Source organism: Ascaphus truei, chromosome 5, assembly GCF_040206685.1.
Source record: "Ascaphus truei isolate aAscTru1 chromosome 5, aAscTru1.hap1, whole genome shotgun sequence".
In the NCBI taxonomy this organism is placed as follows: Eukaryota; Metazoa; Chordata; class Amphibia; order Anura; family Ascaphidae; genus Ascaphus; species Ascaphus truei.
The window spans coordinates 44,933,830-44,994,777 of NC_134487.1; the positions used below are offsets into that span (position 1 = coordinate 44,933,830).

The following is a 60,948-nucleotide window of genomic DNA, read 5'->3' on the forward strand; positions in this document are numbered from 1 at the left end:
TAATGTCACCTTACTAATATTAGGATACATTGTAGCTGCTGAGTTACACTAACTGAAGGATTGATTGAAACGAGAAGGTGGCCATTATGTTAGGCACACAATTAGGATGTCTACAGATTTATGACAGGAGCACCAAACGATTGCCAGCTTAGGTAAGAATGTAGTGTTATACATTATCACATGCTTTACTGTACATATACAAATAAGGGAAACAAGGGGGGGGGGGTGTAGTATTGCTGCTTTAAGAACCTTTAGTACATGTCGGCATTTGTGTCTCCTGAGACCCATTGGTGTTTTTCCCACACACAACTTTCCTGTGAATAAATTACCATAGGTCTAAGAGACTCATCAAATTGCCTTCACACCAAAATATTGTCTTGCTGAAGTAGTATTTCATGCAGAAAGTCAGACAGCTGGGAATGTGCAGATGTTTTTGTTGGAAGTTTTGACATTTTCAACAACATGTTGACTTCTTAAGAAAAGGTAATTTTCTAGTATTAGTTTTCAGCCTGTGAGAATAACCATTCCCCCCTGAAGTCCTGGACCATCACCATGGAAAATAAAAGATCTGTTTAAATCCGCTGACAAAACACAGGAGCATGGAGTATTTCATGGAACGTGTTGGCTGGGTGCTTGACACTATTTTGGTAGACTAGAATAACGTGGTCAGTCAGGTATGCGTAACGCACATCCTTTTTTGAACATTTTCAAAAATGTGTAGAGTGGATGATTAACATAAGCAAAGTGTTAATAAGAAAAGCAGTCCGTGCGTAACCGCTGACACATGTTTTCAGATATATGTTTGCATTTGCTTATTCCACAGAACTTTGTCTGCCGGTGTGTTAGGGGGTGGTGGGTGGGAGACAAATTATTATTGTTTCAATTAAATAACCTAATTTCAATCTGGATAAATATAATAAATAGCACTAAATAAGAGAAACAACACTCTCCCACCAAGATGAATGATTAATGAAATTAATTTAAAAAAAACTTTTAATTAGAACATTTAAAATAATGGAGCTTAAAACCGAAAAACAACGCAAAAAGATGATCCTAAGTTAGGTACTAGGGTAAGCACCTGGATCAAACCAAGTTAAGTATCGAGAAAGGGGTATAAGTGTACCCCACTCGTACAATATTAATACAAAATTCACTAGTATAGCCCTCAAGTATATATATATGTTCTAATTAAAAGTTTTTTTTTTTTAGTACTGTAATTAATCATTCATCTTAGTGGGAGAGCGTCCAAACAGGGATTTCTTTCTCTTATTTAGTGCTATATGTCTACCTAACCCAGAGTAGCACCACCAGCACCCCCATCTACTTACACACTGTAGCTGATGGGAGGTACCCTTTCTAGTATACATAAATATAATACATCCAATATGTGTTCAATTTGCACTATGATCGCTGCATTGCATCTTTTATCAAGGACATAAGACACCATAGATTATATTTTAAAGATAAAAATTTTTGCTTAAGGGTTGATTATTGCTTTAATGATCAAGAACCGTAAACAAATATTGTTTATAAAACATATGGCATCAATATGATACCAATGTACAGTTTTAACCAAATCAAACAGGGAGAGGATGGGGAGCGGAGGGGAAGAAAGTTCTTGCTGCACCCAAAAGAACTGAAAATGTCATGTGTGATAAGGGGATATCATCCTGGATGGCCCTCCGCCGCCTTAAACTTAACATGGCAAAAACAGAGCTACTCATACTTCCTCCCAAACCTGGCCCTACTACCTCCTTCCACGTTACTGTTGGAAGTACGATCATTCACCCAGTAGCCCAAGCACGCTGCCTAGGGGTCACACTCGACTCCTCTCACATTCTCCCCTCACATTCAAAACGTTTCTAAAACCTGTCGCTTTTTCCTCCGTAATATCACAAAGATACGCCCTTTCCTCTGTTGCTCGTCGACAGTTAAAACTCTGACTCAGGCCCTCATTCTCATTCTTCCGATCAAATCCCGCATCTCACACTCCATTCTTCACCTCACTTTTAAAGCTTTACATTCTTCTGCCCCTCCTTACATCTCAGCCCTAATTTCTCACTGTGCACCATCCTGACTCTTGCGTTCTTCTCAAGGATGTCTTCTTTCTACCTCCTTTGTATCTAAAGCCCTCTCACGCCTTTTTCACTGACTGCCGCGCACCTCTGGAATGCCCTTCCACCCAATACCCAACTAGCACCCTTTCTATCCACCTTTAAGACCCAACTTAAGACACACTTGCTTAAAGAAGCATATGAATAGCACTGTGGATATTCTGAACACATGATACATAAAGCTTGGCCCCCTGCAGACGCACTTACCAGAACTCCCTCCTACTTTCTCTATATGTTCCCCTACCTACCAATTAGACTGTAAGCTCCTCAGGGTAGGGACTCCTCTTCCTTAATGTTACTTGTATGTCTGAAGCACTTATTCCCATGACCTGTTATTTATATTATTTGTTATTTATATGATTACCACTTGTATTACTACTGTGAAGCGCTATGTACATTAATGGCGCTATATAAATAAAGACATACAATATCCTTCCCCATTGCGGACACAATACTGATACAGAGTGGAAAGGGATGTCACTTTAATTGACAGTGTCTGCATGCAGCATTGTAAATGTTTATGTCATTCTTTTCAATCAGTCATATGTCACATAATTAATATATTGTTCATAACACAGCAGTATTCATTTCAACATATGTTTTGCATTATGAATATTCTTCAAATAGAACTTTGAAGATTAGCATATTGTCTTTTCTTCAGCAAACAATGCCAAATAGAAACCAAATATCTCAACATGTCTCGCATGGTCCTTTGTCCCAGTCACTTGTTCGCCATTTGCAGTGGAAAACGTCGCTGCATCTAACAAGTAGTCCTCCAATGGTTGTGTTTACATCCAGGGAACAACTACACATACACGTCTTTCCTTGCCCATGCCCCCCAAAGGGCAATTAAAACGATCATGGTAATTAGTAGGTATGTGGCTAGTTCATCAATGCACCACTGGTCCGCACAGCTGCAGGACTGATGTTGCCAGCTGCTGACATAGTTCCCTGGGACCCTCTGTCTGTGGGCACGGAGAGAATGTATTCTGGTGAGAGAAAACATATCATTATAAATATTATTATTGCTAATAAACTATACAAAATGAAATAGGTGAGTGATCAGTGACATGGGATCTTGAGCTAGTTATTCATTTGTTCACATGGTTGAAGCAATAGGGAATAATTATTGGTTATTCTAGTGAATGGACATAATTACTAATGGCTAGCTCTGTTTGATGAATAACACCCTAAATTAAAGGCAGTGGAGTACGATAAACATAGACTACAGGATTACATGTGCAGCAAGTGCACAGGGCACCATGCTGCTAGCGTTTAAAAAGAAACATTATACATTTTAGTTCATTATCAGGGAGTCTCCCTGACATAAGGGAATACTGTGTACATGGAATGAGACTGAGTAGTAATAGGAAAGGGGGCTACTAGCTGCACAATAGATTTGTTAGGTGGCAGAAAGAAATAGAGCTGCCTACAGTATGTAGCAAAACATGAGTAGGTGTGATCAAACCTGTTAAACAATAAGACTCTCTTCTGTACGTCACTGCCAGTGTCCAACGCACAAAGTGCCATATTTACTAAACAGTGCCACTCAATAAAACACTTTCCAATATGGCTTAAAATATATGGCCTGTTATAGCCTTTTCAAATCAATGGGTTGTAAAATGTTTTTGAGATTAGCACTTCTTAGTAAATATGGACAATACTGCAACATAGGTGTTTTTAAGAGAAAAACAGTTCCCAGAAAGGCTCCTACTCTTAATAAAAGATACCACAGTGACTTGTTTAAGTTCACAAAGTTCTGGCCCTGAGTTGTAATGAGTCTTTAGTTTAATTTGGTAATTTCTTAACCTCAGATTCAACTCTTCACTTGAGTTCTTTATTATTTGTAAACTATGGGCATAATGGTTATTTTATAAACACAAATGTGCATTGGTTATTTATATTAGAAAGGAAATAGTAATATTTTAACTACTGGAAGCCCTTTATTATTCTGTAATCTATAGTAATAACCAGTGGTTGACAAATCACCAAAAAATCTACTCGCCACACAAAAAAATCTACTCGTCACCTAGTACCAAACGTATGCTGCTTCGGCCAATAGTTGCTCGCCACGATGTTAAATCCACTCGCCCGGGGCGAGCAAATGTATAGGTTTGTCGAACACTGGTAATAACACATGAGATTAATTTCTTCATAACCATTGTTTCTATATTAGTGTATGAGTGGCTGTTAGATGCAGTGTGGTTCAGCGTCCAATCAAACGTTCAGGGTAGAAGTGTGTATATATTACAGTAACTGTATATTAAAGAGTGTTTCTTACATTTGGTGGGATGTTAACCATGCACACGAATACATTTAGAGTCTCTTTAGCAACAAATGGATTAAACATGTTCTGAAGGTTAGGACAACATCAACAGTTATTCTAGAAACCTGTATTTAATGCATTTCCAAGCGTCTGTCGGATGAGTAATGGTTTTGGTGAAGGACCAATTCATCACACAGCCAGGAGGAGTATTATCTCCATAATAGGAGGTCAGATTTGCCAACCGTTTGGCAATTCTATAATACATGTACTCACTGGCAGGGAAAGTATCTTAGAAGTAATTTACTTTGTTAAACATTCATTTGTTTTCCGACAAGACTTTCTTCCAAAGCATTGGCACAGACTTTCTGAATAGTGTAAATAGAAGATTTAAAAATGTCTACAGGGTTAATATTATTAATTAATCTTTTCAAGTACTTTGTGTATTCTAATCAATCCTAGAAGAGTCTGCCATGCATTTAATAGCGTTGGTAACGTTGTTAATAGAAGTTTGTTTAAAATATCCATATACTGTTGATAATACATTTACATATGTATTACATTCAGAAGCTTTCTGTAGTAGGATGAATTACAATGTGGTAATACTACTTATTGTACACTGTTTTAGACAAGTACTGTATGTATGTAAAGATGTATGTTTTATCCATATTCCACTGACGAGCACTATACAGAAATAGCGTCCCAGACATAACACAGGTAAGATCTATGGTGGAAGATGGGCAGAATGCATCAAATAAAAGCAAACATTATGATAAATGATTCCCTGCCCATAAACATTACAGGGCATCTAAGTGATATACTCTACCCCTCTGTCCCGTGTGTTGTAGCATCAATCAACCAGGGCACCCACACAGTCTGCTTCTATCCAGCAACAGGATATGATTTACCCTCTGATTGTTTGTTTTATTTACGGTTTGGAGGACTTTATAGGAGCTGGCCCTCATTACTTTCTGTATCTGTTTGCGCTTGTCTGTCCTTACTCGTATGTCATTCAGTTGATGTAATTGATGTCACTCTGTACCCCCCACTGTACCACGCTACGGAATATGTTGGTGCTTTACAAATAAATGATAATAATAATAATATAGGCCCAAACCTACAAAAGAGAGCTAAGCTTTAGCATGCTGTACTCCCCTTCATGTAAAGTGGCCCATAGTATTGTTCAATGTATATTTATATAACAGATTGGGTGATATATATTTACTTTTAGCACATTAATTACCAGTATATATGGTTTGTTTGATGCTTATAAATATGTATCCATTCATGATATTAAACCAATAGCATTTCTCCATTCCCACCAAAGATCTCTAGCAGTTTAGCATGCCCTTTAAAGTGATGTTAAAATGATGTTAGAGTGCAAGACCAGTACCACTGCTTACTAAGAAACTCTACAACTAAAAAAGCCTGTCAAAGGAGCTTGCAACATATTAACAATAAACATAAAACATGTAAATATTATTGGTGTTATAAGCCTAACCTATTAAGGAGCCTATTTCATTTTCTGGTAGCCAATATTGTACCGTGTGCAAGACCAACTCCTTGTTTTTTTAAAGGGACTTAAAACGTTGTCAATAAGTCAGTAACAGCTTTGCAGCATATATATCAGGGGCCACCAAAGTAAGTTGGTCCTGCTAGTGCTAAGGAAATGCTATGGATTGCCGACTTTACAAAGTCCCGTGCAAGCAAGTGCTATACAAAATATAATGTACATATATATCCAGCAGTGCCCTCAGAGAATTAAGGGGCTAGGTAGGTCCATAATACTTGGATCCTCTGGTTCCAATTATGGAAATACATGAATTTATATTTTTCCCGGGATTGTGGATTAAAGCTGTTCTGCTGCACAAAAACTAATAAAATATGAGATACATAACCCCTAGTAAAGATTACTGTAATTATTCATTTAAACCATTGTTACTCAGTAGAGAGAAACCATCATCAACCACCTTACAGAAATAGAAAAACACTTCCCTTAGTGTCTGTATGTATATTTGTATTTCTATATAGACACACACACATACACGACATTTTATGTTTTATAAAACAATTGGAATGTAATAATAATTTGTTTACAAAAATAACACATTTGAAACGATTTTGAAATGTAGATAAATGTGTATATTATTGCACATGTCCAAGAATAATTTTACCCCTGGTCCCATCATCACGGCCGGAGTTCCTTCACCTTTATTTCTAGAACATATAAAAACATATATAATTTTTTTTTTTTAGATTATCGCAATAATGCTATAAAATGTACCACGTGGTCTATGAAAAGAAAAGGTTAAAAGGTACAGGAACTGCATTCCAATTGAAAAAAAAGCTGTATGTATGATAAATATATAACAGGCACTCCAGGTCTTGTGAAGACGTGACAAGAGTTTAATGCACAGGTCAACGTATATGCGAGCTTTCGAGATACACTGATCTCTTCTTCTGGCGGTGTACAATGGATAAAGCAAGAATTTTTTTACTTAGATACAGGGCAGCCTGGAATGTTATCTGTGGGTAAAGCCTATCCCTCCCCCCTGTGCAATATGCGATTTATGTTAAAAATCCAGCTCTATCCATTGTAACACCGCCGGAAGAAGAGATCAGTGTATCTCGAAAGCTTGCGCAAATAAAAGCATTTTGTTAACCATATTGTCTATTTGTTTTTGATTACTAAGCTTGGCTAACATGGTACAGATACCTCTACATCTATCTATCTATATCTATATCTCCCTCCACCCCCCCCCCCCCCCACACACACACACAGAGAAAGATAGATATTGCCATCAGTAATCTGACCTTACCTTCTTGAAGAATTCATTTTCACAAGCTCCTAGATGTTGTTACAGGGATTTTCGTTTGCTGCTGTTCTAGCTGAACTGAACAATTTCCAGTTACAGCTGTGAATATAACTGAATCTCTCCGTTGCTTGAGAGCTTTGCCTTTAGACACCGCAGTGACACATCTGCCTGACCATCCTCTTGCCCCTTTTGTAGTGTGTAAAGCCTGCTCTGCTTAGATGTCCTGTAGTAGATCCACCAGGAAATCACCAGTGTTATCTGTGAGCCCACACTGCTCTTAATAAGCTCCTGTTGCATCTGGTTCTGTAGTTTTTTGTTTTTTTAACAAACAGTATGACAGTTCCCTGCTACTCATGACACTCCCCCCCCCAGAGAGAGAACAATTGGAATCAACCCCCATAAAGTGGGTTTATGAAGACTTATGTTGTCAAAAGCTCCCTGTGCAGCTGGCTTTTTGAGATCACACACATACTAATTCTCTTTTCCTTATTGAGAAGAAGGTGTTTCTCATCATAAGTGGAAGAGACCTGCCAGCCTCTTTGTTATTATAATAATCAGATCACTCAATATATTTCTACCAAGTTAAGAAATACTCCTACAGCTCAGTGTTTGGAAGTTTGGAATCAGTTGCTAAAATGAACATGCGGAACGAAAGGACTGTTTGTTGGTTACATGAGAACTTTTTGACGTGCTACCTAAATGCTGTAGACAGAGTCTTCCAAACACATTTTAAAGGTGTACTCCTACTTGGGAAAATATATTGTAACTGAAGTAATGTGGGCAAACTCAGACATGTACTGTAATTCCTTCCCTACCACTTCACAGCAGCAGTCCAAGCTGCCATTTTTTTAATTTTATTATTGTTTTCCCTTTAATATGTGCATCAATACAATCTTAATGATAAGTAATTAGCTAAATTGCCGATCGATCTGTTCTCCTGTGATCAATCATCAAAGATTCGGCTCTGGGGTTAACTAGATGACTGCAGAGGAGTATTCTACAGTCAGTGTGACTTTGCAAATGGTTGCTATAGAAACAAAAAAGGCTTGTTACATTATAATACATTAAAAATGTAATTCAGAGTTTTTTTAACAAAAGAAAAAATGCTACAAGTATTTTCTCAAAGTACAGAACTGATTTTTTTTTTTAACACACGTAGGATATTGCTTGGTTTGTGTCTGTGTTAGAGAATGGTGAGTTAAAGGGACCAGTTAAAAAGGAGAGGAATAGATGGAGTGAATGTCAATAGAGAGAGTGGATGGGAGTAGAGATGGGGTGAATGTGAGTAGAGATGGGATGAACGTGAGTAGAGATGGGGCAAATGTGAGTATAGAGTGACTGTGAGTAGAGATGGGGCAAATGTGAGTATAGAGTGACTGTGAGTAGAAATGGAGTGAATGTGAGTAGAGAGAGTGAATGTGAGAAGCGATGGAAAGACTGTGAGTAGCAATGGAGTTAATGTGAGTAGAGATGGAGTGAATGTGAGTAGAGATGGAGTGAATGTGAGTAGAGATGGAGTGAATGTGAGTAGAGATGGAGTGAATGTGAGTAGAGATGGAGTGAATGTGAGTAGAAATGGGCAAATGTACCAAAGTTCATTCCGCAAACTTCTGCACCCACATTTATCTGGCGAAGCAAACTTTTTAGGACGAAATCCATGAAAGTCAAACTTGCAACGTGGATTCCTTTAACTTTCTTTTAAACTGCTTGTTTAACATACAGTGCACACATTGCAAAGTAATAAAATCAATGGCTTACTGTACAACAGATAGCGTACCTACTTGGACTTGGAAAAGTAATTATGCACAGTCCTTACCAAGAGACCACCACAGATCCACAGCCCTTTGACCCCAGTACTAGAGGTCCGAAATAGAACAGACGATAACTGCTCCTTAACCTCAATATTCAGGTATCCATCCAGGGATTGGGAATAGTACCTCCTACCTGTGACAGAGCTAAGCTGTTTAGGTAATGATTTATTCATGAACTCTGCTGGATAACACTTTCAGTGTCTATACCAGGGGTAGCCAACTCCAGTCCTCGTGGGCTACAAACAAGTCAGGTTTTCAGGATATCCATGCTTCAGCACAGGTGAGCCAATGATTGAGCCACCTGTGCTGAAGCAGGCATATCCTCAGAACCTGACCTGTTGGTAGCCTTTGAGGACTGGAGTTGGCTACCACTGGTCTATAAGATATCTGATAAGTAGCTGAGTATAACAGTTGTGAGAGCCACCTGTAGTGATCTTATGTAAAATGGCTATACTGCAGGTACAGCTACTTTTGAAGTGAAATCTATGAAATCTTTATGTTGATAACCTCTTTTACTACCCACTGTCGAAGCACGAGCATGAATGTCCCTCACAGCCATGCTTGCAATTCCGTGTTGACCTTTCTAAGCACCTGTATGTAGGGAAGACAGAACACAGCTGTTACACTAAAGAGGGGTTTTTTTGTTTTGTTTTTCTTTCGGCAACCACTTTTTACTATGGAACCAATACTGTAATATTTGCCCTTTTGGCAATCAAGAGAAATACATGTGGGAGACGAGAGAACTCAACATAGATCAGAAGAGGAAGCTCAGCTTTACGCTGTGGGGGGATGCTGAGCATCAGGAAAAGAAGGAAACTCAACAGCTAGTAGAATATAAATCTGAGTATCCACAAGAGGAAGCTGAGAATTAAGTACAGGAGGAAATTGAGTTCTATTTTTGTGTGTGGGGTTAGACTGGCTTCTATCAAGATTTTCATGTAACGATTGATTCTTCTCTGTTATGTCTTATCACTCTCGTGGACAACTAGTCATAGAAGCAAACATCATACTACACATACTGTAAGGATTCTGCTCGATCCGTGTCGGGTTTTCCTGCAAGTTCAAGTTTTCCAGACTGCCTGCCCTTTCTGCTCAAACTGGCCATTTTTTGTACTGGCAGCCTGCTATATAATGTGCACAGAGTATGTTACTAGATGAGCGCTTAGATCAAAAGCATAAAATAACACTCTATAATAAGTGCAAGTGAAAAAGATATATAATAAATAGTGATATAATAGTGATATAATAATCAAGGTGACACTTCCCTGCTCAAACCCTTATAGGATTGGATTCCCTCAATCCCACACGTACAGCAGTCCAGGAAATATGGGGAGCGCAGGTGTATGCAAAATAGAAAACATACAAAATATAGTGCAATATGTTAACACAGTGAACATAGGGTGAGTCTTGAATTCTGTGCAATGCGTACTCACAAATTTCCAACCAATAATAGGCGTGTCCCAATAAAATTGGTAGTGTGTTGTCTTTTGGTCTCTGTTGCAATCTAAGGTGCACTTCTGGAGTCAGGTCACCTTCCTTAAGTAAGTAGACAAATACAACATAGTGTGTACTGATTACCGTTACCCCAACCTCGCTGTTTTCTACCTGCCCTGACCTGCCTGCCTCCTCGACTTTGCAACTCTGCTGCCAGCCTTGACCCCTGCCTGCCTACTGACCATGGATACTCTTACAGTACTCTGTCCCTGGGCTCTGTTCAGTTTATTTACGTCCCTACCTCAGCCCTGCGGGTCCGCTTCCTGGTTTGAGACGAGCACCGTCACACTTACACTAAAAGGGTCTCAATGTACAATGTAAGTTTTTCTCAATTATGCAGGCACCGTGAAGGCGTTAATCAAATACCTTGTTTTAACAAATTAAGTAGGAAGTACAGGCATACCCCGGTTTAAGGACACTCACTTTAAGTACACTCGCGAGTAAGTACATCTCGCTCAATAGGCAAACGGCAGCTCACGCATGCGCCTGTCAGCATGTCCTGAACAACAATACCGGCTCCCTACCTGTACCGAAGCTGTGAGCAAGTGGGGAGACTATAGAGCCTGTTACAAATGCGTTATTTACATCAGTTATGCACGTATATGACGATTGCAGTACAGTACATGCATTGTAAAGTGGGAAAAGGTAGTGCTTCACTTTAAGTACATTTTTCGCTTTACATACATGCTCCGGTCCCATTGCGTATGTTAACGCGGGGTATGCCTGTATAGCAGAAAAAAAGTTGCTATATGTTTTTCTTTAGAGGCAATAGGCAAGGACACTTGCTCCATTGTCACTTTTTCTGTGAGACCTTCCAATCTGGGTCATCTGTGCACTAAAAACATTGTATATGTTGTCAGTAACCCATCTATTCTAATGACGAAGTATTGGTGATGAAGTGGAAATTCAAGCCAGACTGACTTTTGGAAAATATAATTATTGCTTATACAAGCAATGGCCCTATTGTAAAGATAAGCTCCCTTTGTTTGTATCGTACCATCCCGTTTCAGACCTAGTCATATAGGACAGAACATAAATATATATTGTCTGCAGATACAGACTATGTTTTGTAAAATATATAATTGTATACTGTGCATTTCATTATAAATATCTGGATGTAAACAACTAATAGTACATTTTTGCATGTTTTTAGTTTTACACATATTAATCTAGCAGATAACCAATAGTTGTAATGTAATAGTAATGTAATGACAAGCGTGATTGTGTAAAGAGAAACAATTGCATTTTCAAACAAGCATACAGTATGTAGCCTATCCAGCCGAAGAGGCATCTCTTTGTGCCAGGGAATGACTCACTTGTTGATGAGGTTTAACAGGATCACTGGCCACCAGGGTAGTGGGTTTTTGGGCAGGGAGGTGAGAAGAAGCAGATGAAAGGGTGCAGTAACTCCATCAGTAACAGGTATTAAACAGTAACTTCAAATAAAAAATAATCTCACAGCAAAACAAAAAACTTCACCCAGCAAGATGTTGCTTAGGCTCCCACATTGAGAAGGTACTAAAGTAGTTAGAGGACTCCTTAAGAGGAGTCTTCCACAAGAGTTTGGACTAGGGTGAGACTTCTTTGGTTGAGATAAAGGGGGTTTATCTCCTTTAGAACCCTCAATAATTCATTTGTCTTCTGCTGTCCTGTCCACGGCTGTTCGGCTAGTCTTCTGGCCAGCTGACCTTCAATATCTCACTAGCTCTAGCTGCTCTAGTCCGTGGTTCACATCCCTGGATCTTAGAACAACTAGATCTTCTTAGTCACCTCCTAACCACAGGGGAATTTTTACAATATGGGACCCCAACCACTCCCTCCTTTGCTAACCTAGCTATAGGGAGTGTTAATATCCAAACTTACTGACTTCAATATTACTGACAATCTTATTTACAATTATATTCGGGGTCAATACACGGATCTTTCAATAAAATAATTAATCCCAAGGACAGTACAAACGATACAGGGTAAGCCGTTGAGATTGGAGTAAAAGAGATTTCACAAACAGCAAAGGAAAGGGTTCTTTATATTAAGTACTGTAATATAGATGTTCGTAGCCACAATGTGTAGTCGTGGTTAAAGAGAACAACGGTGACAAAGTCTTTGTAACCTGTGCACGTGAACAGTGTCTCTTCAAGTACTCGCTCTAGCTTGGCAAACCTTTACCATTCTCATTCCTCGCTGGTTTTAGTGCAGGTAGCTTGGCCTGCCTCTGTAGCTTGAGTTTTTCAAAGCACTGTTTCTTCATGATGTGCTTAGCTTTCTCAACCCTGTGGAGGACTTCTCGCACTATCATCTTTCCATTTCTTCCCCACCTCCCCCATGCGTGGTGCTCTTTCCTTCTCAATGTCACTGGAAAGACCAGTTCAGTATAGAAGTGTGATGGGTGCTCCAACAGTCCTGGAATATTATATATGTTCATCAATCATGTGAAAACAGTGAAGACTCAGAGATGGAGTGGGTAAACTACTGGGTGAGTGAATAAAGCCACTGATAGCATAAATCTCCTGAAGGCGACAGAAAAAATTGTATAATACACTTCGCTGTACCTCATTGGAAATGAATATGATAAAGTCCAGCACTCACCCCAGGTTGTAGTAATGAGGATCCATAGTAATAGAGTACATCTTTGAAGATCTTACCCACTCCTAGAGCCCACTGGATTTCTGGGGGCGTGTCCAGCCGCTGATAAGTTCCAAACGATCCAAAAAATGCAAAAGAATGCACAAAGCAGCGTACTGCCCAGGGATACAGGTGTATCAAAAGTAAAAAATGAATTTATTGTCAATCAGACATAGCAAACAAGGAGGTAAAGACCCTCCAATGCGTTTCACACAACAAGGTGCTTTATCAAGGAGTCCTCCTTGAGCTGCATCACGTCAACCGTGGCTCTTCTACTTTGCATTCTGTGGAAAGTAGACTATAGCAGTGCAATGGCATTGCGGATGCACTTATAGGACTGTACAGCTTGCCTGGTTATGATGTAGGACCCATATCTAGACAATCAAACCAGCATCTTTCTTTACATTCCTGTAGTGTCTATGCTCTTGATACTTTTTAACATTTGACTGGAGTGTAATCATACATTGTTTCAAATTTCTATACTACTTAATTGCATTCTCCAAACTGACTGAAGAACGCAGGTTGCTTAACTCCTGTGGTAAAGCTGACAAACTTTAATTCTTCTATATCCAGCCTGTATGATGACATTTACGTACATAGCTTTTTCGGACCTTTCTTCTTTGTATATGTAGCGCAGTTTCCTCCAATGTACAGAGGTGTCTTGGGCACCTACCCAATCTGGTGTCCACAGGAGCCAACCCACCCGGAAGTGTGTGACAGTGCTGCCCATAATACTGTAAGTGTTATAGTTGGTGCACTTGTAGATGGATGTGATACCTGCTGGGTGCTCCAACACCCGGTAGCGCCGACTGACAGGGATCAGCTGATCCAGCGACGTTGTCCCCGATGGTGTCTGCCTCCACGTGGGGTGATATCCATCTGGGTCCCAGACCACAGGCCGCATCTGCTACGCGACATCCTCTGCGGCGTCCCTGACACTTAATCAATACAGGGTAAAGGTCCCTATCTAGAGGGGGAATCCCTGTAGCAACCACAACCTACAGGGGAGTCTCTGGCCTAGTGCATGGGCCTACTGACACCCTGCACCTACACCCTTACCCTTCTGTGCCCCAGCTCTGACTGGCGTGACTGCAAGAGAGCCGAAAGTATCAAATGTAGTCCTCCGTGAATGCTGCCGCCCTATTGGCTGTATCTCCCCATCTGACTAGCAGCCCCTGGGGCTGCTGGGGATTGTAGTTCCCCTACGGAGCTGAACTGTAATGGACGCTGATCTGTCTATCCTACTGCGCTGCACACCGCGCTGGTAATGGCTGCTGCAACTCGGTACACTCTGCGCATGTGCAGGATCTCGCGCATGCACGGTTGCATACAAGATGGCAGCACCCTGGCCCTCTGTCCACCGCGGGACACCGGCGATGCATTCGCCTCCCTATCAGCCCGCAACTACCCCCGCAGCTACCAGAGGTAAGGGGCCATAAGGGGAAGCCCAGAGGGGGCCTGGCCACATTCTCCCCCTGGTAAAAAGACCAACGTCCCCGTTTGGGAACATTGTACCACATATAACCATACAAAGTTATATAATAAAAATGCATTGCAATATGTACAACTTAACATTGTCATGACGTTACATCAGGTTATACATCTCGGTGAACATGACAATTACAGACTTTTATTTTGCTCTGAGACCATTGCTGAGATTTGTAGTGGGGTGCCCCTAACGAATCATAGGCTACCCGAGTGGGCGGGTACCTTACACGTTGGCTTTGGCAAAGCTCTTCAGCAACTCCCTTTGGGGAGTAGTAATTGTACACTTGAGGTTCAGTATCTTTCATTGGAGGTATAACAGTCTAAGAAATGTCTCTAGCTGATATAAAAGCAAGGACTCTTGGGGTCCAAAGGAGGGCTCATTGGAGCCACCAGAGTAGGTGTATATTGCTTGGGCCCATTACCCGTTGCTCCTTCGGGAGGTGCCACTTGACTTTGGTCTGTCCTACTAGAGAGTGTTTCCATCGGATCCTCGTTTTTTTTTATCAGTCTCTGAATTCTCTTCAGATCTATCTGGCTCCCGCCAAGGGTGTAGCCTCAATTTCTGGATCGTCATCCCCCACTTGTGGGATAGGCAGGAGATGGTTACTGTGTCAGACCTTTACCCGCCCATCCGCGTTTTTTATGCGTTAGAATGGGAGGCCCGGAATCTGAGATTCTACCTCGAATACCCCATCGCGCCAGCGGTCAGCCAGTTTGTGTTTGCTGGGGATCCCGAGGTTGCAGAGGAGAACGGCGTCTCCAGGACGAATTTGCCGATGGCGGACCTTATGGTCGTAGCACCTTTTGTTACTGGCCTTCAGATGAGCTGATGCTTTCTCCGCTAGTTGGTAGGCTCTTTGCAGCCTTTCTTGGAGCCGCTGTACGCACTTGAAGTGCGTCCTGTTGGGTACCCAGTCGGTCGATACCCTCAGGTGTATGTCTACAGGAAGCCATGCTTCTTGCCCGAACATTAAGAGGTATGGTGTGAAACCCGTAGATTTGTGGCGGGTGCAGTTATAGGCCTGCACTAAGGACTCCATGTGCGTACTCCACTCATTCTTCCGAGAGCCCTTTAGGGTGCCAAGCATGTCGAGGAGGGTCCGGTTGAACCTCTCCGGCAGAGCATCTCCCTCCAGATGGTAAGCGGTCATTCGGGACTTGGTGATGTTCAGCAATTTCAGCAACTCCCGGATGAGGTTACTTTCAAAGGCCCGGCCTTGATCCGAATGTAGGCGATTGGGTATGCCGTAATGTATAAAGTACCGCACCCACAATATCTTGGCCACCGTAATGGCCTTCTGGTCTTTGGTTGGAAAGGCTTGGGCGTAACTGTGTAGTGGTCTGTGATCACTAGTACATTGCTGATGCCTCTGGCATCTGGTTTGATACATAAAAAGTCCATGCATTTGAGGGCCAGGGGACCCGAGACCTTCAGGTGAGCCATTGGAGCTGCTCTGGTAGGGAGTGTTTTTCGTTTGATGCATCGTGAGCATCAGCGGCAATGGTGTTCTACAGACTCTCTCATCCTAGGCCAGAAGAACCGGTTTCATATTAAGCAGAAAGTCTTGTCCACTCCAAGATGCCCATGGTCATCGTGTACCGATCATAGGACCATGTGCTGTAGGTTCCTGGCTAGAACCAGTTGCTTTCTATCCGGGTGGTTATGGTATTGAACCACCCAATAGAGTAGACCCTTGTCGATTTTCAAATGTGTCCAATTCCCGCATTAGTATTGCGACCGTGTCGCTGGGAGCATGCTTCATCAGTGAAGGCTTGTTTTGCTGGATGGCCTGGTGGATAGCCCCGGCTACTGGATCCCATATCTGATACTGCACCAGATACTTCCAGGCAATGATCTTGTCTGGAGTGATATTCATTCCCTCTGGATGGCAATAGGCGGCAGGGATAGCCTTAGATTGGCATCCCATGGAGTCTGCGACCCTTAGTTCTGAGAAGGTCACTGTCTTCCACGATGGCTGCAATGAAGCACATAACCCACATCCCGGGTCCAGAGATCCTTTCCCAGAGGACGTTGTCTGGTGTGGTAACGCCTATAATGCTGTTAAGATGGACACACACAGGTATATAACTGCATCCTACAAGATGTTTACACAAATGAAATACTCTGTACATCTATGAAGTAATGTCTTTTCAAATGCAGTAGGAACCACAGGGAGTGAAACGTGGTCTGACAATGGGTACAATTAAAGTGGGACAAGAATGTATCATATAGCAAAAAAATATATTCCAGATGGATGTGATGGAGAACGTACATTATATAAACAATTTATTTCCACTCATCCTTGGTAACCTGGAATAACCCAAACATGGAGTCTCATGCTCAGTCCATTCTACAGTTACGCAGAATCACAGAGAACTACAAACACATAGACATCTATATATCTAGCTGTAATTTAACCTTTTCTAAAAATGATATTAGAAAGTAACTTCTGTCCTCTCTATGTTGAAATTGTATTCAAGGGGACCTTTACAGGAAATGTATTGAGGTTTGGTGTAGGCTGTCAGAATCGGTCTAGGACATTTGGTCGCTGCCACCAAATCTCTGCCGGCATTTCGCCACAAGTGACCTCACCACAGGGATCCACTGTCGCGGACCACTTCACTGCTAAGGTAAGTCACTAACCAGCCTTTACCCTAAAACCCCCTAATCCTAACGCTACCCCTTACCCTAAAACCCCTAAAGTTAACACACTACTCGAACCAGTAAAACCTCTAAAAGTTAACCCCCTACCCTAAAGCTAAACCCCTAAAGTTAGCCCCCTACCCTAACCACTAAATTCCCTAAAGTTAATCCCCCTACCCTAACCACTAAAACCCCTAAAGTTAATCCCCCTACCCTAACCACTAAAACCCCTAAAGTTAATCCCCCTACCCTAACCACTAAAACCCCTAAAGTTAATCCCCCTACCCTAACCACTAAAACCCCCAAAATTAATCCCCCTACCCTAACCACTAAAACCCCTAAAGTTAATCCCCCTACCCTAACCACTAAAACCCCTAAAGTTAATCCCCCTACCCTAACCACCAAAACCCCTAAAGTTAATCCCCCTACCCTAACCACTAAAACCCTAAAGTTAATCCCCTACCCTAACCACTAAAACCCTAAAGCTAACCCCCTACCCTAACCAATAAATGCCCTAAAGTTAACCCCCTACCCAAAACTAGCCCCCTACCCTAAAACCTACCTTATAGTAGAAGCGCCTGACGGCGGCGGAGGGTGTCCCTGCGGCCAAACACCAGTGGGGACTTGGCCGCGACCAAATCTCCTATTCCGGTCAGAATGATTGAAGTGATATTATATATGATCTTGGTGGTGATGTTAACCACTCTACAACCAGATAGACGCAAATGAATGCTTTGTGGGACCACTTGGCAGTGATAGGGTTAATCATGAATGTGTCTTCCCCACACAGCCATTCTTACAATTCAGCTGATCAGTCACGGAGCCCCACGGGATCCGCCTGCAATTCCGGACGCCATACCATCTCTGTTTTCAGCACATCAGGTTCTCTGTGTTTGCATTGCCTGGCACAAACAGATCCAATTGTTCCAACTATATTGCTCCTTCATACGGGGCTCCCAGCTGACGGGTGCGCACACAGTGTTGATCCTGAATCAGCAAAGTGTGTGGCTGCATTGTTAGGGGCTAAGTCAATTACATCCTCTATATTGGAACTGTTTGTCAATATTGCAGGACATTGCAGGAATTATTATACCAGCATTTATTCATCACACCCTCCAGTTCCTTAAAAAGGACACATTCTCCCAATATCAGCACTTATTTCTTGATATCATTAACCCTCAAGGTTCCCACAAACCTCTCCTATTTAGCATCCACTGACTTCCATATTTATTGTTTCTCTTTTTTATATGTCAATATCAACTGCGGTTATAGGTTGTCTGATTTTTATTAAACATTGACTTATTAGTTGTACATCTAGGAGTTTGCGCTCATCATTCTTTTGTTCTACATATATCTATAGATATATAGGACAAATTATAGTAGCGCCAATCAACAGATAAAAATAATTACCCAATAAATTAATATGCGTGGAAAATAAACTGATGCTAGCTTAATGAGACAATGAAAAATGATCATATAAGGGGATACTAACCAAAGACATACAATACGTGAACCAAATGAATAGACAAACAACATAAAACATATAAAAAAACAGTCCCGATAGTCCAACCAGTATGTGGATGATATTGGAGTCCAATCTCTGCTGTGGGGATAAAATGCAGCTCTCAGGAGGATAAAACCGGATCCTATAGATAGACCTAAAAAGAAAAAAAAGGAGAGCGCAACCCCATAGCGTGATATGTAATTTAATGGGGGGGGGGGAGAGGGGGTGGAAGGTTGCACAAGGCACAAAAAGCTGTGTGTGCTGTGCACGCGCATAGTAAGTGAAACTTCTTTGACTTTTGTCACAGAAATTGTATTTGTATTGGTGATGTTTTAATTAAAAATCAAAATACAATTTCATTGATAAAACGCAAATACATTTGACTTATAATGCGCGTGCTCGGTACACATCCCTTGTATTAGCTATTTGCACGAAGTGTGAATTCCTCGTGTGTGCGTGTGAGTGTGCGTCTGAGAGTGTGCATGTGACAGAGAGTGTGCGTGTGACAGAGAGTGTGCGTGTGACAGAGAGTGTGCGTGTGACAGAGTGTGCATGTGACTGAGTGTGCGTGTGCCTGAGAGTGTGCGTGTGACTGTTATAACCGGCAGCCTGTCTCCTCTCCTGTGTGTCTGGTTACCTCTCTGTGTGTGAGCCTCAGTCCCTCTCCTGTGTGTGTCTGGTTACCTCTCTGTGTAAGCCTCAGTCCATCTCCTGTGTGTGTCTGGTTACCTCTCTGTGTGAGTCTCAGTACCTCTCCTGTGTGTCTGGTTACCTCCCTGTGTGTGAGCCTCAGTCCCTCTCCTGTGTGTGTCTGGTTACCTCTCTGTGAGTCACACGGTGACAGTCTCCCCGCTGGCTGTGTGCTCACTAACCTGTTGCTCTCACACTCTTCCTATCGAGGACTCCAGCACATCTAGTCTCCCCTCCTCCTCCTGTATTAAGCAGCGCCCCTCGTCTGCCCCCTGCCGTCTCTCAGCTCCTTCCCCCCGCCTCTCCGTTTCTTCCTCTCTCCCAGGATCTCCGGCTTTGTATGGACTGTGGCGGGGAGGGGAGGAGCCGGGGAGGGGTGAAGAGGCCGATACTGAGCCGCCCGAACGTCCTGCTCCTCTCACCAACGGCGCCGCTGCCAGTCGCTTCTGCGCATGCGTAGGGGGGCTCTGTCTGAATCTCCAGCCCGGAAGAGCGCGCGGCTGGGACAGAGAGCGGGCCTGGTCCCAGGAACCGGTCAGCGGGTTCCCGCTGCCCCGGATGCCGCCCGTGCCCATCTCCACCTGGGGGAAATTGCGGCCATTAGGAGCGGCGCGCATCTGATTTTTTGAGCGGTGTGGATCGTGTCAGTGTTGGGGTCGGGCTGAGCCAGAACACAGCCCGGCCTCAACTGCCAGCACTGACGTCACATCCGTTTCATTTCTGTCTCCACAATCCATTTTTGCCCCAGTTCGAATGAGGTGCCACTAAAGAAGTTTCACTTCAAAAAGGGAAAAAGGCACACTCACAAAGTATAAGTTTAAAACAAGCGTTTGTGAATATTTATCATCGCCACGAAGATGAAATTCCTCCATTGAAGAACTGCATGCACGGCTCTCCAGAAGAACAGCTTACAGGTCCCGATGGTGAAAGATGTCTTGATGCTAGTGGACAAGCTCACTGCTTCCAGCCTGAGTATTATTCATGGAACGATCCGGTCACGATTGTGTCGCCACTTGATGACGTAATGCCGTGTATCACAAAGTTCCTTGCGCGTTTCGTCGCTCACGGCGACTTCTTCAGGGGGTTGTAAGCAACGTCGGACCGCAGCGTCTAATGTACTCTCCCGCTGCTAGGCTATAGAAATCAAACCAATCAGGCTGCCTAACAACCAATAGGGATCTAAATACTAGATCATCAATAAGAGAGCTCACCAGCGCTGCATCCGACGCTGTACAAAAAAATACATATAAATTGCATCAATATACATATAGGACTATGATAATTAGGGTGATATAATATCACAACAAACTAAAAAGACAATTATAAATAATAACACATTTCAAATACAATTTGCGGGTAATAAGGCTATGGAGAGGGGGGACCAACTAACATCACAAATGAATATGTAAAAAGTATAAAATACATATATATATATGCACTAAAAATAGCTATAAACATACTAAATGTATTAAAAACAATATTATATTATTTGTTCTAATCTACTATGTTATAAGACTAATCAAATAACATTGGATTCTAGATAGAAAAAATATGTAAATGTAAAAAATATATATGTACAAGGTCTTAAAAAAGCACCTCAGGACGAGTGAGAGTGAAGAACGAACCGAAGCTTGGAACAACAACAAACCTAACTGATGAATAATGTGGGCAATTAAACTAATGTGCTTGTATATATACATTCATTAAATCCACCAGGGGCCAATGTGCCCAACTGGTAGATCCAAAAAGTTTCCCTTTTACACAATGTCCTGAATCTGTCACCCCCTAATGTAAGGGGTGATATTTGTTCGAGTCCTGTGATGGTTAATGAACTCAGTTCTTTGTTGTGGACTAGCTTAAAGCGACGGAATATACAGTATACACACAAACACACCTTATATAATTATAAAGGGACGAAGCGTTAGATGCCCCTGGGTTGTGGGAGGTGTGGAGTGTGTCTGAGACACAGGGATTGGAGCACTGAGGTTATTATTGTATGTATGCCAAAGACCATAATTGGGGGTTATTTATTCAGTCCCATTGTCACAGTTAGGCTTAGATTTACTAAATAGTGTCGGGCATTAGTGCACTGTAAGGTCAATTACCGTAACAGGTCTAAAGATGTGCTAAGGCTTACAATTGTTTAGTAAACCAATCTCACAGAAAAGAATAAAGTCAATATTATATGGTTTCAGAATTAAATACAAAAATAAAAACAGAAAGCTGAACTTTTTCAGAGTATTTTCCTTTCCTATGTTTTAAAAAAAAACCTCTTTTTTTATTGGACAGACTGCATTTTTAAATTGTATTTTGAACAACTGTCTTCTTGATAGTGAAATTAAAGCTCTGGGGTATTTCAAGTTATGCTACTATCAACACAAGCTGTAAAGATAAAACTAATGTCATTTATGTTGTCATGGAATATTGCTGGCAAGCTTCTGATTCAAAAGCCGGAGAAACATGTTTCTGCAACTCTGTCAACCTCATGCCGTTACTGGCATTGGTATTCATATTCCTTCCTACCTCAGGTACTCATAGAGAGCATGGAATCAGAAGACGGGAATAGGTAACAGGAAGGAAGTTGTGTCAAGGCGCTGTAGCACTTACTAATATAAACTGGAACTGCACTAAACTAAAGCATTCAACCTTTCTGTTAAATGCTTGCATGAAGGAAACTGAAACTGTGCTTTAAAATGAAGATGGTGGCTTGTTATAATGATGCTAAGTGTCACTATACCCTTTACTTCCAACTACACAATGCTACAAACCAGCTGACCACTTACAACTCCCAAGACTTATGGGCGAGGGGCACACTTAGAATGTAGAGAAATAACTTCCATTGTTTCTCGTATTCTAATGATTAATTTGTGATTTTATTTTGGAGGCATGTGTTGGACTATGTTTCCCTGCCATCCAATGTCTGTTTTGTAAAACACTGTGTGAATGTTATTAGCACTATATAAATAAAAATATACATACATAAATAATATAGAACTAAAGTAACCAGAGTCTGCAGTCTGTCAAAATTTTTAATTTTGGTGGCCCAGGCACCTGACCATTAAACTTATAGTGATACCCCACAGGAAAGTTTCAATGCATTCCTCACATTCAATCCTCACTAAATCCTGCCATCTCCATTCCCGGAATATTGCTAGGATGCACCCTTTTCTCACTCACTCACACTACAAAAATCGTTAATTCACTCACTCGTCTTGGCCACCTTGATTACATTCCCCTTGTCCACCTGTTCTAACTCCAATCCATCCAAAATGCTGCTGCCAGACTGATCTACCTTAGGCTGCGCTTATAGTGCCTTGCGACGGCGCTCGAAAACAAATACATTGACTCCGTCGCCAGCGCTTATAGTAAGCACGACGGCGACGGAGCGGCAAAAAATTTGGTAGCCAGGTCTATTTGATTTTTTTAAGACAGTCGCCACGTGACTGTCTCTAAACCAATCAGTGTCCGCGGCCCGCCCCCTCTGGTGACATCACTGGCGACCGTTGCTATTTTGGGTACAATAAAGTTTTTGTTTTTTTTAAACATATGTCCCACCACAGCTTCTACAGCTTTGTCTTTTGAGCTCTTAAGCTGATGAAGAAGAGCACACTCAATGGCCCACTGGCACGGACGTGCTTAGGGATTTCCCCTGGACAATACACCATCTGTGTAGTTTGGAAATGTGGAAGAAGTGATGTTATTTACTAGCATGATTACCATATTCTGCATTTGTAGGTGCCTAAAAAATAGATGCAGTTATAGATATTGGCTCATATGTATTTACTAAATGATGCCATGTTCAGTCACCTGTTCTGTTCTACCTAATGGGCCCCTAAAGCCGCTCTCATTGCGGCTGCAGGGGCTCAGTGCTGAGCAGCAGCGCGCCTCAGCACGGGTCAGCGCCTAAGCGCTGACCATGCCCGAGGCCTAACTGTGTATGCTATGTTTTGTATATAACGTATACCCTGTTCACTTATGTAACTGTATTTGTAACCATGTATTATTTGTCATCGTAACTCTATGCCCAGGACATACTTGAAAACGAGAGGTAACTCTCAATGTATTACTTCCTGGTAAAATATTTTATAAATAAATAAATAAACCATCTTTAAGACCCATCTTAAAACACATCTGCTTAACGAAGCATATGAGTAGCTCCGTGGCTAACACTATACACCTGATACTAAAGCTTGGCCCCTTGCAGACGCACTTACCAGAACGCCGTCCTACTGTCTCTGTATGTTCCTCCTACCAATTAGATTATAAACTCTTCAGAGCAGGGACTCCTTTTCCTAAATGTTACTTTTAAGTCTGAAGCCCTTCTTCCCTTTATGTGTTATTTGTATTATTTGTTATTTATATGATTGTCACGTGTATTACTGCTGTGAAGCGCTTAGTACATTAATGGCGCTATATAAATAAAGACATACTGTACATACATACATACATTCAGTGGCTCAGTCGTAAAGACATAGTGGGCTGGAGTTGCACTCCACTGATTTACTGTATCCCTCATTCTTCTTCAAGCTCCTGTAATTGCATGAAGAATCTGAGCTCCAACCAATCGCGCGCACACACAGAACCTGCTAAACAAGTACAGTTGGAGGGTACGGCCTAGAGAGGATCTAGAGCATCCTGTAATAGCATGTTGCAGGATGCTACAGTGTCACTTTAAATACAGTATGTTGCGACAAAGTGTAGTGTTTTGCTCAAGTAGCCCCCTATACCTAATAAGATATTATTTGTAGCCCCTTATACCTAATAATATATGATTTGCATTTAGCTACATTGCCAATAACCTTCAACCACTGGAGAATTTAGCAATAACCTTGCACACGTACACGGCACCCGTCAGCCTACCAGCGCCTCCAGTGCTGTATTTATATTTTAAAGAAAAACTACATCTCCCATGAAGCACCAGGCCAACGGGATCCAGGAAGGGGAAAAAAAGCTGTGCGCGTGGTCACAATATTTCCAGTATCCTTTAAACCGTCCAATGAGAGAGACGCGTTCTTAATCACGTGCTGGCCTCCGAACTCGGTTGGAAATTTAAATCGCAGTTGCCGTTGAACTTGCGCTGCGGGCTTTGGAGCGGTTTGGGCATCGCAGGTGAGTGGCAGGTGCGGGACTTCAACCCCCCCGGTTCCCTTCACTCAGTCCTGCGGTCCTGTTCCCGGGTTTGCAGGCAGAGAGACAGAGCACGGCTTTGTGTGGCCTGTCCGGCAGGCCATAAAGGAACCCCGGCGGGGAGTGTTATGTATAACGCAGTTTAAAACTATCCAGGCAGTCAGTGGCCTCGTTATTAACCGGCGGCTGTTCGGAGGTGAAATGCTCGTACATGGCATATGTCGGGGGGGGGGGGGGTCTGAAAGCGCTTTCAGCAGAGCCTCTCCTGCGCTTTCAGCAGAGCCTCTCCTGCGCTTTCAGCAGAGCCTCTCCTGCGCTTTCAGCAGAGCCTCTCCTGCGCTTTCAGCAGAGCCTCTCCTGCGCTTTCAGCAGAGCCTCTCCTGCGCTTTCAGCAGAGCCTCTCCTGCGCTTTCAGCAGAGCCTCTCCTGCCCTTTCTGCAGAGCCTCTCCTGCGCTTTCAGCAGAGCCTCTCCTGCCCTTTCTGCAGAGCCTCTCCTGCCCTTTCTGCAGAGCCTCTCCTGCCCTTTCTGCAGAGCCTCTCCTGCCCTTTCTGCAGAGCCTCTCCTGCCCTTTCTGCAGAGCCTCTCCTGCGCTTTCAGCTTCTGGATTCGATCGAAGAGATCGGGTTTTGCACGTTGGTGTTGGCCCATTCGGTGTTCAATGTGTTAATATGGCTTCTCTATAACTGAGGGTGGTTGCTGGAGGCTTTTCTCAGCCCCTATGGCAGGGGTGGTTATCACACTCTTCTCTGTCAGTGAATGTTAATTGTTGCCCCCTATTTTTGTCAGTGCTATTAAAGCATACAGTAAGTGCGTGGCTTCTGTCCCACAGAGCTGGCAATCTAGTTTTGGCTCAGGCAGGAAAAGCAAGTCATCAAGTGTGCGCAGTGTGTTTTTATCTTGGCAGTCTGCAAAGTAACATGTTTTCCTTTTTGTGAAGGCAAGACCAGGTTTGCATTACATCACAGTAAGTTTTGGTAAGTAACCTTGCTGATCTGTGAAATCTCATGGATACCTGACCATGTAATATGAAATCCTTTGGGAAATGGCCTTTCTGGGTAGTCTGAAATATGTCTGACCTCCAAATTAGGGGAAATTGGGAATCTGCAGCATGAAGGTACAGTATAAAGCCAAGGCTCCAGAGCACGCAACGGGGTGCCAAGTGGCACATGTTCCTGGCATCAGCGCGACCAGATGGACTACTGGCAACTTGTGGTTGGGGTGGGGCCATGTCACATGGCTGGTTTGCCCTCATTGGCTAAACCGACGCTGTGATGTGGCCAATGGCTGCCGCGACTGTGCCGGGGCGCGCAGGCAGCTACTGGAGCTGACCCCATAGAGGCCCCAGTATGATTAGAGAGGGCTGTACCCCTCTAGAGTGCACCGCTGTGGACAAGTGTATGTCTGCAACACTGCTTTTCACCATTATTGCCCAGCATGCAGTGTGTCCACTGCAGCAAGGGATTATGCAAATGAGCACACCGTGTCACCTTTTGCTTCAATTCCATTTTGACATGGACCCCTATAAGCTTATGCTTGCTGCATTGCACAGCCTGGGTTAAGATGCATAGCCAGTACCCACCTACCCACAGGCAGTTGTTTCGACCTTTTGGGTCACATCATTGTGACGCTGGTTATACTGGCTTTGCAATTTGAAGCTTGGATAGGTATCCATCACACATCAGTTAAGTCAGCGGTGCGCAATCTGTGGGGCGCGACCCCCAGGGGGGGCGCGAGACTGCCGACGGGGGGCGCGGGGTTTACAGAGGCCCCGCGCGCTTCCCGAAGGCACTTAAATTAAGTGCCGGGGGAGCTGCAGGGCCTCTGTAAACCATACTTACCCGTGGCTCCGGCGGCTTCCTCCCGGCGTCGCCATGGCAACGCGGCGTCAAAATGACGCTGCGAGGTCATGTGACGTGACGTTGCTATGGCAACGTGACGTCATTACGCCGGTGCGAGGGTAAGTTGGGGTTGGGGGGGGGGGTGCGGGAGTGAGGGGACAGCCGGCAGGGGGGCGCAGGGAAAAAAGTTTGCGCCCCCCTGAGTTAAGTTATGGTGGGTAAAAAAGTGACAAAAAACCCTCCACTGTAAGGCTGCGTCCATAGAGGGGGGGGAGCAGTGCTGAACGGCGCTGAGGCTCGCCTGCTGAAGCTGTGCGATTTCATGCGGGTGCGATCGGGAGGCGGGGCAATGACGTCGCTGGGCCAATAGCCTGCGACGCACTGACGTCACGGCGCCGTGACGTTGCTTCGCGCTGATTGGATGTTTTCAGCCGACAGCGCTGAAAAACAGCTTGTCTGTCGGCTGAAAAATCCAACTCATCAGCACGCCTGCGGACGCTCGCGTGAGCCCCCTCTAAAGACTTCCTCATTGAGGATGCCGGGGCTCAGCGCGGAGCGTTCGCACGGCTCAGCGCTGCTTGTCCTATGGACGCAGCCTAAAGCATGCAGCAAATGGAAATATTACTGTGCTCATTTGCATGTCTTAGACCAGTAATATAGTGGGCGCGCTTGCGGCACTTATAGTTGGCTGTGGTTAGCCAGCCATTGTATGCTAGGTCCGCTCGCGCACGGCAGTGAGCGTGGAGCCGGGCGATTGCGGGGAAGACTCGAAGTGTGTGTCCGTCCGTCCTCATACAGCCTCTACCAGGAATCCCGAATCTTTCATGTAATAGGTGGATATGAAATGCTCTATATCCACAAAACAATATGGGATTTCATGCAGCACATTAATACACTTATGGTCATTATTTCAGCTCATTATATTTGAGCAGCAACACATGGATTAATACTCCCAGGATCAAGATCATATTGCTCAGTCTTCATGGGATTTATTGGATGCTATAGTTTATACCTATGAATTGCTTCTGCTGCACCGATTGTGGACCGCGTGTCCTCTCTGCTACATTAATACAAAGGGATGTCACCTCTAAAAAGTCTCAGAAGCTGCACTGATCCCACATTCATAATGTTGGTGTATGGGGGGGTGGGGTATAGTCACTCAGGGGGGAGGTTGCGGTGTATGGGGGGGCCCAGTGTTGCAGAGGGGCACAGTGTACCTGCTAAAACACACTACTTCACCAGAGCCAGCTCCCCCATGCTGGGAGGAGCAGTTCAGGCGCAGGGAGAAAACAATACAGACCGGCGCCTCAAATGTCCAAAAGGAAATTAAGTCCAAAGATGTGCTGCAGTGTCCAGTACAGGTGATCCAGTTGTTACACAGCAGGCTCCACAGCAGCAACCGTGGTATATAATGCAGGGAAGATAAAGGGAGAAATCATAGCGTGACACTGTATATATGAAACATGTAACACACACACACACACACACAAGACATACACCACTAACAACACTGACAGGCTGACAATATAACAGAGATTTATTAGATCAATATACTAAAAATGGCAGTGAACTATGGAGCAGGTCTAGGATCCGGTGTGTAAAACCGGAATCCTACTTACAACAATCCAGAGTTTTCAGGCAGTGATAGCAAGAGATGCAGTCCGGTATCAGCTGATCCTAGGCGCGTGGTGCTTCTATAATGGCCGCCTGCGCCTCCTCTGATGACTGTCAGGCTGGGCGTCTCTGCAGGCCAACCCTCGCGAGATTTTTCGTCCGGAATGACGTTACTCGCTAGGTGGAGCTATTCGCCGCTTGCCACACGTCTCCACTGCCGTCTGGAACTAGGGATTAATGCAGGGGTCCGCTCCTTGTGGTGTTCACTAACCAAATGATTCTCTAAAACACCCAACGCGTTTCGTGCGCATGCGCACTTCAGGGGATAATTAGCACAGTCCATGCATATCTTATATAATGGCAGGTGATACACAATTGGTGGAAATAGATTGTCTCTCAAATTGATCTTATGACAATCGTGAGTGGTTGATACTCCTGTCACTCATGACCTGTGCTAAAAAAACGGAAGCCTGCCATACACATAATACAACATATAACATAAAACACGCTACAAATACATTACATATTCACAATATCCTGACAATCATGAAATTAATTTTATTACAACTTTTACACATAACTAGATATTTATCTATCCTCCATTGATGTTGCACAGTTTTGCACCAATCCTGCACCCACTATGTGCAAAATAGCTAATGATGCAGTTAATACCTGTTGTGTGTGTATGTATATGTATATGTATATGTATATATATGTGTATGTGTATGTGTATATATATATATATATATATAATCTTAGTTCAAATAAATATAGAAATATTAAAAATTAAAGAGTTATTGAGTAGTATATGGTTCAATATAAAAAATGTAATTCTCCAAGAACCTAATTATACCATATCATAACTCTACTAATAAACCTTATTTTAAATGAAGAAACATTATAGATAAATACTTTATATTATAAAACTATCAATATAAAAATATATAATATATTTAAAATTTTTATGTTTAAAAAATTTTTTATAAAAATTTTATTTAAGAAAGACACCCAGATCGAATTCTATATTAAGTCCATTAGGAGAGAGGGTTTTCAATTCATAGATCCAGTAAGCTTCACGCCTACTAATCTGTTGTAATTGATTACCCCCCCTCCAATTCACTTGTGCACTTTCTATAGCTTTACATTTCAATCCGGAATATGGAAAATAGCTGAAGCGCTCAAATGCAGGTATATCTCAAAATGATAATAAGCCAGACCACTGTACCAGGGTACTAACAATTGATATAGTACCTATTGTGTCATATAATGGGTACTATCCTCCTGAAGACAGGTGGTGTGTGGTGCAACCCACTCACCATATGTCTCATTGGCAGGTTCCCCTGAAAAATATGCAAATACTCACATCCTGGTAGGGCAGGCAGGCAAGCTGTGCAGCTGCTCAATGCAATACAGGGAAAAGGGAGACCAAAAAGCGCACCAGCACAACTTACATTTCAATCCAACTGGACTTTTATTATGGTGCACGCTGAAGTGGTGCGAAACACTATGTGTGGATAAACCTCGTCTAATATTATAAATGTGCTCGTCTATCCTTCTTTGATAGCACCTGCCCGTCCTACCCACATATTGTAAGCCACATGGGCACTGCAATAAATAAATCACAAAAGTGGAGTGGCAGTTAATCAATGTTTTTATAGTGTATATTTTATCTGTAACATTTGATTTAAAGGTTCTAGTGTTATTGCTGAAAGTACAAGATGTGCATTTAAAAAAGCCCTTATTTTTACTGGCTGTTAGTTTTGAATTGTCTAGAGGGCAACTAGGAGCTAAACGTGTTTTTATATTTGCTGCTTTTGTAAAAATGATTTTTGGTTTCTCGGGAAGGCATTTAGATAATACGTTATCACAAAGGAGCATAGGCCAATGTTTGTTAAAAATATGCCTGATCTTTGGCGCCATCTCGTTGTACTGGGTGACAAATGCCACCCCGTTTTTTTGTTCCAACTCATTTATTTGCTTTTTGCTTTTATATTCGAACAGTGTGTTCCTCTCAATTTTGTCTACCTGTAGAGACGCTTCTTCAAGTAAATGCTCCGGATAGCCTCTATCTCTGAACTTGTCTTTGAGCTCACCTGCCTGGAGCGCAAACTCCCCAGGATTTGAACAGTTGCGCTTCAGACAGGTGAGCTGACCCCTAGGGATATTCCGGATCCAACTTGGATTGTGCTGGCTGTCTGCCCTAAGGTAGTTGTTAGCCTGCACTGGCGTAAAAAATGTTTTCGTTTCTATTCTGTTATCTGAAATATAAATGCCGAGGTCCAAAAATTCTATATGTTCCTTATTATGATTAAAAGTGAACTCCAAATCCCTATCGTTAAGGTTTAAATACTTAAAAAACGATTCAAGCTGCTCCTGGCTGCATGACCACACAAATATGATATCATCTATGAAACGGCGCCAGAGCACAAGGTGAGCCCCAAATGGATAGTTGTTCCAAATATAATCTTTTTCCCAACTGTCCATAAAAAGATTTGCATAACTTGGGGCAAACCTTGAGCCCATCGCCGTTCCACAGATTTGTAAAAAGAATTGTGAATTGAATTGAAAGTGATTATGGGTTAAAATAAAATTAATACTATCTACTAAAAATGTTTTAAGTGCTGGTGATGTAGTGACGTCCAATTCTAACCTGCGTGATATTGCCTGACAACCTTTAACATGATTTATGGTAGTGTAGATACAGCCACATACCTTCCCCTTCCAAGCAATCCTCTTAAACAGTTCGAAATAGAACTTAATACATTGCTAAACAAAGGCCTCGAGGAAGGAGCTATAACACAACAAGAATTAGAATTTTTAGATGTACAGTTTTCACGTACTCCTATTTTTTATTTTATCCCAAAAATACACAAAAGCATTAAACAACCTCCTGGCAGACCTATCATTTCAGGTATAGGATCACTCACCTCTAATTTATCTTTATTTATAGATCATCACCTTCAACCTTTGGTACATCAGGTCCAGTCCTACCTGCGTGATACAACACATGTCCTTCAGATACTTAGAGATCTGAAATGGGAGCCTGAGTACACTTGGGTAACAGCGGATGTTACCTCATTGTACACTACCATAAATCATGTTAAAGGTTGTCAGGCAATATCACGCAGGTTAGAATTGGACGTCAGGTCAGGCAGCCAGGAGCAGCTTGAATCGTTTTTTAAGTATTTAAACCTTAACGATAGGGATTTGGAGTTCACTTTTAATCATAATAAGGAACATATAGAATTTTTGGACCTCGGCATTTATATTTCAGATAACAGAATAAAAACTAAAACATTTTTTACGCCAGTGCAGGCTAACAACTACCTTAGGGCAGACAGACAGCACAATCCAAGTTGCATCCGGAATATCCCTAGGGGTCAGCTCACCTGTCTGAAGCGCAACTGTTCAAATCCTGGGGAGTTTGCTCTCCAGGCAGGTGAGCTCAAAGACAAGTTCAGAGATAGAGGCTATCCGGAGCATTTACTTGAAGAAGCGTCTCTACAGGTAGACAAAATTGAGAGGAACACACTGTTCGAATATAAAAGCAAAAAGCAAATAAATGAGTTGAAACAAAAAAACGGGGTGGCATTTGTCACCCAGTACAACGAGATGGCGCCAAAGATCAGGCATATTTTTAACAAACATTGGCCTATGCTCCTTTGTGATAACGTATTATCTAAATGCCTTCCCGAGAAACCAAAAATCATTTTTACGAAAGCAGCAAATATAAAAACACGTTTAGCTCCTAGTTGCCCTCTAGACAATTCAAAACTAACAGCCAGCCAGTAAAAATAAGGGCTTTTTTAAATGCACATCTTGTACTTTCAGCAATAACACTAGAACCTTTAAATCAAATGTTACAGATAAAATATACACTATAAAAACATTGATTAACTGCCACTCCACTTTTGTGATTTATTTATTGCAGTGCCCATGTGGCTTACAATATGTGGGTAGGACGGGCAGGTGCTATCAAAGAAGGATAGACGAGCACATTTATAATATTAGACGAGGTTTATCCACACATAGTGTTTCGCACCACTTCAGCGTGCACCATAATAAAAGTCCAGTTGGATTGAAATGTCAAGCTATAGAAAGTGCACAAGTGAATTGGAGGGGGGGTAATCAATTACAACAGATTAGTAGGCGTGAAGCTTACTGGATCTATGAATTGAAAACCCTCTCTCCTAATGGACTTAATATAGAATTCGATCTGGGTGTCTTTCTTAAATAAAATTTTTATAAAAAAATTTTAAACATAAAATTTTTAAATATATTATATATTTTTATATTGATAGTTTTATAATAAAAAGTATTTATCTATAATGTTTCTTAATTTAAAATAAGGTTTATTAGTAGAGTTATGATATGGTATAATTAGGTTCTTGGAGAATTACATTTTTTATATTGAACCATATATTACTCAATAACTCTTTAATTTTTAATATTTCTATATTTATTTGAACTAAGGTGTGTGTGTGTGTGTGTGTGTGTGTGTGTGTGTGTGTGTGTGTGTGTGTGTGTGTGTGTGTGTGTGTGTGTGTGTGTGTGTGTGTGTGTGTGTGTGTGTGTGTGTGTGTGTGTGTGTGTGTGTGTGTGTATATGTATGTATATATATGTATATATATGTATATATGTATATATATATATATATATATATATATATATATATATATATATATATATATATATATATACACAAACGTATTAACTGCATCATTAGCTATTTTGCACATAGTGGGTGCAGGATTGGTGCAAAACTGTGCAACATCAATGGAGGATAGATAAATATCTAGTTATGTGTAAAAGTTGTAATAAAATTAATTTCATGATTGTCAGGATATTGTGAATATGTAATGTATTTGTAGCGTGTTTTATGTTATATGTTGTATTATGTGTATGTTAGGCTGCCGTTTTTTAGCACAGGTCATGAGTGACAGGAGTATCAACCACTCACGATTGTCATAAGATCAATTTGAGAGACAATCTATTATCACCAATTGTGTATCACCTGCCATTATATAAGATATGCATGGACTGTGCTAATTATCCCCTGAAGAAGTGCGCATGCGCACGAAACGCGTTGGGTGTTTTAGAGAATCATTTGGTTAGTGAACACCACAAGGAGCGGACCCCTGCATTAATCCCTAGTTCCAGACGGCAGTGGAGACGTGTGGCAAGCGGCGAATAGCTCCACCTAGCGAGTGGCGTCATTCCGGACGAAAAATCTTGCGAGGGTTGGCCTGCAGAGACGCCCAGCCTGACAGTCATCAGAGGAGGCGCAGGCGGCCATTATAGAAGCACCACGCGCCTAGGATCAGCTGATACCGGACTGCATCTCTTGCTATCACTGCCTGAAAACTCTGGATTGTTGTAAGTAGGATTCCGGTTTTACACACCGGATCCTAGACCTGCTCCATAGTTCACTGCCATTTTTAGTATGATAAACTAGAAAAAGATATACCCTATAACTCAGTGCAAAAAAAATAAATATATATATATATATAAAGTGTAAATACAATATGTGAATAATAAGCTTATTGCTAAGTGAAAGCTGCCACGGGGTCTCTGCCAAACAAATTCCTCACAAACTCATTACAAACAATTATACAAAAAATGCAATGACCCGGCGCTTCAGGCTACAACAATACCCCAGTCCAATGATTAGTCCATATAGATATGGAAAGTTCTTTTCAATATTCCAGCTGATGGAGCGATGGTGATCCAATTGCTGGCTGCTGGTTCCGAACTCCTCCTAGCATGTAATGGACAAAAAGGAAAAGACCATTGCGCAGCCACTAGAATCCATGAATAACTCCACAACAGATTAAAGTAATGAATTTACAGACTTGCTGTGTTGTTGTTCCTTTGAGACAATCTGTGCTTTTAACCTCTTCTCTTCCAGATATCACGAATCCCACGTGTTGTATGTCTATCCTCCAGGTTTTCTGTCTGTTCACAGCATTACCACTTGGTCATAGTTCCCATGTGTTCCCAGAAAGGAAATAACATGAAAGATGATGGTGCAGATTGATAAAAATTTATTACAATAAAAATAAAAAACAGCCAAGGGCTTACTCACATAAACCAGGCTGTATAAAAACAGCTGACAACGTGCCGTCCGCAGCTTGATACAATCAGGTAGGCAGGCTTCTGGGAGGATGGCGCTATTGTTTGCAAACCCTGAAGTGGCGTCTAACTCTCAGTAGTTACTCTGCGAGATTCGCCCCCTCTATTTGCTATAGCTTCCTCTATCTCAGCTTGAGGTGGCCAGCACTGCAGAATGTGCTCTGCTCACCTCTCTGGGTAACTGCCGTCAGCCCGCGCTAAGCCTCGTGATGTCACAGTCTGGCGTCTCTCCTGATCTCTATGCGCCTGCTTCTGAAGACCGTGTCAGTTCTAGCTCCTCCCTCTCCATACGCGTTTCGTGACGCAATGTGGTCACTTCATCAGTGGATGAGGGGGGAGTTGCTACCTACTGATATACCCTGGAAGGTGATGAATACTAATTGCAAATTAATTGCAAATTAATTGATTAAAAGTGAATAAACTGATTAAAATTGCACACATCTACTTACATGATAAGAGCCACTAGGGAATCATCCCTGGGATTAAGTGGCAATGCACCAAGCTCATAGACATAACATTTCTTACCATTCCACATAAAAAATAATAATAATGAAAACAATTATTGCATGATTGATCATTACATACAGCAGTGGGGGGTCACTTCAATCTATCGAAAAGGAGGCCAGATCGAAGTCTATATTTAAACCATGCGGTGACAAGGTTTTGAGGGTATAAATCCAGAAGGTCTCCTTTCTGGATAAATGGGTCAGCCTGTCACCTCCTCTCCAATTGGCCTTTGGGCACTCTGGGTTTTGGTTGTGTTTGCTTTTAAAGTGATTTGACACACTGAGTTTCCAACCCCCTTTTTATGTTGTATACATGCTCTGCCAGTCTACGTTGGAGTTTCCTCCCTGTTCTCCCCACGTACTGCAACCCGCATGGGCACTCTAATAAGTATACGCAGTACATACTCTTACAGTTTATAAAAGTGTTTACATCATAACTTTTACCTGTTACATTTGATTGAAATTTACTGCCTTTAACACTGAAAGAACAACCTATGCATTTGTTGCATGTAAAGAAACCTTTCAGGGTAGATAACCACATGGTGCTACTTATTTTAGGCCCACTAAGGGGACAACTAGGTGATAGTTTACTTTTCAAGTTGTCAGCACGTTTATAAACAATTTGTGGGTGTTCTGGCAGGAATGTATTCAATATTGGGTCTCTAAGGAGGATCCCCCAATGCTTATTTATAATTTTCTTTATTTCTGGGGCCATACTATTGAATTTGGTGATAAAGGGAATAAATTCTCCTTGAACAGTGGACGTCTTATTACTGTTATTAGGGTTGATAAGACTAGACCTATCTATATCTTTAACTGCACAGATAGCTTTATTAACCCTTTCCCTGCTGTAGTCTCGCTCAAGAAATTTTTCTCTAAGGCCGAGTCCACGGTCCCTGCTGGCGTGCTGAGGCGCAGGGAAAGCGGGTGCTTTCCCTGGCCTTGCGGTTGCTTACCGCAAGCGCTCTCAGCAGCCGTCAGGGGGCGGTCCGGGGGCGGGCGCGTCACTGGCCGGGGGCGGGCCAGTGACGTCACGGAGCTGGTTCGCCCTCATTGGGCGAACCGCTCACGTGACCGGCCTGTCTCGCCGGCAAGCGGGGGAATTTTAAATTCCCCCAAGACCTGCGCTTCCGCAAGCGCGCGTAAGCGCAGGTGAGCCCCTACTAAAGCCGCTCTAATTGCGGCTGTAGGGGCTCAGTGCTGAGCGGGAGCGCGCCTCAGCGCGCTTCCGCCAGCAAGCAAGTAACATGGCCGAGGCCTAAGGGAGTTCAATTGGTTTGTGCAAACATCCTTCTGTGAGCAGTTTCTTTTTATTCTTAGGGCTTGTCCCTGCGGGATATTTTGTATCCATTTTGGATGGTGGTGGCTGGAAGCCAAAAGATACGTATTAGCATCCACCTCCTTATGGTATGTTTTTGTTTGTATCTGATTGTTTTCTACATACAGGGTTAAGTCTAAGAAATTGATACTTATACTACTGCAGGTAAATGTGAATTTTATATTAAAAGGATTATTATTCAAATATACTTTAAACAGTTCTAGATCATCTATCGTCCCCCTCCAGACACACAGCACATCGTCGATAAATCTCTTCCAGAGCACCAGGTTTGCACCATATGGGTTGTTGTTCCATATGTAGCCACGCTCCCACATATCCATAAATAGGTTAGCGTAGCTAGGTGCAAACCGGGTGCCCATTGCGGTGCCGCATGTCTGGAGGAAATAATCTCCATCATAATTAAAATAATTGTGGGTTAGTATGTATTGTATCCCACTTAATATAAATGATTTCAAATTATCTCCAACATTCATATCTCCCTCAAGTGTCTGCTGGACTGCCTTTAAACCATCCACGTGTTTGATGGAGGTGTATAAAGACACCATGTCACATGTTACCCATATTAATTGCTCATCCCATTCAACATCTTGAATTAGTTGTAGTACATGGGACGTATCTCTTAGATAAGGAGTTTTCTGGACAGGCTGACCCATTTATCCAGAAGGGAGACCTTCTGGATTTATACCCTCATAACCTTGTCACCGCATGGTTTAAATATAGACTTCGATCTGGCCTCCTTTTTGATATATTGAAGTGACCCCCCCACTGCTGTATGTAATGATCAATCGTGCAATAATTGTTTTCATTATTATTATTTTTTATGTGGAATGGTAAGAAATGTTATGTCTATGAGCTTGGTGCATTGCCACTTAATCCCAGGGATGATTCCCTAGTGGCTCTTATCATGTAAGTAGATGTGTGCAATTTTAATCAGTTTATTCGCTTTTAATTAATTAATTTGCAATTAATTTGCAATTAGTATTCATCACCTTCCAGGGTATATATATCAGTAGGTAGCAACTCCCCCCTCATCCACTGATGAAGTAACCACATTGCGTCACGAAACGCGTATGGAGAGGGAGGAGCTAGAACTGACACGGTCTTCAGAAGCAGGCGCATAGAGATCAGGAGAGACGCCAGAGTGTGACATCACGAGGCTTAGCGCGGGCTGACGGCAGTTACCCAGAGAGGTGAGCAGAGCACATTCTGCAGTGCTGGCCACCTCAAGCTGAGATAGAGGAAGCTATAGCAAATAGAGGGGGCGAATCTCGCAGAGTAACTACTGAGAGTTAGACGCCACTTCAGGGTTTGCAAACAACAATAGCGCCATCCTCCCAGAAGCCTGCCTACCTGATTGTATCAAGCTGCGGACGGCACGTTGTCAGCTGTTTTTATACAGCCTGGTTTATGTGAGTAAGCCCTTGGCTGTTTTTTATTTTTATTGTAATAAATTTTTATCAATCTGCACCATCATCTTTCATGTTATTTCCTTTCTGGGAACACATGGGAACTATGACCAAGTGGTAATGCTGTGAACAGACAGAAAACCTGGAGGATAGACATACAACACGTGGGATTCGTGATATCTGGAAGAGAAGAGGTTAAAAGCACAGATTGTCTCAAAGGAACAACAACACAGCAAGTCTGTAAGTTCATTACTTTAATCTGTTGTGGAGTTATTCATGGATTCTAGTGGCTGCGCAATGGTCTTTTCCTTTTTGTCCATTACATACTAGGAGGAGTTCGGAACCAGCAGCCAGCAATTGGATCACCATCGCTCCATCAGCTGGAATATTGAAAAGAACTTTCCATATCTATATGGACTAATCATTGGACTGGGGTATTGTTGTAGCCTGAAGCGCCGGGTCATTGCATTTTTTGTATAATAGCCATTTTTAGTATATTGATCTAATAAATCTCTGTTATATTGTCAGCCTTTCTGTCAGTGTTGTTAGTGGTGTATGTCTTGTGTGTGTGTGTGTGTGTGTGTGTGTTACATGTTTCATATATACAGTGTCACGCTATGATTTCTCCCTTTATCTTCCCTGCATTATATACCACGGTTGCTGCTGTGGAGCCTGCTGTGTAACAACTGGATCACCTGTACTGGACACTGCAGCACATCTTTGGACTTAATTTCCTTTTGGACATTTGAGGCGCCGGTCTGTATTGTTTTCTCTGTGCTTTTCACTAACTGTGTTTGGGTTAGTTCTTTTCCTGGCAGCCGTTCTATATTTAGTTAACATACTACTTTCTGGTTTTTATTGTGTAATATTTTATTTTGATCTAAATTGATATTTTTAGCGCTATTTACACCATTCTTTTTCTTTAGTCAGGCGCAGGGAGGCTATTAATAAATAATTTATTCTTACCAGCGTGTTATTTATTAATTTTTTATATATAATAAATTAATAACACACACACACACCACTGCAAACCTGTCGCTCCCGGCAGCCTGGACCATACACACAAAAAGTGTGCATGTGGGTTCGCACCTACTATTGAACAAGCCTTAGGCCTGGGACATAGTACAGGAGGCTGTGCTGAGCCGCGCTGAGCAGATGCACTTACCCCCTGCATCTGTCATCAGCGCGGCTTTAGCAGCCGCTTCCGCGTGCGAAGGCTCAGATATTTTGAGGGGACAGGCAAATTTAAAATTTGCCGATCAGGGGAGCGGTCACGTGACCGCTCACATCCAATGGGAGCGAGGGACTAGCCCCGTCTCTGCCCCGCCCCCAAAGCGCGCTCACTGCCTCGCCTGCCAGGACACAAAAACTCCAGTTTGAGCAGGCGAGGCAGAGCAGGAGAGCGGATCAGCGCGGCCCGAGGCACCATGCCCGCTTAGACAGGTTTGCAACCCTGCCTTTCACCATTATCACCCAGCACACAGTGCTTCCACTGCAGCAAGGGATTCTGGGAAAGAATAAATTAATATCTCTATCTTCTCTATTGGAAATAGCCATGTATGTCCAGAATAAATGAGTTCTTCAGTATTGGGTGATACACTTTAAAAAAAAAAAAAAATATTTGGACTAACAATTTGTCATAGGACAAGCTTTTGAGAGTTCTGCTCTCTTCGTCAGGTCAGCAATACTGGTTTACAAAGGAATCTATGACTAAAGCAGAAAAATAAACAGATTTAGGTGAGGTGACGAAGGGATGTTTAAAGAAAGTGGAAGGGTAATAAAACGGTGACAAGTAACAGCATGGAGGGGGAAGTTGTGGAGTGTCCGCAGGCGTGCTGAGGCACAGGGATTTTCAGCCGACACTGTCGGCTGAAAACCTCCAATCAAAGCGAAGCAGCGTCGACATCGTCGCTTCGCGGGCTATTGGCCAAGTGTCGTCAGTGCCCCGCCTCCCGATCGTGCACACTGGCTTGTCTGCTAGTTCATGCAATCGCTCTTGATTGCGCAGACGAACCTCAGCGTCCACACGGCTCAGTACGGCCCCCCCCTCCTATGGACGTAGCCTAACATTGGCAGAGAGGCAATCAGGATAATTACAAACAATTGTGATAGTGTGTGAGAAACCCCATATCCGCATTAAGTCCTCTTGTTTGGGTGTCAGTCTTATCATTCTGAGTTCAAATGTTTTCTGTTCTTGGATGCGTTTAAACATTCCATTTATGATTTTGATTTTTAAATAATTTATGGAATGATTTGGTTGTGAGAAATGATGTCCCACTGGTGAGCAGTATCTTCCTTCTTTGTGGTGGAGTATAGTGTCTGCATATTCATTCTGCCTTGGAAGTGTTTGTCTGGTTTCCCCAATGTAGTATCCTTGGTCACATTTGTTGCATTGAATCATATACACGACATTCCTGGATGTGCAGCAGTATGATACTTTAACATTAAGTATTCCATGGTTGTGACTGGCTGTGGGATCTTGACATATGTTTGCAGAGTTTAGAACATGTTGCACGGTTTGTGCCATTTCTCAGTGTCTTTAAGATCGGTATTTCGTTTTCTGTTGACTAATTTCTATTTTGGGGTTTGGTGGTTGCCGAAACGCAAGAATGGGAGATTTGGGAAGACTTCTTTTTGTCACATCCTCTGCCAGCATGGGTTACAGATCTTTGATTATTTTTCTTATTCCCTTTAGGTTAGGGTTGTGTGGCCACTAGTGGTATGCGTGTGGTAGGTTCTTTCTGTCTGTATTGTAGCAGGTGTTCTTGTGGGGCTTTTAGTGCAGATGTAATAGTTCAGGCAATAATAGTCTTTGGCTTGTACCTCTTCTGTCTGAACGATTCGGTCAGGGTTGTGAGATGCTTGTTTCTATCTTCAGTGTCAGAGCATATGTGGTGGTATCTTATAGCCTGTGAGACAGACAGACATGTATAACTGCATCTGTTTACTGTTTTGGGGAGTTTTGTCCCACAGGGCAAAATGGAAGTACCTTTTGGTCGTTCTGACCTTTTGGAAACGGGCATGAAGAAGGGGTTCATCCCCGAAACATTGCCCCCCTTATTTCCCTGCATCCTTTTTTTTCCCCCTGTCATTCCTTCCCCCCCCCACCCTTCCCTTACCCTGTGTTTCTTCCTCCCCTCGTGTTGCCATTTAGTTCCTTGTGGATCTCCACACGAGTATACATTTGCAGTATTTGTCATATATACCCACAGTGTGTTTTGATTGTTTTGCGTTATCTATATATTTTTTCATATTAAAATCAATTTGGCTTATTCCCATTTTTTTTTTCATTCAGGAGTGCCGGGAACTTTCCTCAGATTATGTACTCCAACTAATGGTGTTGCGACTTCCTATTTGCCTTAGATTTGGCAGCCATTTTGGTTTTCGTGGAGGGGGATTAAATCCGGTATCTTCATTGGTAAGTATCTCATGAACCGGTGGCCCCCGGAGCTAAAATGTTTCGACTCTGGGTCTCCTCTTGTAAAAATGTATTTTATCATACTCCTGGGTCCAAACAAAGATGGCCTTAATTAGGAGAAATAATAATATATCATATCTCATCCTACATTTTCTGATTTATTTAGTAGTTCATTTGTTAGTGTGGTTGAAATATATACGTACTATAATATAAAAGGTTTTGGAACATATAATTTTAGTTACAGGTGGTCCTCACTATCTGACGTTTCACTTTACGACGGGTGGCATATCCAATGCTTTACATTGCAACCCTAAGGGGCCTTATCCGACGCTCACCGCACTGATTAACATGGGACTTGCTTTCCAACGGTTTCACTATCAACGGGATTTCCAGAACGGATTCCGTTGGATAACTGAGGACTGCCTGTAATTGAGCGTTTTTTGTTTAGACCGGTGTTTCTTCCCTGGTTATCATGAAAACATATAAAATGGCAAACGTAAGGATGTGGAAATAAACACTTTAAAAAAAAATATATATATATCTATATATCAACTAGTACATTACCCGTTCCTCTGCCATGGACAATAAGACAGCTGTCATTTTCATACTCTTCTAACAATCATGTACTCTGAGCACTAAAATCTGTTTTTATATAATAAAATTCCAAGATATGTATTGAGATTATTTTTATATTTTATAACATTTATATTCTAGTTCTCCTTTCCTCCCCCAATCAATCCCCTTTATTTGGTCATTATGACATCAGGCATATTTTTACTCACTCCTCTCCCACCATCCTCTCCTGTCACTGCCCCGTCTCCCTTTATTTGGTCATGATATCAGACTGAAGTGACATTTTTCACTACTCCCTCAATTCCCCTCTCCTGTCACTGCCCCCCATCACCTCCATGTATGTGGTCATGTCAGACTAAACATCCCTTTCACTCTACTCATCACCCCCTGTTTATTTGGTCATGTCAGACTACCCCTCATCCCGTGTCCTGTCACTCTTGTTAATGATAACATCAGAATGAATTATTTTAATATAGTAAGATACGGGAAGATTCACCCAATTAAACACATCCAGCCTTGGTAGAATAAACTGCAGTCATACAGTATCTCTGTACCTAGATTGCTCTTCATTGGTTTTCGGGATGTTACGGTAACAAAGCTGATGCTGCACAACAAAACCCTCCACCACCTCTGCTCCATGCTATCCAATGACTGGTAGCTCCTCTAGGCAGGCACCAGCATTTATAGTTAACCAACACTCTGTGCGTTATGTCACCAATAAGCTCACATGACCTTACAATGCTTTGATCTGCTGCCTACCTAGCCAATGGAAGAAAGTATTCTGTGGATAGGAGCCCAGCCAGCCAAGAAACTCTATGCGTAGCTTTATAATAGTAGTACAATATGGACCTGACAATAGTTCATTCTGGTAGAAAGGAGCTGTTTTTATGTGAGCTCCTCATGCATAGTTGTACTATTATAGTAGGAATAAAGCCCTAAAAACAAATATTGTAGTTTCACAATATTTACAAATCTATTGGAGGACTGATCGGAGTTAAGTGGCATTTATTTTAATCTTGGCCCCTTGCAGAAGCATTTACCAGATCACCTTTCTACTCTCTCTGTATGTTCCTACTTAACAATTAGATTGTAAGCTTTTCGGGGGAAGGGACCCCTTTACCTAAATGTCACTTATGTCAGAAAGCACTTCTTCGCATTATGGTATTTGTACTTGTTTATGATTATCACGTGTATTACTGCTGTGAAGCGCTATGTACATTAATGGTGCTATATAAATAAAGATATTTATCTGTTATCTGAATGTGTTTTCTGTAAAGCACTTCACTTGTTCAGGGCACTGAAGTAAAGCAAACTTTCCTAGCCACCTTGCTGTTTGCCACGTGGCTGTAATTGGAAAACAATATTTCTATTCATGACCTACTCCAAAGAATGCAGCTAGTCTTCACACTATATTTCTATATTAATGTTAAACCATCCAGTGTAATTCTGTACCTCCATAGGGGGCCTATTCTCGTAGCTCTGAAGCTGTCCGTGCCAAACCGTGTGGTTTGGCCATGTTCAGAAGTAGTGGAATTAAATGTGAGAACCCTATTTATTGCAATCCGCATCTTCTATAAGGTTGTGCTAACTCCTTCCCCAGCCTGACTTATGAGGATTTTTGAAGTGGTTTGCATAACAGCTATGAAAATTGCTGTTTTTGTCAACATATACGAGTTGGAGGCTTTTATTAGCAGAGCCGGAGGGAAAACTGCTTCTAAAGCCTTTTAGACATGGATTGGACATGTGATAAGGGCTTACAGAATAGCAAAGCATGCCAATCTGCTTCTAAATGTCACTTTAGAAGCGATTTGTCACAATTTGGAGCTACGAGAATAGACCCCATAGTGTTGCTAAACTAGGGTTACCATAATTGACCACTCAAAAGAGGACACGAAAGTGGAACACATCGCGCACGCACAGTCGTTCCTTGCGCATGCTTGGTCGGCTGTCATTCATGCGTGCCAACGAAAGCCGACCACATGAGCGAAGAGCGCCAACTGCGCGAGCAAGATTTAAATCATTAACATGTTGCTTGTGTGACAGCTGATGGCCAAGTTGAGGTTTTATAGTGATTTAAAAATCCTTGAATCCTCATGCCATAATGCCATTTGATCTTTTGTATTTGCTGTTGTAGGAGAGATCCAACACTGCAGCGTTATGGTTAATTAGTGCAGATGTTCTGACAGCTGTTTCTAAAGGAGCCCCGTAGACTATTGGTTTTATGCATTGTTTAAGGTCCAGAACTGGTGGCTCATGGGCCAAATGTACCTTTCAAATTGATTAATTTAGCAACTGCTGTTGTGCTGTTCAAGTAAGATGAGAACGCACACCCACCCCTTGCTGCCAAATGATGTGACGGTGTGCTATAAAGTCCTCTAACTGTACTGTCACTAGAATTAATTTAGATTATGAACTGCAATATCTGCTTGCTAAGCTTCATAGTTAAGCCTCCAAAACTTGTGGTGTAGGTCAGCCTGCTGCAATTCATTACTTGGCCCAGAAGTTAATGAGCGGTTCTCATGAAGTTTCCCAGAAGTGGGAGACCCAGGTTTCCGTTGTCGCAATGCGGTTTAATAAGTTCTGGGTACTGCAGAGCCTATAGCTTCAGCATTTGTTCATTTCTGTTTTTTCCTCTCTTTTAGGCGACAGATCAAATTGACACACTTCCAGGAGATGTTCTCCAGAATAGATGCTGGTGGGGGTAATGAGCCATGTTTTGTGTGACCCTGACACTTCTTGGGGCCTTCTTAATCACTCAAGCACAGAAGGGTCTATACAGCACATTATTTAATGGTTTTTGTTCTAAAAGTTGTTCTGTCACTTTTTTTTTTTTAATCTGAATTACATGCGACTTAAATGATGTAATACGGCATTTCAGAATGAACACTGCTAAAGCCACAATTCTTCTATAGTGGTGGAGGGGTACTAAAACAAATTGGCTAAACAGCTTGGTGGCGACCATATAGAGTCCAAGAACCGTGCAATGTGAGGCATTAATAAATAGCTGACCTTTATATAAAATGTAAAGGGACTACATTTTAAATGTATATATTTTGATGTCCATTCTACAATAAAGGATGTGATCATTTGAATATTGGTATACTGCAATATAAAGCTGTGAGGTGGAAGACTAGACTTCCAACTTAACATAGTATGAGATACTGATGACATTGTTTTGCATATGAGTGTGGTTTAAGTTCTTCACTCCAATGTTTCTCGAACTTCTTCACCAGTTTCTTGATTAGCCTTTACCACAAGTCCAATGTGTTACTGATTTGATCAGTTAGCCCAACGTTTAGCCAGGAAAGTGAGTTTACATAGAGAATGGAAACTTGAAAGATTCTAATTTGCCCAGTATTAGAATGCTGACCCCAGTGTTAAGAACTATCGTCCTCTCCACTGCCGTTGGGAAGTGCGGGAATTTTTTATTTTTTTTTGTGGAGGGGGTGGGGGTGGGGGGGTTGGCTTGAGTCACAGGAATGAATGCAAAACAAATAACTATTTTATCTGTTAGGCTGCACCTATTTATGGAAGCCAAAGTAGTTTTGGGACGTAATCTAGGTTGAAAGTAGAAGCTTCAAACTGGTTTCAGTTGTATGGTCCAGAACAGTATTTTTCAACAGGGGTTCTGAGGAGACCGTGGGTTCCCTGGGCACTCCTAAAGGGGTCCCTGCTATTTTCATGTAATTTGAAAATTGTACCAAATACAGAATAATTTATAATGCATCTGATTTTCAGACGTGTTATTAGAGAGGGTTGGGCTTCTGCAGAATTTTACAATATAATTATAGTGTCCCTTAACAAAAAAGTTACAAAAACACTTGTCTAGAACGTGACTTGCTATCAACTTCAGTATGGTTGGAGAACTCCGTCATGTTGCATTAAAATTTTAATAGCAATATGTGTTTTTGTTTAACTGTTATGCGCCTAAACATGCTTTGTTCTTTTATAGACTTTACCCTTCTGACTGATGAGAAGTTTGATTTTGATATTTCATTGTCCCCTACAAGGTAATATAAGAAACACAGTATGTTTAGAAGTCCTAGCTTTGTCTGCAGGATAAACTAACCTCTGCCTAATTTATTTTTAAACAGTTCGAAAGAAGACAATGAAGACTGTGATGATGAAGTGTTTGTTGGACCGGTCAAGCACAAAGAGAAATGTGTCAGTATTGCGATACAAAGTTGTGAGTTAGAGGAAAAGTCTCCTCCCCAGCCTAATGAGAAAGTCGTCTGGAGTCCTCTGAGCGGGGATAAATTTGTCGAGATCTTCAAAGAAGCTCACTTGCTAGCACTGCACCTGGAATGTTTCACCAATGACGACCAAAAAAAAGGTCAACCAACACAAACTGTGGAAAATCAAGCTGTAGAGAAATTTGTTCAGGATTCCAAATTAAAGTTAAACCTTTTTGAAGCTGTCCGAAACAGCAGTAAAAGCCCCATTATTGTTAAAAGAGAGACCTACTGTGTGCAGGATAGCCCTTTAACCCAGATGCCTTCTTCCATTCAGCAGCAACTAGTTATACCCAGCTCAGAGGGTAGAAAAGGGTCTGCTGCCTACAGTCCTAAAAACACGAGCCCTGTTAGAGTGCCGAAACCAGCCAAGGCGTTTGCGGTTTCACCACTTGCCCAGAAGGCTAAAGCTCTTCAAGTAAAAAATGTTCCAGTGGGGAATGCTGGAAAAACGACCGTGAGCCGACTGCAGCCTCTGAAGGCACCCGCGGTACCCACAAAAAACAATCGCATAACTGTAGAAAAGGTAATGCCATGGCTAGTGGTTGCGTTTAGATTTGGGTTGTGAATCTGCACCCTTGAGATACTTTTATCATTGTTGCCAAACATGGGGGTGGGAGGGAGTAGAGCAGTCCCAGTGCAGGACTGTTGCGGTGTCGCCAACAAATCGGCTTTGCATGTTTTCAAGGGGGAAATGTTTAACTCTTCAGAAAAATTAATGTGGAACCTCTTACAGAATGGCCCAAACTAGCACATACAGTACCATTGTTCCTGGTGCAGATAGAATGAACTTTGCTACAAATCTGCACAATCCTTATGTACAGTGTTCGACAAACCTATACATTTGCTCGCCCCGGGCGAGTGGATTTAACCCCCGGGCGAGTAAATATTGGCCCAAGCAGCACACGTTTGGTACTAGGTGGCGAGTAGATTTTTTTGTGTGGCGAGTAGATTTTTTGGTGATTTGTCAACCACTGCTTATGTATATACTTTACCTGACTTTCCTGTTCTTTAACCCAAAGTAATATTCAACATTTGAGTGTCTTATTGGTATTTCTTTGTGTTGAGCATGGGATGCAAGGGCAGGGAATAGTTGCAATATTGTGGTGTGTGTTAGTTGTGTGGTGTGTTTAAAAAAAAAAAAAAATTTGCCCAAGTTCAGACATTTTACAATCATAACCTGTGGGCTTCTGAGGCTGAGCTCCCCAGCTCATGTTATCAATGAATCAGTACTCTAAATCAGTGGTGTGCAAACTGGGGGCGGGAGATTTTTCTGGGGGGTCACGGGGTGTTGCAGAGGTCCCGCACACTTCCCCCAGGCATTTAAATTAATGCCAGGGGATCGCGTGAGGCCTCTGCAACAAAAAAAAACCTTACCAGGATTCAGATGCTGTGACGCGTCTCCATGGCAACACAGGGTCATGTGGCGTCAAATGACGCCGCACGTGACCTGACGTCACGTGACCCCACTGGAAGGTAGGAGGGGGGCACAGCTGGAAAAGTTTGCGCTCCCCAGCTCTAAATGATTGGATCACGTTAATGTTCATGTCCATGGGAGTTCAGACGTTATGTATCCTTAACCGAGGCTCTCATCTGCTTATTGCAGCCGAAAGCAGTGAGTAAACTCAGCCCAGTTAGACGAAAACAGCTTAGCAGTGTGGGCTCATCTGAAGATGTACTGTCTGACAAATCCAGCATTGCATCAGATGTCAGCGACTCTTCATTCAATAACAGCATCCTGAGACAAAATAAAAAGCCCTTCCCTGCTCCAAACAAGGTAATTTACAGCGATCAAGTGGCCAAAGACATTGGGTACAAACTACCTTTTTATATCTGTGGGAAAATACGTTTTACAAGAGGACTACAGACTTTTGTGATTTTTAAAAAAATATATATATATACATGCATACGAGTTTTTTTTTTTTTTTTTTTAAATCGTGACCGTGGCGCTCTGCCTGCGTTATAAGAGGATCTGCGTTGTAGCAGATCGATCTATAACTGGGTTGAGCTGTAGTTACATTAAGTGAACAGGGTTATACATTATATACAAGACATTGCATGCACAGTTACATACGCCTATAACATATATGATCTTTAACAATTACAGACCAGATTAAAATGTGAGACCGCTTTAGTTTTGAAAGAACTTAGACTGGTGGTGGCTGTGAATGTCTCAGGTAGATTGTTCCTGTTGTGGATACTTTCTTGAACCTTGGGACCATGAACAGTCTTTTGGGGTCAGATCTCAGATAAGTGCTGCATGTGGTAGGGGTGAGGAGCTGGTTCAGATAGGCGGGTAGCTTGCCCAGAATGTATTTGAAGGCAAGACAGGAAAAATTAACTTTGCGCCTAGACTCATTGACCAATCTAGTTCTTTGAGCATTTTGTAGTGATGTGTGCTGTAGTTGCATTGGAGAACAAAACAGCATATTGAGTCGTAGAGGGTATCAAGTTTGCTAAGGTGAGTTTGGAGTGCTATGTCCCCATAGTCTATAATTGGCATCTGCAATGCACTTTCTGACCAGCAGACATAGGGAGGATTTGTTCCTATATAGTACACCTAGTTTGGCATGGGTTTTGGATGTCGGAGTATAAATGTGCAACCCAAATGTTAAATGTGAGACAAACCATATGCCCAAATATTTAATTCATTGGAAGCTTTAGAAATGTAGCCTTGGTCCCAAATAGCGTTGTTAGTTTTGTCAGTGTTTAGAAACTGTTTGTTTTGAGAAGTCCAAGTATCAAAGTCAGATTGAAGTACGTGTCCAAGGTCGGAAGGGATAGGGCTTTGTGCATATACGATTGTCATCCGCATAGATGTGGATTGAAGCTCCCTTACAAGCTGTAGGACGATCATTGATGAACACGGAGAAGAGTAGGGACCCCAGAACAGAACCGTGCAGGACACCCCAGGTGATATCCAAAGGGTTGGAGTTGGAGCCTGAGAGGCACATGTTTGGATCTACCTGATGGGTAGGAATGAAACTCCTTTTTTTTAATTTTTTTTTTTTTGCTTTTTTTTTTTTTGTGTGATGGTTCCAAATTTCATGCGTCCAGAAGAAACATGCAGTTACATTTCAGCCAATTCAGACCATTATCAAAGCCATAGGTGAGGCATCTGTGCTGTGATCACCTGTAAAAGCTTGATGTGCATCAGTAATGGTAGTGAGGTGCAATAACATTAAGAGCACTCAGCTTAGTTTAATAATATATGAGAAATGGTAATGGCCCACATCCAAGCCCTGAAATAATCAAGCGGTGCAACACCGTAAAACTTACAGATAAACATTAAAGCCCTCTGTTCACTTTCTATGCACTTTATTTTCCTGTTTGATTTAAGGGTACTGAGGTATAAAAGCCTACAATGCCAAGTTCTATGACTATTTCCTCTCGTATCTTTGTAGCTTGGTCTAAAAAAACCACAGTTAAAACCACCGACTGGCGGGGCTTTTAGGAAGAACACATCCTCATCATCATCCTCTCAATCCAGCATGAATTCTAGTATCAACTCAAGCTTGTCCTCTCCACCTGGTGTTAACAGTAAGTTGCTCTTGTAAAGTAAGTTCGTCTTGATATAAAATGTCTTATAAGGCTGATAGAAAAGTAACCCAAGTGTAGCACTCAGGCTCACCCTCTGGTGATAAATGTAGTAGTTAATAAAACGTAATCTTTATTATGCAACAAGAAGTTAAAATAATGGGTATTAAAACGACGGGCTGAAGGTGTACACTGGATCCAAATGCTGTTAGCCGTATTGGCTCAGGATCCTAAAGTAAATAGTGTGTCAATAGACCATTGCTAATACTACACTAGATAAGTCCTTGTAATGGATCTGTAGGTCGGTGGAGACGTGCAGGGAATTCTCCTGAGCAAGATAAAATGTACTGTAAATCAATTAGCAGACAAATTGATAAACCAAAATGTAATAAATAGGACGGTTTGATTTTCAGTAGCCGGTATGATTCCTGTGGTACCCAGTTTATAATATATTGGGTGTACCACAGTCCAACCAGCAAATAAAATGTTTGATCAAGGCTTATCTGGGTCCTCCAAATGTGACTATTAATAGTGGTGTAGGTAAATCTGCACCATTACAATAGCTGATGTGACCTCGAATAACCTTTCAAGGAGTGTGCAGCAATGATCTAAGTAGATCTATATAATACCTAGACCATCTTCACTAGATATAGCTGCTTAATACATGCCGAGGTGAATAGTGTGGACCGATAGTAGTATATAAGGTCCTTATTGATTTAAACCCCTGAGCATTATTATAAGTATGTGGCTAGCTCTGCAGCCACAACAGTGGTTTTAACCTCAAGTAACCTTAGGGTTAATCATATGTTCAGAGAACCATACACTTATAAATTGTTGGTCAGCTGGGTGGAAGTTAATCACAGATAAGGCAGATACTAATGATCAAAAGTAATGTACTGATAAGCAGCCCACGTGCACTGCTATTGTAGAGAGACTTTTATACTGTGGTGAGTATGTTAGCAGGAGTGTATAACGTTGCAGGCTGTTGAGATACAATATCTCTCAAACTTATCAAAGGTACATAGATCTTGAGAGAATAATGTCCCTGTATATCTGAAGGAGGTTTTGCGTGTCCGTAGGGGCACTTGGAAAACCTATATTAGGCCTTGCCCCCGCTGCCTACTACGTGGCGGACGCTGCGCGCACGAGAGCCCTCTCCGCAATGGCGCCGGGCCCGCTGCGAGGGGGGGCCGCAGCGCTCGCGCGAGAGCTACTCCTGCTCTCAATAGAATTGAGAGCAGGACTCGCGTCGAGCGATTAGGCACGCCCCCAACGGTTCCGCCAATGAGGGCGAACCTGCCGGGTGACGTCATGGCCGCGCCCCCGTCACTCCTCCGCCACCCCTTCCCCCCCCACCCCCCCCGGTCTCTCCTCCTGCAGTGAGCTGCAGACCGGGGAATCGGCTGAACGTGCCGCCAAAAGCGCGGAGGCGCGTTACAGCGGAGAGACCGGGGCCTTAGCCTTATGCAGGGGCAGAGAGCCACACCAGCTCGCAGTGCGAGACAGTCGGGTGCGGTGGTGATCAGACTCTGCGTGTGCACGTCTGAAAACCCTCTGTTTTCAGACGTGCACGCGCAGAGTCTGATCGCCACCGCACCTGACTGTCTCGCACTGCGAGCTGGTGCGGCTCTCTGCCCCTGCATAATATAGGTTTTCCAAGTGCCCCGACGGGCACGCAAAACCTCCTTCAGATATACAGGGACATTATTCTCTCAAGATCTATGTACCTTTGATAAGTTTGAGAGATATTGTATCTCAACAGCCTGCAACGTTATACACTCCTGCTAACATACTCACCACAGTATAAAAGTCTCTCTACAATAGCAGTGCACGTGGGCTGCTTATCAGTACATTACTTTTGATCATTAGTATCTGCCTTATCTGTGATTAACTTCCACCCAGCTGACCAACAATTTATAAGTGTATGGTTCTCCTAATATTAAAAGAACCTATACTTCATTACCTCTAACCACACATGGGGAATAGAGGACACTCTCTGAACATATGATTAACCCTAAGGTTACTTGAGGTTAAAACCACTGTTGTGGCTGCAGAGCTAGCCACATACTTATAATAATGCTCAAGGGTTTAAATCAATAAGGACCTTTATATACTAATATTGGTCCACACTATTCACCTCGGCATGTATTAAGCAGCTATATCTAGTGACGATGGTCTAGGTATTATATAGATCTACTTAGATCATTGCTGCACACTCCTTGAAAGGTTATTCGAGGTCACATCAGCTATTGTAATGGTGCGGATTTACCTACATCACTATTAATAGTCACATTTGGAGGACCCAGATAAGCCTTGATCAAACATTTTATTTGCTGGTTGGACTGTGGTACACCCAATATATTATAAACTGGGTACCACAGGAATCATACCGGCTACTGAAAATCAAACCGTCCTATTTATTACATTTTGGTTTATCAATTTGTCTGCTAATTGATTTACAGTACATTTTATCTTGCTCAGGAGAATTCCCTGCACGTCTCCACCGACCTACAGGTCCATTACAAGGACTTATCTAGTGTAGTATTAGCAATGGTCTATTGACACACTATTTACTTTAGGATCTTGAGCCAATACGGCTAACAGCATTTGGATCCAGTGCACACCTTCAGCCCGTCGTTTTAATACCCATTATTTTAACTTGTTGCATAATAAAGATTACGTTTTATTAACTACTACATTTATCACCAGAGGGTGAGCCTGAGTGCTACACTTGGGTTACTTTTCTATCAGCCTTATATACAATATTGCCCAAGAAAACCGCTCACAATCACTACCGTGGCAGCAGCAGGGGCTCCCGTATTGTACCATATAAAATGTCTTATGCACACTTTCAGTTGAGCTCAGTGATGCCTTGTGTACTACTCAAAGGCTCAGGATGCTTAATATATTTAATGTAACCTGGCCAAGAGGCAATCAGAATTGACAGTAGGAGCCAGCCCTGTTAATTATGTGTTAAATAAAGTCTGTGTGCGCCTTCAATGCACTTTTTCTATTTTGTAACCAATATACCTGTTGCTCATTCACTATATAAACTGTATTATGCAGCAACACTTGAGTTTACACTAAATGTATCCTTTTACATTTCAGATAGATTAAATGCCTCCCTAAACACCTCAATCAACAGCTCAAGGCTAATGTCCAACCCTAGTAAACTTGCCCTAGGTCGTTGCAGTGGTGTAGCCACCTCTTTGAAAACACATGGTGCTGACCTGTCAAATGGCATTCTCAAATCAAGTGGAGCAGCAAACATGTGTGCAGCAGGGAATGGCAACAAATCCTCTTCAGTGTCTGTGGCTCATCCACAGACCCCAGCGGGCAAACTGCAGAGGCATATTTCAGCGCCCAATCTGTACAGGTTATCCATGCAGAGTAAACCAGAAAGTGCCATTAAAGGAACTTCATGCACTAAACCTCCGGCAAGGATCATACCCACGCCAACAACTCGACTCAAGCTGCCTCAGCGACCTGAAGGTATGAATAAATCTGTTCATGACTAGGGCAGTGGCATGGCTGTAGTTGGCGTTAATTTGCTAAACGCAAGAAGATTTTCAGCAGTTTCTAGATGTTTTAACTATCTGTCCCTCTTGGCCAATATAAAACTAATTGACCCTTTTCGGTTTAATTTAATTTGTGGATAATGCTTGTGTAGATTTATTAAAATGAATTTTTGCACCTTAGGTATATCGCCTGACCGCTCTGTAGGAAAGACAATGCAACCAACTACTCTACGGTCTTGCAGCGAAATTGGAAGGTAATTTGTACAACATCATGCTGAAAGTATAAAGGATGTGCATAACCAATTGAAATACAGTCTTCCTTTGAAGCTTTACTGTATTTGGAAATTATTCTAAAGATCAGATTGCTATGCATTACAACTTGTTTTGTGAAAGCGTGCCATTTTCATTTTGCTACCTAGTGCAAATGGTAACCATATCATTGCATACTTATAAACCATGTTAGGTTTGATTAATGCATACAGTGAGATCTTGGCTACGTTAAAGTTACAATCTTTGATGTTTTCTGTAGGTGGCATGCATACATATACAGTTGTGTGAAAAAGTACACCCTCTTTGAATTCCATAGTTTTACATATCAGGACATAACAATCATCTGTTCCTAAGCAGGTCTTAAATTGGGTAAATACAACCTCAGATGAACAACAACACATGATATATTACAGTGTCATGATTTATTTAACAAAAATAAAGCCAAAATGGAGAAACCATGTGTGAAAAACTAAGTACATCCTAACTGCTTCCATAGGAATTAAGATGCTAAGTAGCAAACAGGTGCTGCTAATCAAATGCCCTTGATAAATTGATAATCAGCAAGTGTGACCACCTCTCAAAAAGCTGAAGTTTTAGCAGTTTGCTGGTCTGGGCCATTCAGGTGTGTGTTAACACAATGCCAAGGAGGAAAGACCTCAGCAATGATCTTAGAGAAGCAATTGTTTCTGCCCATCAATCTGGGAAGGGTTATAACCATTTCCAAACAATTTAAAGTCCACCATTCTACAGTGAGAAAGATTATTCAAAAGTGGGAAACATTCAAAACGGTTGCCAATCTTCCCAGGAGTGGACGTCCCAACAAATTCACCACAAGGTCAGATCGTGCAATGCTCAGAGAAATTGCAAAAAAAACAAGAGTTTTATATCTCAGACTCTACAGCCATCAGTTAGCATGTTAAAGTTCCTGACAATACAATTAGAACAAGACTGAACAAGTATAGTTTGTTTGGAAGGGTTGCCGGGAGAAATACTCTTCTCTCTAAAAAGAGCATGGCTTAGGTTTGCAAAGTTGCATCTGAACAAACCACAAGACTTCTGGAACAATGTCCTTTGGACAGACAAGACCAAAGTGGAGATGTTTAGCCATAATGAACAGCGCCACGTTTGGCGAAAACCAAACACTGCATATCAGCACAAACACCACCTCATACCAACTGTCAAACATGGTGGTGGAGGGGTGATGATTTTGGGCTTGTTTTGCAGTCACGGGACCTGGGAACCTTGCAGTCATTGAGCCGACCATGAACTCCTCTGTATACCAAAGTATTCTAGAGTCAAATGAGAGGTCATCTGTCCGACAGCTAAAGCTTGGCCGAAATTTGGGTCATGCAACAGGACAATGATCCCAAGCACACCAGCAAATCTACAACAGAATGGCTGAAAAAGAAAAGAATCAAGGTGTTGCAGTGGCCCAGTCGAAGTCCAGACCTCATACACAAAAAGGAAGCGCAAAAGAGAAAAGAACCATCAGTCAATATTCCAAAGCTTTATAAATTGACTTAAAATAACAATATCACATAAAATACATGAATAAAAAAGATCACATAGGATCTGTAAAACCACAGTCTATGCACAATGGTGAATTCTCAATTCAAAACCCACAGAACTACAACTAGGTAAGTACCGGGTGCAGAGGATTATATTACTGCTTACATATGGAGAACACCAATAGTGCTAGACCGCTTAGTATCCGCAGCAGGCTGGGGTTCCGTCGTCACGTTCGCTCCCCGCTGTGTGATGACGTCACCTCTGGGCGTTTCGCGTCATATGAAGCTTCAGGAGGTATGTCCTACTTTTTTATAGCAAGACCGACATTTCCTCAGCCTATGGGAGTACCTTACTGATAAAAAACCTTTCCAATCAATGCCAGGTGCTGTTGACTACTTGCTAGGTCGTCAGCTGCTCACAAATTACCCAATCAAACACATTAAAACGATTCTACCACTATTACATACAATCTAAACGGTTACATAGAATGGTGTGTATATATATATATATATAATATATATATATATATATATACATATATACATATATACATATATACATATACATCTAATGACATAACATATTTCCAATGTGAATTGTATTGCTCCTGCATGGAGAATACTAATGGACAAGTATAAAAATCATATCTACAATCTGAATACAAATAATTTACCCAAATAAGTTAAAAAAAAAAAATATATATAAAAAAGATGTATGCTATAAATTCCATTAATAAATACTCAATCAATAAAAATTACATGGATGATATTTGAAATGAAAAATTCGGAAAAAATGCATGAACCCTATTTGAGGAATGGGGCAAGTTCTATTATTTCATTAAGCCCACCAGGTGATTTGCTCCCCAATATAAAGATCCAATATTGCTCTCTTTGTAGGAGTTTTAAATCCCGATCCCCTCTCCTAGGATCCCTTGCAACTACTTCAACCCCCCTAAAATGTAGTCTGTTACTTTTCCCTCGGTGATGGGTTAAAAAATGCTGAGATAGCTGATGAATTTTCTTCCCTCTATCTAGATTAGTTTGGGCATTTTTAATCCCATTGATCACCAATTCTAGTTTTAAAGGATCTAATCATTTTCCCAACATATCTTAAGTTACACGGACAGGTAATTACATATACCACAAAGGATGTGAGGCAACTGATGAAATCAGTAATCAGATTTTAGAAACAAGGAACATCTGATTACTGATTTCATCCTTTAAAACTAAATTGGCGAACATATCAATGGGATTAAAAATGCCCAAACTAATCTAGATGATGAATTTTCTTCCCTCTATCGCAGCATTTTTTTTAACCCATCACCAAGGGAAAAGTAACAGACTACATTTTAGGGGGTTGAAGTAGTTACAAGGGATCCTAGGAGAGGGGACCGGGATTTAAAACTCCTACAAAGAGAGCAATATTGGATCTTTATATTGGGGAGCAAATCACCTGGTGGGCTCAATGAAATAATAGAACTTGCCCCATTCCTCAAATAGGGTTCATGCATTTTTTCCAAATTTTTCATTTCAAATATCATCCATGTAATTTTTATTGATTTTGAGTATTTATTAATGGAATTTATATCGTACATCTTTTCTATATATATTTTTGTTAAGTTTAAAAAAAAAAATATTTGGGTAAATTATTTGTATTCAGATTGTAGATATGATTTTTATACATGTCCATTAGTATTCTCCATGCAGGAGCAATACAATTCACATTGGAAATATGTTATGTCATTAGATGTATGTGTAGTGTGTGTATAAATTTCATTCTATGTAACCGTTTAGATTGTATGTAATCCCTGTTTGTAATAGTGGTAGGATCGTTTCAATGTGTGTGTTTGGGTGATTTGTGTGCAGCTCTGACGATCTTGCAAGTAGTCAACAGCACCTGGCATTGATTGGAAAGGTTTTTGTTATCAGTAAGGACTCCCATAGGCTGAGGAAATGTCGATCTTGCTATAAAAAGCAACCATGGGAGCAAGTAGGACAATTCTCCTGAAGTGTGATATGACGCGCGTAGGTGACGTCATCACGAAGCGGGGAGCGAACGTGACGACGGAAGCCCAGCCTGCTGCGGATACCCAGCGGTCTAGCACTAGGGTGTTCTTCATATGTAAGCAGTAATATAATCCTCTGCACCCTGTACTTACCTAGTTGTAGTTCTGTGGGTTTTGAATTGAGAATTCACCATTGTGCATAGCCTGTGGGTTTACAGATCCTATGTGATCTTTTTTTTAATTTTTTTTTATTCATGTATTTTATGTGATATTGTTATTTTGAGTCAAAAGCTTTGGAATATTGACTGATGGTTCTATTCTCTTTTTCGCTTCCTTTTTGTGTATATGTTCCGGTTTGACCCTGCTGATCACGGGAGAGTGGGAGTAGCAGAGGGATAAAGACATCTTTATACTGATACAGAGGGAATCTTGGGACTGCGCATACTATTTCTTTTTGTTTTTTAAAGTCCAGACCTCAACTCTATTGAAATGCTGTGGCTGGACCTTGAGAGAGCTGTGCATAAACAAATGCCCGCAAACCTCAATGAACTGAAGCAACGTTGTAAAGAAAAGTGGACCAAAATTCCTCCACAACGATGTGAGAGACTGATAAAGCCATACAGAAAACGATTACTTCAAGTTATTGCTGCTAAAGGTGGTTCTACAAGCTATTGAATCATAAGGTGTACTTAGTTTTTCACACATGACTTCTCCATTTTGGTTTTATTTTTGTTAAATCATGACACTGTGTAATATGTCATGTGTTGTTGTTCATCTGAGGTTGTACTTACCTAATTTTAAGGCCTGCTAAGGAACAGACGATTGTTATTATGTCCTGATATGTAAAACCATAGAATTCAAAGAGGGTGTACTTTCATTTTTGACACAACTGTATGTCAGTTGTCTCGTTGAAACTTATGTATTAGATGTAATTGGTATGTGAAATGTGTAATTTTTCTCTTTGCTCATTCTTTTAGTGGTATTGCAGAAAGCCCCCCTATAAGACCCACACATGGGGCGTCCCCTACCCCCAGCATTAGTGGAAGATCCATAAAACGTGTTTCTGCCTTACCTACGTCTCTGGGTCGCCGGACCTCTATAATCCCACCAGCAACACCCAAGACTAACCCAAGGTCCATTTCATATCTGCGTCCTTCGCTGGGTCTGCAGGACTCCAATAAATCTATTAGGAAGCCTCTTGTTGCTGGGTAAGACGGTAATTTGTATTCCGAATGTGGCTAGTTTGTGCAAGTTCATTTATAAAGGAAATGGAATTCTTTAATAAATGTGAACAAATATAAATGGCTTTTCCTGCTTGAAAGCATTTCCTTTCATCTTTAATTTGATCCAGCCACTAAGAACCCTTTTAAAACAGGACTTTGACCTTCAGAATACCTCCCACTTTTTTTGACCTTGCATAAATATATGTTTTGAATTATTCCTTGTACTGAACTATTTTATATGCTAATATCCAACACATGTAGATGGGGGGGAAAAAGTTAACTTGTTTGCCAAGGAGATGGCAGCCACTGGAATATGGAAAACGTTATTAAATTGTGCCTGCTATCTCCTTGCAACGCTATATCCCAGGGGTGTGCAAACTTTTTGCCCTGTGCCCCCCTGCCTGCTCTCCTCGTGCCCCCCTCCTTACCTTGTCTCCGGCAACAAATGACACTATCGTCTGAGACAAGGTAAGGAAATTTACAGAGTCCTCCGCTGCATTTAAATTCTTTGGCGAAAAGCAAAGGGCCAAAAGCAAAGGGCCTCTAAGTGCCAACCCCCTATCCCCACTTAGGTTGCGCACCCCTGCTCTATGCCACCTGATTTTTCACACGTGGAAGTTGTGGTGTTTGTTTCGTGATGCCTGGGACTATGTTACTAGATTCAATTACAGGCTTTTTTTCCAAGCACAGTTTCCCAGTCAAGACTACAATCCCAATGTCAGTGCTGGAGGCACAGAGATAATGACTTGCCGAGGGGATTTAATCCAGGTTCATCTACTATTAATGACCTTGACAATTGCCACTAAATTACCCCACGATTGTAGGATTTATATTGTAGCCTTTCTTGGCATCAATAACTACAATTTACCAATGTTTGCAATATTCTCCTAGGGCTGAGGAAACCAAAGGAAAAAGGACAAATGTTAATATTAGCCCATGTTCCTCCAACGAAGACGATACAGCTCCATCTGTTATTGTTCCTTTTTCCTTGGACTTCTCTCCGGAAAACAAACCAAAATGCTTGGGCCACAGTGAGAAGGAACAACCACTGGTCTGTCCTCAAAGCACAGAGGTATTGTTTGGTACTATTCTTTGCCATTATGTATAATACAGACAAACTGTTTAGTTGCTTTCTGAGCACCTAATGTATACTCAAAAGAAAGTTTAACAAACTAACCATTTGTGATGCATGTATCATATGCGAACATCTTCTACATTGAGCTGTATACGCTGCTGCCTGTTTTGTCCTGTTACTGTTAAATGACGTTTACCAAGAATGTTTGTGTGGATCTTCATAACTTGTTTTAAAGATGAAGTGAAGAATAAGCCTTTTACTTCCTCATGATTCTTTTGGTGTGAATGTGCTCATGTATTACCACTTATGAATGCATTGATCACTGAGCAATCTGAAATGTGGGCTTGATCTACTGTTTGAGTAGCTTGTCACAATTTGATAAAACTGTATGTGGGCTAAAAAAATTTTTTATTTTTTTTGTTTATTTCTGAAATGTGATCATTATCCGAGCTGTATGCATCACCAATGGAATCTTATTTTTTTTGTTTTTTTAATCCATAGCTTTTGTTGATTGATATTGAAGTAGAAGAAAGTGATATCAAAGTGAGAAAGCCCTCTCTGTTTGAAAGCGATAGTAAACCTCTGATTGACCTTTCCAACACGCCTGAAAGGAGCAAAAGGATTGTCCCACTGAAACCAGCTAACGTTGGCCAGGTGAGCATGTAATCATTTTAGCCAACTTTTTTTATTTTTTATACAGCTACATATTTTGGGTATGTGCAACTTGTATGTTTCCCATGAGGTCTTAACTAGATGTTTTAGATAATGCCTCATGTTTATATATGGCAGTTTTTAAGAACACCATATTTTCATTTTATTGGTGTAAACATAATTATTGTAGCTATTCATGCCTTAAAGGCCTATTATGCAGTTAAAAATTCTGCTACAGGTGTAAACCAACCTTGTAACAAAACACAAAGGGAATGCCCCACAATTATTAAAGTTTGTAAAACCTATAAAATTATACAATTTTTAGATTGGACTGCTCAAGTGTAATAAACTAGATTTAAAAAGTCCTGTAGAAGGTGCTTTTCTTGGTGCATGCTCAAAATTGCTGAAGAGGAACCATCAATGGAGAGTATATGCAACACTGCAACGGACTACATTTATATCTTTGTATATAATATATACATGTTTTAGCTTATCCTTGTACAGTGCGAATGTAATCTCTTTTTTTTTTTTTTTTTTTCCCCAGTTGATAGATTTGAGTTCTCCTCTCATTAACCTGAGTCCTATGAGAAACAAAGAGAACCTGGATATGGATTATCCTCTAATGATGTTTTAAACCCTGTGTCCCATATTGGGATCAGGCCTCCACTTGTGTAATTGTGCTCCTGGATGTTTTTTGTGTTTCTTTTATTGTATTGTATTTTTTTTTTTGTTTGTTTGCTTACGATACTCATGACCAATATGAATCTAGAAGGCTGCTCTATGAAATACTGTGCTATTATAAATTAGAAAATCTTTTTGTTTGCAAGTCGTTCTTTCTGAAGCAGGAAACACATTTTGTTGCAGCCAGAGCCCATAATGGCAGTTATGTCAAGATTGCATTGCTAAGCAGCACTCTCCAAGATGGGCCTAAACTGTATCATCTGCTAAGTACTGGTAACATTGACACTTGTTGCTGGTGTGAGGTGATTGTCAAAGGCGCTTTTTTTTTTTATAATAATAATAAACCCAGTCACATTCACAAAGTGTTCATTTGACTTCATGAAGAAGCTACTGTCAGTCACATTGTTTGTACAGCCATCCAAAGAATAAAAGCTGTAAAACCTGCACACCTGTCTCTTATGACACTTATTTTATGATGGCTGTGGGTAATGGTGACTATTTTTGCAGCCCACAACTGTTTTTAGCGCCATCACTAAACCAAGGGGTCCTCGCGCTGAACTGTGGCTCTCCCAAGTTCTTGGGACTCCTGGTTGAGACGCTGGCTTTTTTTTTTTTTTTTTTTTCTGTCCAACATCAAAATGGCTACGGGGTCAGTAAATCGGAAGCTGCAATGTTATTACACAATGTGATGTCGCAGCTTTCTTTAAACCGCTGGTGAGGCTGGCTCTAAAGGCTGTATTGTTCCTACTGGAGAAGAATTATTTTAAGGGACTTGCAAAATGCAATATCTGGCAACCGGGGGGGGGGGGGGAGAGGAGGGTGAAGAGGTTGAGTCAAGACCAATGT

The 60,948-nt window shown here is 41.8% G+C and overlaps 1 protein-coding gene and 1 long non-coding RNA gene across 5 annotated transcripts; one reads left to right on the forward strand and one right to left on the reverse strand.

Annotated features, from left to right (window-relative positions):
- Positions 1 to 2,574: 2,574 nt before the first annotated feature.
- On the reverse strand, positions 2,575 to 7,728 carry LOC142494983 (uncharacterized). The gene is made up of 2 exons (XR_012801639.1): positions 7,197 to 7,728; positions 2,575 to 3,103 (listed from the first exon to the last, which is right to left on the reverse strand). It is a non-coding gene; the product is annotated as an uncharacterized LOC142494983 (long non-coding RNA).
- A 16,691-nt stretch (positions 7,729 to 24,419) lies between these two features.
- On the forward strand, positions 24,420 to 60,724 carry GTSE1 (G2 and S-phase expressed 1). 4 transcript variants are annotated; one of them, XM_075599775.1, is made up of 13 exons: positions 24,420 to 24,555; positions 40,706 to 40,828; positions 44,044 to 44,102; positions 45,354 to 45,411; positions 45,496 to 46,159; positions 47,240 to 47,410; positions 49,038 to 49,173; positions 52,279 to 52,662; positions 52,870 to 52,942; positions 57,450 to 57,680; positions 58,587 to 58,767; positions 59,272 to 59,424; positions 59,966 to 60,724. In XM_075599775.1, the coding sequence occupies exons 3-13, from the start codon at positions 44,075 to 44,077 to the stop codon at positions 60,053 to 60,055; spliced, it is 2,169 nt and encodes a 722-aa protein (XP_075455890.1). In that variant the 5' UTR covers positions 24,420 to 24,555; positions 40,706 to 40,828; positions 44,044 to 44,074; the 3' UTR covers positions 60,056 to 60,724. The 4 variants fall into 4 exon arrangements, with proteins under 4 accessions (XP_075455890.1, XP_075455893.1, XP_075455891.1 ...); XM_075599778.1 differs by having other exon boundaries at positions 44,044 to 44,096; XM_075599776.1 differs by having other exon boundaries at positions 24,544 to 24,566.
- The last annotated feature ends 224 nt before the right edge of the window (positions 60,725 to 60,948 follow it).

What these genes read in the sequence shown, in the direction of transcription:
- GTSE1 (XM_075599775.1), top strand. Translation starts at nt 44,075, where the DNA reads ATGTTCTCCAGAATAGATGCTGGTGGGG. An exon ending in AGGAAGCCTCTTGTTGCTGG is followed by an intron (nt 57,681 to 58,586) that starts GTAAGACGGTAA and finishes ATATTCTCCTAG; the next exon opens with GGCTGAGGAAACCAAAGGAA. An exon ending in AACCAGCTAACGTTGGCCAG is followed by an intron (nt 59,425 to 59,965) that starts GTGAGCATGTAA and finishes TTTTTTCCCCAG; the next exon opens with TTGATAGATTTGAGTTCTCC.